The 60,198-nt window shown below is 35.4% G+C and overlaps 4 protein-coding genes and 2 long non-coding RNA genes across 6 annotated transcripts; 5 read left to right on the top strand and 1 right to left on the bottom strand.

The window, feature by feature from the left end:
- Nucleotides 1–3,100: 3,100 nt before the first annotated feature.
- Nucleotides 3,101–7,538, top strand: LOC120280680 (putative SWI/SNF-related matrix-associated actin-dependent regulator of chromatin subfamily A member 3-like 1). The gene is given in 4 exon segments (XM_039287609.1): nt 3,101–4,566; nt 5,689–5,721; nt 5,723–5,996; nt 6,586–7,538. Coding segments are annotated over 4 exon segments (2,499 nt in total). The 5' UTR covers nt 3,101–3,195; the 3' UTR covers nt 7,407–7,538.
- A 673-nt stretch (nt 7,539–8,211) lies between these two features.
- On the bottom strand, nt 8,212–8,650 carry LOC120280681. Its single transcript, XR_005542388.1, has 2 exons — nt 8,490–8,650; nt 8,212–8,391 (listed from the first exon to the last, which is right to left on the bottom strand). It is a non-coding gene; the product is annotated as an uncharacterized LOC120280681 (long non-coding RNA).
- Nucleotides 8,651–20,757: 12,107 nt separating this feature from the next.
- Nucleotides 20,758–21,395, top strand: LOC120281183. Its single transcript, XM_039288076.1, has 2 exons — nt 20,758–21,019; nt 21,100–21,395. Exons 1-2 carry the CDS (start codon nt 20,758–20,760, stop codon nt 21,393–21,395), a joined length of 558 nt encoding a protein of 185 aa, XP_039144010.1.
- A 3,762-nt stretch (nt 21,396–25,157) lies between these two features.
- LOC120280802 (alcohol dehydrogenase 1-like) lies at nt 25,158–28,256 on the top strand. The gene is made up of 10 exons (XM_039287746.1): nt 25,158–25,275; nt 25,917–26,053; nt 26,145–26,191; nt 26,736–27,061; nt 27,137–27,219; nt 27,300–27,375; nt 27,455–27,516; nt 27,591–27,686; nt 27,762–27,923; nt 27,999–28,256. Exons 1-10 carry the CDS (start codon nt 25,239–25,241, stop codon nt 28,116–28,118), a joined length of 1,146 nt encoding a protein of 381 aa, XP_039143680.1. The 5' UTR covers nt 25,158–25,238; the 3' UTR covers nt 28,119–28,256.
- A 3,846-nt stretch (nt 28,257–32,102) lies between these two features.
- On the top strand, nt 32,103–36,579 carry LOC120280804. The gene is made up of 3 exons (XR_005542405.1): nt 32,103–32,673; nt 36,113–36,200; nt 36,368–36,579. It is a non-coding gene; the product is annotated as an uncharacterized LOC120280804 (long non-coding RNA).
- Nucleotides 36,580–54,815: 18,236 nt separating this feature from the next.
- Nucleotides 54,816–57,775, top strand: LOC120280803 (alcohol dehydrogenase 3). Its single transcript, XM_039287747.1, has 10 exons — nt 54,816–54,906; nt 55,341–55,477; nt 55,566–55,612; nt 56,084–56,409; nt 56,474–56,556; nt 56,636–56,711; nt 56,792–56,853; nt 56,928–57,023; nt 57,117–57,278; nt 57,380–57,775. The coding sequence occupies exons 1-10, from the start codon at nt 54,870–54,872 to the stop codon at nt 57,494–57,496; spliced, it is 1,143 nt and encodes a 380-aa protein (XP_039143681.1). The 5' UTR covers nt 54,816–54,869; the 3' UTR covers nt 57,497–57,775.
- Nucleotides 57,776–60,198: the final 2,423 nt, after the last annotated feature.

Below are 60,198 nucleotides of genomic sequence, written 5' to 3'. Positions count from 1 at the left end.
CCCACCCCTTGGAGTACTTCCTCCAGAGGTATCCATCAGGGAGATCCTATTTCATCTTACATCATCATCCTTGTCTCCCAAAATCTCACTTCTATGCTGAACTTTGCTCTTACCAATGACTATATCCCGGGGTTTGATATGAGACTTAGAGTTAACTTTAATCATCTTATGTTTGCCGATGATTTAGTTATTATTACTCAGGCGTCTAGAAAAGCTTCTAGATCTATCAAACTCTATCTTGATTTCTTTGGTAGAGTTTCTGGACAAATTGCTAATGTTTCTAAGTCTGCTATTTATTTCCCTTCCTGGGTTAATAAGCGGGTGGCTAATAGTATTTGCTCTATCCTTAGATTCTCGGTTGCTTCCTTTCCTCTTAAATATCTAAGAATTCTTATCTCCCCCAAGCATTTGGCTAGGTCCACCTTTGTTGTTCTCACTGATAACATTAAAAATCGTTGCTCTAAGTGGATGCATTCTAAACTATCCCTAGCTGCTAAAACTGTTCTTATTAATTCCTCTCTTCTTTCCCTTCCCATCTATTACTTGTCTGTGTATCCGATATATGATTCTATCCTATTGGAGATCAATAGAATTGTTAGGAGATTCTTTTGGAGCAAGAGTAGCAATGGAAAGGGCATCCATGCTGTGGCCTGGAATGATCTTACTGTTCCTAAGCCTGAGGGGGGACTTGCAATCAGAAACCTTATTCTTGCTAAGCACTCTCTTATGGCCAAAAATGTGTTTAAGTATATTAACTGTGATGATTACATCTGGGTTGACATTTTGCATGTCAAGTATGGCTCATAACTTTTTGGAGGGATTCCATTCCCTCTAGTTGTTCTTGGTTTTTTTAGAGGGCTTTGTTATACAACGATCAAAAATCAATCCCAACCCCGAGGATTAATTCGCTAACCCCGATCAGACCTCTTTATTAAATCACCCCTGGTGCTCTGAGGTTCCTCTCTCTTTATGTCCTACTTATTTCAACATTAACTTGAATCTGGACTCATTATTTGGGTCCGATTTTTGTATCAATGGGGCGTGGGATTTCCAAAAGCTTGGCCTGCTGTTTGGTGATTGGTTGGACTGTTTTATTCCCAAACTGGGTATCATTGATGCTAACAGTAATAATCATTGGATTTGGTCTCTTAAACCTATGAATTGTAGTATCTCAGCCACTGTCTATCGGTATCTTAATAGTTCTCTTTGTTGGACCGATAGTTGGTTTGGTTGGAAGAAGCTTTGGGACTTGAATGTAGCTCCACGAGTCAAACATTTCTTGTGGTTAACTTTCAAGGGCAGGGTCAGTACTTCCGACTACCTTTATTCCATTAATTTCGGGTCCAGGAGTTTATGTGTCATGTGTAATCTTGAATATGAATCGATTGAGCATCTTTTAACTTCCTGCAATGTGGCCCGAGATATTTGGTGCCATTTTAGCTCTAATCTTAATATTTTAGTTTCTTTTCCTGACGGTTTTTGCTCTGGAGGGTGGCTTACCTGTGCTTCGATTTCATCTTTTGCTAAGGCAGTTATTACTTCTATAGCTTGGTTTATGTGGAAGAACAGGTGTGATAAAATTTTCCGGAATTCCTCTGTTACTAGTCAGGTTATAGTTTCTCGGGCTATTGCTTATGCCAAGGACTTCTCCTATACCCATGCTAATAAGTCTGGATTTCGTCTGATCCTCAACAACTTTTCCTTAAGCGACGGTCCCTTCCTATTCATTGCTAGCTTTTGGAATATGGCGTCTGAGGTAAGGGATGCTGGATTCTTCTGTGTCTCCTTTAATTACACTGTTTTGTTGGCAGGTGCTAGTCCAATTCATGCAACGAGTGAAGCGGAGGCGGACCTGCTGGCGATCAATCTTACCAGGCAAGCTTCAGTGGACACTGGACTAATGATCAAGCATTTTTTCATCACGTACCCAGCTTCAAACAAGTCAATTTCATTGAATCATACTTCTGATTGCAGCCTTCGCCCTTGGATTCTCAACATCAGCTTTCTTCTTCATACTGCGGAGCGCGCATGCACCTTATCCCCAAGTCCTGGGCTTCCCCTGCTTTTAAGCTAGCCTCTTTAGCTACCAATTTGCACATGCATTCACTGTTTTTCCAGGGCTGAGAGTTGCCGCATTGGATTATAATGGCTTTTTGCAGCGTGGGTTTCTTGTTTTAATTTTTGTTGTTGTCTTTATTTGTTTGGTTTTTCATGTTGTTGTTTTGCTTTGCTGTTTTGTTGCTTTGGGTCTTGTTTGTGTAATTATTGAACTCTTTATAATTTTTCCCTTATATTAATAAAATCAGCTCTAAGAGCTCTTCACCCTTAAAAAAAAGATATATTTATTTTATTTTAGTATTATTTTTAAAAAATATTTTTATATATTTTAAATGATATTGTATTAAAATTAATTTTGGACTTAAAATGATAAAAATGTCAACGAATCTCCAAAAACTAAGCAGATACTCAATAAAAAAAATTATCACAAATGTTTTAATGTATTAATATTTTAATTAAATAATTAAGTATTAATATTTTAATTAAATAATTAAGTGGTTTACTTATTGAATGTTTTCCAATTTTCTTCTCAAATATCAATTTTGAGATTTCAATTTTATGAAGGTATAATTTTCTCTTTTTAGTATCCCATAATTAAATACATCTTACATTAAAATTAAATTACTGAAAGGATATTTGATCATAAAAACATTTTATCTAATTAACACTGTATTACTGAATCATAAAACAAATTTATCAAATAATCCCAGATTCCCAAATCATATATATGTAGGCACATTATTAACATTTTATAGCATTAAATTTTTTTTTAAATTAAATTACTGAAAGGATATTTGATCATATAAATAATTTATCTAAAATAACACTATATTAATCAATCATAAAATATAACTATCAAATAATCCCAGATTCCCAAATCATATCCAGCCACATTATTAACATTTTATAGCATTAAATTATTTTTTGGGTACATTTTAAATATTTTTTTAAAACAACCTTTAAACCAACTATTCATACATATTTGATTATTTTTTTAATTCCAAAAAATTCAGCTTCTCATTAACGCTTCTGGTTTTCTCCAGCCGTTGCAGCACCGCCTTTTCAAATCTTTATCACACACACACACACTCTCTCTCTCTTATCTTGAGATCATCCCCATCCTCTCCCTTCTCCGCCATGGACGACCTCTCCGACCTCGAGCTCTTCGACGATGAATCCTCTCAATCTCAAGCTTCCGAACCCTACCTTCTTGGTTTCGTTATCGCCAACATCGTCGGCCTCCGGTACTACCACGGCACCATCAATCGCCGCGAGATGGTCGGTCTCGTCCGAGAACCGCTAAACCCTCATGATCCCAACGCCATCAAGGTCATCAACGTGCGCGCCGCCCAGGTTGGCCACATCGAGCGCTCCGCCGCCGCCGTTCTTGCCCCACTTCTTGATTCCTTCACCATCTCCGTCGGAGCGATCGTTCCAAAGCCCCCTAATACTCCCAAACCCTACCGCCTCCCCGTCCAGATTCACATTTTCGCTCGCCTTGCTGCTTCTGCCTTTGTACTGGATGCCCTCGCTGGTGGTGGTCTCTCTCTTATCTCTGACCCTAACCCTGGCTTTGCCCTCTCTGAAGCAGCCATTGTTCAAGAGAAGAAGCCCAACGAAGCCACTAGATTGGATGATGTATTTGCGATGGTTGGCAAGAATGATGTGGGGATTGTGCCTCTTGAGCCTCAGAAAGACATTGTCTTGACAGAATTGCTTCCGCACCAGAAAGAAGCTCTGGGATGGCTGGTTGATAGGGAGGATCCTCGCAATTTGCCACCTTTCTGGGAAGAGAAGGATGGGGGTTTCTGCTTTTTGCTTACAAACCATCAGACTAGTGACCGGCCGGAACCATTGAGAGGAGGAATTCTTGCAGATGATATGGGCTTGGGTAAGACCCTCACTTTGCTTTCTTTGATTGTTACTAATAGACCTAGTTATACTGCGCATGGTAGTAAGAAGCCTAATTCGCGGAAGAAAGCTGGGGGATCTCGAAAAAAACGGAAGCTCAATGAGGAGGATGATCAAGTTTCCGGGCCGCGGACAACATTGGTTGTGTGCCCGAAATCAGTGTTGTCCTCATGGGTTACTCAGTTGGAAGAGCATATCCAAGTTGGAGCTTTGAAGGTTTACTTGTATTATCAAGAAAGGGTTAAGGATATTGAAGAACTCAAGAAGTATGATATTGTATTGACCACTTATAATACAGTGGCATCAGAGTATGGTTCTGGGGCTTCTACCTTGGAGAGCATTGATTGGCTAAGGGTTGTGCTGGATGAAGCTCATGTTATAAAGAATACTGCAAGTAAGCAGGCGAAAGCTGTCTTTGCATTGAACGCGGAGAGGAGGTGGGCAGTCACAGGGACCCCGATTCAGAATCGGTCGTCTGATTTGTATTCACTTATCTTGTTCTTGAGATTTGAGCCATTCGCGACCAAGACCTATTGGACGAGCTTGATACAGCTCCCTTTGCATAAAGGGAAAGAGAGTGGAATGCTTCGTTTGCAGGTAAGTAGTGATAGTGTTGTTTGCATTTTCTCAGTGAGTTGTTGCTTCACTCTTGCTTAGTATGCCGGTAGTGTTTCAACTACAAATGCACAATTAGTTTCTTGTGTAAGAAACTTACAGAGTGTGCAGCAACTACAGTACACTTATGATCTTGCACAGCTCTAAATCTTGGGGTTTGCCTTCAAGAATGATTATGTAAGGTTGTATCTGACCACTTCTTCCTAGGGGTTATATATTCTCACTAACAGATTGCCTTCTATTGCAATCCAAATCAATAGTTATCTAAAGTTGCCAGTCTTTATATGTGGCCCGCTGGTAGCATCACATGGTCAAAACAATATAAAAACGATTATCATTTTTGAGAGAACCTATGGACATGTTTGATTCAGGGATTAGACAAATAAACAAAATGTAATAAGTGAACAATCAGTAGTGAATGTTTGGAATCATGGGGATTTGCCATTTGATGTTCACTTAGTTTTGGAACTAGGAAGCTAAAGTAGCTGTAAAAGATCTCACTCATCTAGTGGGGGGCTCCATCCATTTTTAGGGAACGAATGAAGACAAATCTTCGAAAGGGAAAGTAGACACATATACATGCACATTCATATAAAAATTCGGGTCTTTATACCTTTTAAAGTATGTATCTAGATAGAAATGTAGCTTCTTGAACTTAAGGTTCTGTTTATACTGAGTTTCAAATTTTGTCTAGAGTATGGTTGTAAAATACCATACAATCTGAGAAGGCCCAAACATTTGATTTTTGTTACCTGGACAATTTGAAAATTGGGATAGTCAACTAGTAAAACCATGATAAGGTGTGGTTGATAACGTGAAATTAACCAGTTGACATGTATTGAGGAAAATGCTTGGTTCCAATTTCTTGATTTAGTTTCACAGGCTTCACTTTTTAAGTGAAAGATTGGATTTCATACTCATACTGCATCGTTCTTGACTTGACTTGCCACTTATGCTAGTGTATTTTTCTCCTGGAGCTTACTAGTACCAATTAGAGGGCATGATATCTCATTTCTTGAAATCACAATGCAGAAATATATTGATAATAATGATATTAGCATTATGATATGTTCTTATGCATCTTGCTTATTTTTCATTTTTCAGTCCTTGATTGGGACAATAACTTTGAGAAGGACAAAAAGATACATGTTGTGATGGCCAAAGATTGGTTGCATTGCCACCAAAAATTGTTGAAACATGTTTCGTGGAGCTTTCTGCTGAAGAACGTGAATGTTACGATGAAATGGAGTCACAGGCACAAAGCATCATTAGGCGGTATATTGATGCAGGCACCGTGCTCCATCACTATTCCACTGTTCTTTATTGCATATTACGGCTGCGGCAGATTTGTAATGATGTGGCATTATGCCCTTCAGACATTGCATCTCTTCTTCCGACTAGTGCTCTTGAAGGTAATGTTCTGATACTATTTTCCAAATTATTGTATGAGTCTTTGCCATTACAGATGCTTTTTTGTTTTCTATTATTACAACATTTTAAATCATAACATGATGCTATTTTTAGTTACATAACTTTTGAATAATTAAATTATTGTTTGCAAACTAAAGGAAAACCAATCAGCTTGTGGACATCTTCTGATGTTATTGGAGTGCCATTGTCTGTTTTAATGAGAAAAAAATTCTATAAAGTTTGTTTTTAGTGGTGATAGATAGGCTTCCACTTCGCATGTGATTTCCATCTCCTTTTTTTTTTCTTTCAAATGTGAAACTTGTATTGGATTTTTGTCATAATGACTTAAGTCATGGATTCTAGTCCTGCTGGGTGGCATAGAAACCCTTTTATTTGTCTTCAAACAATGGCATCTAGGTTATTTAGGGGGATCATATCAATTAATAATTTCTTTTGAGCATTCTACTGTATTTTTGACTTTTTGAAGTTAACTTGAATTTACCAGTTTTCTTATTATTATTACATTACTCATCGCTACTTGACTGTATGAATACTTGATATAGTAAGATTGAAAATGAAAATATCCTGCAGATGTCTCCAACAACCCAGAATTGCGAAATAGGTATCTTTCTATGATTGAAGATGGAGATGACTTTGATTGCCCAGTATGTCTCTCCCAGCCTGAGAAAGTTGTTATTACACATTGTGCTCATATTTTCTGTGAAGCCTGTATTTTAAAGGTTTTGAAACGCACCAATCCTCCGTGCCCCATCTGTCGACGGCAATTATCTAGATCAGATCTTTTCTTGGTTCCACCAACAAAGACTTCAAATGACAATGAGGATGATTTGCAAAAAATGGTCAATTTTGATCGACCCCTTTCCTCAAAAGTCAAGACCTTGTTGAAGCTCTTAATAACATCCAAAGAAGCAAACCCTTCAGAAAAATCAGTTGTTTTTTCTCAATTTAGGAAGATGCTGATCTTGCTTGAGGAGCCGCTAAAGGCTGCAGGTTTTAGGGTATTGCGTTTGGATGGCTCTATGAGCATGAAGAAAAGGACTGAAGTAATTCAAGAGTTCGGAAAGAATGGTTCTCATTCATCAACAGTACTACTTGCTGCACTTAAAGCTGCTGGTGCCGGAATAAATCTCACAGCAGCATCAAGAGTATATTTGGTAGATCCCTGGTGGAACCCGGCGGTCGAGGAGCAAGCAATGGACAGGGTTCATCGGATTGGGCAGAAGCAGGAAGTGAGAGTCATTAGGTTGATTGTGAAAGACAGTATTGAAGAGAGGGTACTTGAGCTCCAAGAGAGAAAGAAAAGGTTGGTTGGCGGCGCATTTGGAAGGAAGGATCCTAAGTCACAGGCAAACATGCGTGTGGAAGACATCCGCACAATGATGCATCTGTGAGCTTTTCTCCTCTCCCTTGTGTTCTCGTTTTTGTCCTAACTTGCACACTGCCAATCTTGATACAAAGTGTGCTAATTTTTGGCCAATGTTATGGTTGCTAGATCAGCTTGTGAATTACATGTTTCCTTTTCATTGTGCACCTTTGTTTCTTTCTCTAACATACATGATCTTATGACTAATGGTTGTTGCGAGTTAAAAAAAAAAAATGTATCTTTATCACAGATACTATGCACTGTGATAACCTACTCTCTTATGTATCTTTGCAATAGTGCCTTTTTCTGCTCTCTTTCAAATACAAAGTATAGCACTTCTTTTTCCTGTGAAATAATCTAGCGTTCAAAAGTGATATGTATGCGCCTATGATCTATATCTTGTTTCAAGCTAATTATCATTCTGAATTAGGTGGTATGTTCAACATCAAAGGTTCTTATTGGTTTGTGGAGGCTGAAATATATTAATCTTTTTCAGTTGTGGCTTTGGATTACTCGTCCTGATAATTATTCACAGAAATACATGTCGGTTATCTTTCTGCCTGGATTTCAATGGTAGCAATTCCTCAAAAAAACCCAACTACGCCAATAATCTATGTAGAAAAATCATAATTTTGACAAGGAATAATGTTAGTTGCCATAGATGAAACTGAAAAAACCTAAAGTTCAATACCCTTGTTATCAAGAAAAGGTGAATAACAAACAAGGAACAGTTCTAAAGAGCATAAGTATATCTAAATAACCACTGACACCAATCAACAAAGACAAAAAAAATTAACAGAAAAATCCATAGAAATTATGCCAAATTGTCCTCCTTTTTTTTTTCCTTTTGTTTTTTAAATACAGGAGAGAAAAGTAAACCCTAACCAGGGATCAAGATTTGGGCACAGCCCCATTCACCAATTCAACAGGCGTTTCATGCGCTTCAGCAGAGGCTTTCATGGCGGCCTTGTGTTCATAGTCCCGCCATAGATTGATTCCTTTGGTGCAGATCACTGAGGGAGAAGAAGGAAATAAGGTCAGATCAAAGATTAGCCAATGAATTGGCGACGGAGAAAAGAAGGAGAATAAGAGATCGAGGAGGGAGGTATACCGCCGGCACCGACGAAGTAGAGGAACCGGACGAGCTTTGAAGCGACCTCCTCTGAAACCATGGCGACGGGAACGGAAAAATAGCGCTTCCTCGGGTCGGGTTATAATTCGGATTCGGATTGGGGATTATAATGCCCGCATCCGCATAACTTTTTCTTTATAAATTAGGCCATTATATTAGCTTTAAGATTAATAAAGTCATTCTGATCATTTGATCGGTCTAACTTTTTATTAACTATTTATTCCTTAATTCTTTAAACTTTTTTTATTCGATCTTTTATTATTAATATTTTAATAAAATATTAAAAATATCTCTGATCATAGTAGCTGGAACAAGTTTAGGATGAGTACTAAGTTCACTCTCAACCCTTTGGGTTGGTTTTTATTGAGCAAGGAGTTTTCTTCACTGATGAAGAGTAATTTGGTGATTTTGTTTTATTTTGGATTTAAAAATAAAAAAAAATTGAAAGATAAGGATGTTGTATGAATATTAAAACTTAAAAGTTGAGGCGCGCAGAAAGTGAAAAATTTTCAAGGATGTGATTTTAATTTTGGATATTAAATTATTAATTGAATGTTAGTCTTGAATGAATGGTTTTTTTTTTTACCTTAATAACAACTTAAAAGTTAGTGCATATATAATATAAATTTCTGAATTTTGCTTACACTTTTAGTGAATTTTTGGGAGCGAATTTTTAATTTTCAAGATTTGGTGAAAGTTCACTTTAGTTAATGAATTATATCCTACCAAGTTATTAAAGTCTTGTTTATTTGTCTACTGAATAGATTATTTAAATTTTTAATTCAGTTGAAATGTAATGAAAAAGATTAAAATAAATATAACAATCAAAATACCAAATAAATATGAAAAAAAAATTAAAATCAACATTTAGGTATAATTGAAAGGCAAACAGTGGAATTTATCTTCTTAATGGATTTTCATACATGTAAATAAAAAAAAAGTATATAAATGAAACATAATAAAAATATGCATGAATCTCCACAAATTTTATAATTACGGAGAAAGGTGATGTTTTTGTGAAATGATGTCTATGTTATGAATAATTGTTGAAATTATGGATACCTATTATAGTAGCGATTACCTATTTTTTTACTGTAGTAGCCGACAACGTCCATATTTTATTATAGCACCTGCTAGTATTGTTAATTTACTATCAACCAATGTATTTAGAACAGTTTGATCGAATTAATCATAACATAACATGCCATTCATCAGCCTCATTCTTGTAAATGAGATATAGAAGAAAAGAAATAAAAAAATAAAATAAAAGCGAGGGTGTTTAGTATAAATCTTCTTTCTGTTTATACTTATCTTATATTATTCATGGAAATCTATAAATGTTTATGTCGAGAATAAATTATTACTAGTATTTACAATATTTTATCAAATTTTAATAATTTTTTCAATATTAGTATATTTATTTAAATAACTAAATATGGGTGAAATAACCGTATTTAGTTAAAGAAAGGAGTCCCATGAGTGTAGCATATTAACAGGGATGGATTAACAAAATCCATATAATTAAATAGATGAATTTTTAATTTAAAATATAGATTTAACTACAAATTAATTTTATATGGTTGTAAGCAGAGGATTACACTAAAGGGTTCATAACCTAGTGACATTTGCACCATTGTGAAAAACATTGGTGTGGGAATTTAAAAACTCTGAGTTCAAGTCTCGCCAGACATAGCGATGGTAATAAGTCCTTGATTATAGATGCAGCCTTGCAGGCTAAACTCCAATGTTACATGGTGAGGATGCATAGGATGGACGATTAATTCCTTACACATGTTCATGACTCTGACTATATTGCGCTTGCTGTATTTGTCAAAGTTTAGTTCATTTTTTTTTTTCATTTTTTTTCTATTTTTTTTTAAAAAAATTCTCATCCAGCTTGTTGTGTTATTATATTAATAAAATACTGAAAAATGTCAAGTGGGCAAGTAGTGAGCTAACCGCCGACATTGTGCTAGCTCTAGCTTAGTGTCCGGCAAAAGCTCAATCAGTGCTAGGGTTGAAGGCTGCTAACTCATGGTTGACTGGCCTTGTTCAACACTAGGGGTGAGAGTTCTTAGCCCACATAGGATAAGAGCCCTTGAGTAGATGCCGAGGGTGAGGGCTTTTAGCCCATGCAAGGGGTTACTTATGTCTACCCCTAGTGAGAGTTCATAGCCCACAAAAGGTAAGAGCCCTAGCATAGATGTCGAGATCTTAGCCCATGTTAGGTGAGATCTCAGAGCAAGTGCAGGTGAAGGGGTCCTCAACCTTAGCTCAAGTTAAACCAACGACCAAATGATATATTGGTAGTTGAGTTCCTATTAAAATCCTTCACAACTTGTGAGAGTTCAAATTACAGGTGAGGGAATATTTCTAGAAGTGTGAATAGTGGTTGTGTGTTGGTGGTTCTAGAGTCCATGTGTGAGTGGGCCCCACCCCACTTGCTGCGTTGAGATTTGTGCACGTCCCTATCTTTCTTAATAGCCTAGCCACTTATCTTGGTGAAAAAAAACCCCTTTACTCAAGTTAAGATCTCACCCAACACCAAGGGCAGTTTTTTTGTTCCGAAAGGCATTAGCAACTTAGCACAAGGTATTTGGTTCACGGAATGTGAATAGAAGTAATGGGTTTGAGAATAATGATAGTAATGAGAATGAAAATAAGATGTAAAGAATGACAATGAAAACTAGCCATTTATGGTAAGGAGGTTAGTAGCTACGATTTGCTTCTCTGGTATGCGGACAAAGTGGCTGAGATGAATACCAACAATTTTATAATCGTTAAGAATGACGGTGAGCTATTTAAACGCGCTTTTTTCTCGTTTCGGGCATGATTACGAGGAAGTTATTACATTTATCTCGGATCGGTCGAAGGGTCGTCATTGCTGCATGGTTGTTGTCTGCGCCATTTGGAAGCCAACTTCATGAAGGCTAATGGCAGCCTTGGGAAATCATTAAAAGAACAATGTTGAGCAGTATTCATGAAAATTGCGTACGCGTACACGCCTAAAGAGTTCGATGATGCAGTCAGTGAACTTGTAGCTATATCGACCGATGCACATGATTGGTTATTACACAAGTTTGACATTGATCATTGGTGTAACTATTTGTTCAAGGATATGCGGTGGTGAGATATGTACTCCAATGTAATGTAGTCTTTTAATGCCTTGATCAAAGAGGCAAGACATCTACAGGTTACGAGCATGGTCGATACTATACGGTAAGATTAATTTACAGTTTAGTGTTTAATGTGTAGTAATCGATAATACGGCGTAACAATTGCTGTTATTGTGTAAAACCATATTTTCCCATGTAGTTGATAATGGTCATGTGTAGAAATACTAGTTAATGTACAGTAATTTTAATACATGTTTAATAACTGATGTTAGTGTGTAAAATAAAAGTTTACTATGTATAATTTTAAGTACATGAATACTATTTCAAGATATTGTGTAGTATTTAACGTTAGTGGTTAAAATCGTGAAATGCTATGTATGATTACAAACTCGTGTGTAGCAAATTATGTTTATGTTTATTACAAACTCTTAACTGGCTTCGCGCATGTTAACATGCAGGTTTAAACTTATGAACATGCAGAGTGAGCGGGGCGAAGTGTCCACCATGTGGGACACATACCTTTACCTTGAGATACACAAGAAGGTTGAACAAATCGTCAAAAGCAATCAGTATTCGCTGGTGGGTCGATCAACCGATAACACTTACGAAGTGGTTTACGATCACAATAATGCTATCAACCTACATGTACGAAAGTGCTCCTACAGGAGATGGGAAGTACATGGACTCCCGTGCAAGCATATAATTGTCGCGATTATGCAAACATACACAAATGTACACTGCTATGTTGATGAATATTTTATGGTCAAATCATATCATCATGCATATGCCAAACCAATATACCTGATCCCTGACAGTGACAAGCCATCTGATGACACCCGTCAACTCAGAATGCGGCCACTGATAGCAAAGAAATGACCCTACCGTCCGCAAAGAAAACACGCAGATCGAGTCACAGGCCTTTGATGAGCGCGATTTAAATTGTGGAATGTGTCACCAAAGTGGATATAATCGATGATCTTATAATGCAGTCATTGAGGACTAGCTATGAAAACTCCTTTATGCAATTATTTTTCCTTTTGTCAGAAATTTAGAGTGTGCAAGTGTAGCTTCACATGTAGGGAAGCATGTGTCTTCTATGTGTATGCTGACAATCATATTTGCTCATGTTTAATTTTAGTTGTAATTGTGTGGTTAATCAGTTTTCTATGTATTAACATTTTTTCTAGTCTAATGTTTAACATTATTGTTTAGAAAAACTACTCTAATGTGTAAAATGATAATTTTTTGTGTACTGAAGTGTGTTATTGTGTATAAAATTTATACTACTGTGTAAAATCCGACTAAGTTGGATTTGTATTTGCGGAGATTGTTAAAATCCTACTAAGTTGGATTCATAAATGATTTAAGTACAAACATTTGCATATTTAGTTCCATATTACGAAAATATTCTCAATAGTTGTCATCTTTGCCTTTGTCTGCATGTATAGTTTCTTCTACATCTTTGATGTTCTCTACAGCAAGTTCTACGTCCGTTGCAGTCTCTGTGGTAGGTTCTGCGTCCTCAGTAGTATCAGCGCCGTTAGCAGTCTCCACGGCAGGTTCTGTGCCCACTACAGCCTCCGCGGTAGGTTCAACATCTTGGGCAGGTTCAGTATCGTCGGCAGTCTCCAGGGCAGGTTCTAAGTATGTTACAGACTCCGTGATAGGTTCAGCTTCCTGGGAAGTCTCCGCAACAAGTTCAGTGGTCGCTTCAGTCCCTGCAGTAGCTTCAGCGGCAGTCGTCTACATCTCCCTATCCGTCCCGTTGTCCTTCTCCTCACCGACGTCCTCGACTGTGTCAGAAATAATTTTTCGCCGGATTCCATCAACCAATATCCGTGACACATAACACAGTCTCAAATATGGGATGCCCCCCATGATATGTCTAGAGGTAGTTACGCACATGTAACGTACACAAAATGTTAAACAATCGTTACTTCCAGGGGGTTGTTGGGGGCAGTTACGCACATGTTCTAGAGGTAGATCTCTAAATCTGTTGTGGCCCAAATTAATCTCCAGACACAGTTCAAAAATATCCTACTAAAGCATCATATTGCGAAGGACTTACCATGTCAACGACATCTGAGTCATACACAAACGACTGAAGTGAAGAGTAGTACATGTATTTTGAATTCTCTAAGTCAAGCGTCAGCAAATGATAGTGGCTGTTGAAAATGATTCGCATCAGGATAATGTTAGCGTTTTTGTGGCCAAACATTATATCCTCCATTATGTACATAGCCAGGTCTGCCGCGGATTTTGACTTCTGCATGACGAGCTCCTAAGGTCGCGTGACGTCAGCTTGTTTTTGGAATGCCTGGGGATTTGAGAGTAACTGTTCACACATGATGAGGACCAGGACGTCGACGACATCGTCGGATACTTGATCTTTGCCTTCGAGGAGAACGTAAATGCTTTCATGCGTTGTGAATCCGCAGTCGTTCCTCCACACTACTGAACTAAAAAAAACTTAATTTACACAGATACAACGTTAATCATATATTACACACATATAATACAGATTAAACAGGTACAACATATATTACATATATATAGAATATTACACACTAAAAACTTAATTTATACATGTATAATGTAATTTACACACATGTATCTTAAGTTTACACAACTAGTACTTATAATACATATGAAATAAAGAATCATACACAGTTAACATATATTACCTGTCCACTTGGGTGTTTAAGTAATGCTTAATGTCTATCCGTTCCAACAAGTTCAGCCTCCCGAAGCCTACATACTTCTTTAATTGTGGGAGAAAACCAGGTGGGGTCTTCATTTCCGGGGCCGTCTCTCTTGGTGGACCCTCATATGGCACTTTTGTAAGAGAATTGTTTTCCTCTGTTTTATTCTTCAATCCAGTCAGGGATTCGACAAGTGTAACCACTTCTAGTAAGGCCTCTAGGTCGGTATCCGTTATGTCAGTTGAAGTGGAGCCAAGTGGGAACATTATCTTCTGCAGGGCGCGCACAGGCGGTTGGTTTTTTGGACCACATGTCTTTCTGCTTTGTGCTTCCTTTTGGCGGATTTCTTGGGTGTAGATTTTTTTTGGCAGAGTTCTCTTCTGTGGAGCCTTCTTCGTCGGGCCCTGACTGGAGCTTTCTTGGATGGAACCCTCTTCGGTGATAGTTTGGGTGGGACAGCTTCAGATATGTCTGCCTTAGCCATACGGCGCGTTTTGTACCTTGGCGGTGTATCAACTTTACCACCTTCGACGGTGGAAGTCACTGCAACAGGTGCAGGCTCTGTAACAGGGGCAAATTCGACAGCAGGTGCAGGCTCTACAACAGGGAAAGTTGTTGTGGCCTCAGGATTGGTATTTTTATTTATATATATAGGCTCTGCAACAGGGGAAGGCGCTGGGGATTCTCGGGTGTCATCAGTATCAGGAACCTCAGGGACCATTTCTGAAGTGTCCTTTTCCCGAGTTAGGCCAGACCGGCCCCTAAAAGACCGTACTACCCGTTTGAATCTCCTACCTGAAAAAAAAGAAGGAGAAGGATCCGTTGCTTCCCGCTGTATGTTACTATCCGGTGGCGGTAACCTTGATACGACCCTCCGCTACCTTTCATCGTTAGCGTCGCGCTCGTCCAAAAGCGCACGCATTTCATGAAATTTCTCTAATACCCACTGCAAGAGGTGCATACATCATCGTCGTCTCCCCGTGATTGACGCTGAGAGAATTTTGATGAGTTGTCAGGGGGAGAATCCTTCCTAGATTGTTTCCTTGCCGGCTATCTGCTTGGTTTTGCAGAGGATTCCTTTGGGGGGCATGTTTTTTTTTTTCTATAGACCTCGTTGGCAGGGAGCGTCACCCAGCCTTTTTCTTTCTGTCGGCCACTTCAGACAACCTCTCATAACCTTGCTTTCTGGTTTCCCGTCTTCCAACGCCAATCAGTTCAGTCTCCTCATCATTGGTTGGAACAAGTTCGTAGAATTGCAAAATTGGTCATATATTACACAGGTAAGCCTTATCATACACATGAAAATATTTAATTTACACATGAATGCGTTTTCTCACACAGGTAATATTTATTATGCATAGGAAAATATATTCCTACATATGTAGAATTTATTATACATTTGGAAATATGCTTACACACAGATAAACAATATTATACACAGTCAATAATGCAAGTTGCATAGTTTGTAAGAATTTCACACATGTAGATCACAAACTTACTTCTCTCCCTTTAAGCGACTTCAACAGAGGACCGATTAAAGTTGTCTTGATGTAACTGGTTTCCCCATAAGACATTATACGGGGTGTCCTTCCCTGCCGATGTTTCTTCACACTGCCAGTTACTTTGTAGAACCAAATGATGAGGGCGACGGTGCGCCCTTTCAAGTAACTTGTGGTGGTGTAGTTTCCTTTGCACCGTATCTGTACATGTTCCACCATTGTAGGGAGATCGGCTATCAGCCACTTGTGAATGGCATGGCCCTAAGCATAACGGGCAAGTTAGGGAAGATCATCAGTGTACTTGGCTGCAAATATTGGCATGTTAAGAGAAGTGCTAGGGAAAAAAATGGTAGCCATGAAGTAGACCACCATAAGCTTCACAAATGTCTCCTTGTCACCATCTTTCTTTCGCACAAGCGCGCATAGGTTGTCTTTAATTGCATCACGGTGATGATTATGCATTTTACTGAGGAATATCTCCTCAAACTCGCATTGGACCTTCTCGTGCTTGAACAATACGATATCCGTTGTGAGAATGAGTGCTATGTCTTTTGGCCTGAATGACAGCATGCTCTTTCCTATCTCGAAGCGCTGGGTGCGATCATCATACACCTACAGCAGCGCGTCAATCACCCCTCTCTCCTACATGATGGGTGTGACATTCATGAAATGGGCAAATGGAGTACCTCGGAGTATCTCCCAGTGCCGCCTGTTCATCTCCTTCCTTAATACAGAGATCAGTTCTACAACAGTAGCTAGGTAACACTGTGCATTTACAAATGTCGTCGCCATCGTTTGTTGTGGAAAATAAAAGCAAAAAAAAAACATCAATATCTTAAACACGAGCATACTTATTTTACACACGAAGAAGGTATTATACACAGGAACTCCTTATGTTACACAGGAACTCAAATATTACACAATAAGATGCACAAACTAAATGACAATCTGAAGTAACTACCCATCATCATGATAATGTAGTATTTCACACACAAATGAAGCAATGTTACAACATCTAAACACCATGCATAGCACTATCGTCCACCTGCTTGAAGGCCCATTTTCTCACCTCTCGGTTGCAATTTCCTTTGAGAAACTTCTTCAGTGGCTGCCCTTCAACGGGAGAACAATAGATTCGGAGAAGATGAAAGCCGACTCTCGCGAGGAAGACGACTGCTGGGAAAGGGTTCTCCACCTACTTCACCATGATGTATAAAAGACGAACAGTTGCGCCACCATTGGAGAAAAGCGGCCGCGAATTCCAACGCTTCTCAAATCCAACTGTCCAACCGTGCGCGGTTACCAAGATATTCAAGGGCATACTCATCATTTCACTTGCCTAGGAACTTTCTCCTCACATGAAAGGCAGTATGGTAACTTTCATAGCCATTTAACACCCCAACTATCTCCGTTTGTGGAATAAGGGCTGAAAAGAAAATACCCAATAAAGGAGGGACTAAAAAGGAAATTGGAAACTTGCAGGGATTTAGAGGAAAAGTGCAAACTTGGGAGAGATGTTTCAATACTTTCCTGTTACTTTTATACATTTTGTAATAAATATTGGTATTTATATAAGAAATAGTGAGTTCTATATAATGAGTTTATAATAACTATATTTTTATTCATAAACTATTTTAAATATCATTATTAATTTTAATTAATATAATTAAATATTTAAAATATCTTAATTTAATAATTTATTATGTAATTAATTTGTATTAAGTAAATTAATTTTTTATTTGTGGGGATGACATTTTGACCATTGGGAGTAACCACCATTACCTTACGTGGTGGGGGAAGGCTATAATCCTTGCAAATGTAATGATTGCCCATAATGATTTCCCTTTTCCTATTTATATTCCCATCCCCTTCCGCTTCTCCTTCCCCATCCCCATCCCCATCCACATATTTCCATTCCCTCCAATCAAACGGATCCGTAATAATTTGCCCTTGGAAATAATTTCATTTACCGAAACACAAGCAAAGGGTGAACTTTAGCTTAAGGCAAGTAGGTGGCTCACATTGGTGCAATTTTAAACTAGTGTTGAGCCATATTCTACCTTTATAAAAGTTAAATTGGTTTTTATCTTATTTAATATTTTAAAATAAAAACTTGAAAAATAAAGAATTTTTCGAAATATGGGAAAATATTGAGGGGCCAAAAAAGTGATTTTTTTTCTATTTTATTTAGGAATATCGTGTTGGTTTCTTTCAATGTAAATGTGGAATTTAGTTGAGAGACGTAAAATAACTAATTATGTTGTTTTTGTTGACACACCATTTTTTTTTTTTAAATAAAGGATAATCACTTACATTGGTGTTTGGTATCCACATTGTGAGGGGAATGACAATGGAGTGATGCCTTAATAGTGACATGACCGGGGGTTGGATTTGAAGCCAATGCCTTGATTTGGCGTAGGATGTGCTCTAACCGAGTGCCAAATCCTAGGCCAAATCAAGTTTTTGGTATAGTGACGAGTCATATATATTTTTTTTTCTTGTCTAATAGTTGTTTAATGAAGTTTGGGCCATTAATTTACAATTTTGGTTTACTTTTAGCCACATAAATATACACCATTTTCAAATTTGTACTTATAATTTCATATTTTAATCAAATTAATAACTTATAATTTAAGTTTATATTTTTATTTAATAAGAAATAAAAAATTGAAGAAAATAATACAAGAAATATAAATTCATTAAAATTATGGCAAATCATGTCAACAATAAAATAAAAAAAACTTAAAATAGTTCTAATATAGATTATCATCGACATCAATAATAAACAAAACCACAACACTCAAAATACAACTAATGAAGTTGGAAGTAGATGGGGTTAATAGTCTGGCATGTTATTGCCACTTACACCGATATTACTGAATAATTCATTAAACATATTAGATCTAGAAGGGGGTGGTTGTTGGAAAATGCTCTCTTTTCTAAAAATTTTCTTATTGTTGTGCTTGTATGTAAGCATGAATATTTGGATTAGTGATAGAATTCAAGTCTTGCATCAAAATTTTGTCATCACATCTCATTTGCTGAAAAACAAGATTTTTGCTCTATATTTCTAAGTACATTTGTCAATTTGCATTAGTCTTCTCTAATATCTCCATGATTTTGGAGTTATCATCCTTTAGATGACTAAGAGAAGATGCAACTTCGTCATCCTTTTTTTTATTCAGTTTGGTTTTCTCTTATCCGAATGGCCGTTCAAAAGATGAGCCACTAACACCTTAGTCTAAGTTAAGAGGAAATTGAAAAAGTCCGGGAGATTTTGTTGCTTGCGATTCAGGCGTAGGATTTTTTAGATTTTGATGACATAGTCAAATGCATGCTTTTGAGCAAGTTGTCTAGATGGCATAACATTATCTTTAAACTTTTCAAAGTTACTCACAATGTGCCACATGATCCAACTTGAATCCTTTCTTGTAGTTGGAATCATCTAAAAACATTCTCTTTACTCGATTCATCTGTAAAAGATTTCAGAGTTAAGTATTTGTAAAAATATAAATTTATGAAGAATAAAATATATAAAAAAACTTACAATATCTTGGTCTGATGCACCACTTGGATTGAAATTTTCCACTTGTCGAATACATCCGTTCAATTTTTTCATTGTATTTTCTATTGTTTGCATCCTACATTATAAAGATCGAGCACAATGTTCCACCCAAGATTTATCTCTTGTCAAATTGTATTTTTCCTCCATTCGAGCCCATAATTGCTTTAAAAACTTATTCGTACCAATAATGGATCTTGAGTCATTTCCATGTAAGTTTCACAAAAGTGGACATCTTCATAAGGAGAGTACCCCGTACTACAAGATTGTTTAGATATTTTTCTTAGGTTATAATAAAAGAGAGATTTCTTGATAATATTGGTTGAAATGAGAGATGCCATGAAGTTGTTTATATGGGCAACACGATATTTAATAATGTACAATCTTATCTTCATCTTCTGAATTTGAATTCATCTTCTTAAACCTTATCTTGACACATTTCCCCATTCAAAAAGATAAGAAAATTGAATGTCACCTTATCTTCTTACCAACCGTCGGATGGATTTCATCTTCATTAATACCGTTGGATTTGAATTTATCTTCTCAAATCTTATCTTAGCACATTTCCCCATACTAGAAGATAAGAAAATTGAATAATATGCCACCTTATCTTCTTACCAACCGTCGGATGGATTTCATTTGAATCACCACTGTTGGATTTGAATTTATCTTCTCAAACCTTATCTTAGCACATTTCCCTATGCCAGAAGATAAGAAAATTGAATAATGTGCCACCATATCTTCTTACCAACCATCCGATGGATTTCATTACAAACACGGCCGTAGGATTACTTACAATATTTTTTTTCTTATCTTATCACATTTACATCAAAATTTTCTTATAAATTGACGCTTTTATTGTTCTTTTCATTCATACCCATTCATATAACACATAAACATATACTCAAAATGAATTACAACTTTGGAGGAACTTCGAATACTGAAAATAACATATTGTCGTCATCATCTTCAGATGATGATGACAATATGTTATGGATGTATGATCTCTTTTCAATGGAAGAGGATGTAATGTATCATATTATTCAAAATAATAACATGATGTTAGAGTTAACCCTCAACTGAACAACCGTCACACCCATGATAGCTCTATTCCAAACCATGTTGTTATCAATCGTAACCATGAAACAGCATATCGCAATTTGTGGAATGATTACTTTTTAAAAAATCCACCATATAATGCTGAGATGTTTCGCCGAAGATATCAAATGTCACAAAGTTTATTTCTTCGTATTATTGAGGCAATTAAGGACCATGATAGTTACTTCCAACAATGATGTGATGGTCTTGGTTGAGTTAGGTTATCTAGTTTACAAAAAAAAATTATTGTTGTTATTCGAATGTTGCCATATGGTCTACGACCCTGATGATGCTACAGGCGAGTATATCAAAATCAGTGAATCCACTGCAATTAAAAGCTTGAAAAGATTTTGTCGAGCTATCGTAGAGATTTTCATTGAGTTATATCTTAGATCACCTAATGCTAATGATATTGTAAGACTCTTTCACATTAGAGAACAATGTAGCTTTCTAGTAATGTTAGGAAATTGGACTGTATGCATTGGAAGTGGAAAAATTGTCCCACAGCATATGATGGGCAATATAGAGGAAGGTATGTATGTCCAACCATTATTCTTGAAGCAGTAGCAGACTATGATCTTTGGATATTACACACTTATTTCGGAATTCCAGGCACCAACAATGACATAAATGTTTTGGAGTCTTCTAATTTGCTCTCCAACCTAGTACAAGGTATTACTCCTCCTGCTCATTACATCATTCAAGGAAATGAGCACCATATGAAATATTATTTTGCTGATAACATATATCCAAAATGGTCTACTATTGTACAAACTATGCATCAACCACGAACTCCGAAGAAAAAATATTTTGCAATGAGACAAGAGACATGCAGAAAAGACATCGAGAGGGCATTTGGTGTCCTACAATCTCGTTTTGCAATTGTGGCAGGACCAATACGGTTTTAGAGGAAAAATGTCTTACGCGACATAATAACTGCATGCATTATTATGCACAACATGATAGTTGAGAATGAACAAGATCTTAATGTACCAATCATGGATGCAAGCGCAGTGCCGATCCCAATGGTTGAATTGGTACAAGATGAAGATGCTCAATTTGAACAATTTCTTGGTCGTTACAGGCAAATTAAAGACATACGCTCATATTGCACTTCTAATTGCGTTGATTGAATATGTATGGTTGCGCTATGCAAATAATGAAGATAATTAAAAACTTATGTGCTACTTTTGTTTCCAATAATGTGTTGTTTTACTATCTTGCTTGTTTATATTTTAATTAATTAATTAATGTAATGTTTGTATTTTTATTTTTTTATCAATCGGATTTTTATTTTTTATTCAAATACTCACAGCTATTTTTATTTTATATTTAATAAATATTTGTTATAAATATAACAAATAAAATATATATTTTAAATAATATAATATTTAATTCAATGGTTAAAAGTGAAAAAGAATTAAAGTTGATTAAATTTGTTGATGGTAAGAATATATAAATTATGAAGTGGGAAGAATATTTTTGGAATACCCTACTTTAGAGTTATAAATAAAGTTGCTAGTTGGGGAAACTTTCACTGTAGAACCTATATTTTTGTATATTGAAATTTCAAATATTGAATTTTGAGTTGGAGCTATAAAATAATGGGAATGGACTTGGAGGGTTACGGAGGAGGCATCCCCCAATTTTGAGGGGAATATATGAGAAAGGATGGGAAGGAACGAAAGGTAAATACTTATTTATCTTTTAATTACAAATTTATTAAATTAAATAGTTATTTATTATAATTAATATGAATTATTTTAATTTAAATATGAGAGGATTACTCACTATGTGTTTGAAATGACAAAGTTGGACGATATTAATAAATAATGATTGCGAATGCTTGATTATTAATATAATAAATAATAATTAAAATAGCATTATTATTATTAGTAAAATAATAATTAAAATGAAATGATAATAAATAATAGTATAACAATAATTTAATTTAAATAATAATTAAATATATAACTTTATTTATTATTAAAATGAAATTTTAATTTAAATATTTAATTATAATAATAAAAATAATAATACAACATAAAAAGGATAACATAGCTTTTTTAAACACAAACAAAGGGACAACAAGTCCACTAGAGATGGAGTTACCTACAATAAAATCCCTTAGAAGATTAGACAGTCAAGAGAATGGCAAAGCCAACACTAGCTTATATCTAGAGTAAAAACCTCATCTCTGGTATCACTTGCTCTAACAGGTGATCCTATAAACTCCAAACTATGGGGAGCAATTGCAATGAGATTCTCAAGCTTTACCTTCTTATCCCCAGAGTTATTCTTTGAACCCTTACGTTTTTTGCTTTTGTTTTCAATAAATTTGCTGCTTTCTAGTTTTTTTTAAATAATATAATGCTTTTCATTATATTTTATTAAATTGATAATTATTGTTATGGTATAATACTTTATATAGAATCAACTTTGGGTAGCCCATTAATTAAGACATTTCCTTCCAATGTGGGACCTTGTGTTCAAATTACATCCAATATAACGAGTAAAAATCCTCTATGCATATAAACGGTGGGAAAACTTTTATGTATAGGATGCTAAAAACGAGACCCTCACACTTGAATGATGCTCTTGCCGCATTTATAACAATTAAAAAGACTTTGGGCAGACACATGTGTGATGTGTTAATGACATTCTATCAGTGGCAAGTTGCACCACTAGGGCTAATTTATTTAAGTAATGAAGTAATAATGTTTGTGACTGACATTACGTGTGACATGTAATTAAAAATGTTTAATTTTATAATTGATATTGTAAAACTAAATATTTAAAATTTTATTCATACTGCAATTAAAGATTTTATTAAAACTTAACATATGGCAAAGGAGGTTGATGATATATTATATTGAGTAAATCATTAAATGAAAATAAATATTTTCTTTATTAAATGAACATCAAGTGGAATTGACCAAAAACATTGTGAGGAATTGAGAAATCAGAATAACTTTACTTTATTTTTATTTAAATTCATAATTTTTGTTTGTTTTTCTTTTCTTTAATTGTCTAATTAACCCCAAAATTTTATTAATTGTTTATATATCATCAAAATATGAAAAATTAGTCTAATAAATTAATTAAAATATATATATATATATATAATTCATCAAAGCAAAAATTAAACTAAGGTTATGGATTGCAAATAATGTTTTTGTCTCCTAACACTAAATCTCTTATATAGGGTGTTTGTTTCATAAAGAATTCAAAATTAAACTTTAAAATCCACTTAAAGTGATAACAAATAAATTTATTTTCATTATTTTAACTTTTAATTTTTGTCATTTCAACCATTTACATAATATTTGTTTAGTGAAACCATTCAAATCATAAATGAATAATTTTTGCAAGTTCTATAGAATTTGTTTCATAAAGGTGTTTTACTGAGCTGTTTTGACTTTCGTAAATTTTTTACTAAAATTATGAAGTGGGATTTGGATCAAATTTAATTAAACTATACTTTGAAAAATATCCAAATATATTTTTTCATTATTATCTTTAAAAAAATCATATATATATATATATAACCAATGTCACCTCTATTCCTTTATCCAAGCAAATTGCTGCTTAGATTATTTTAATAAAGTCAAATGAGTATTGCTTTTTCCCTGTTGGAATAATTTACAATATTTTTAAATATTTTTCATACTCATACTTTTTCCTATAAATTATAAATAAATTCGGCTATAATTACATTCCACTGTTGTAGATGACTTTTATCACTGAATACTAAAAAACCCAGAAAATGTCTTTTTTATATCTCCATCTCTTTATTTACTCAACACTCCACCAAATACCCTCATTAGTTAAAAATCAGACCAGAAGAATAACAATTTTATGAAAATATGATTTTACTATTACTACCCTTTCACTGCACTACCATGAACTGAATAACTTTTTCAACATAATTTTTTTTTTTTAATGAAGAGGCAAAACATCCCTTATTTAATAAAAATTAGAGAAATATACCAACATGAAGTAAGCTCAATAAATATTTTTATTTTTATTTTATATAAATTTTAAAATTTAACCTCAAGTTCACACCCAAAAAAATACTGTAAAATCTCTTTGAATTTTAAATTTAAATCTTCAAATAATTTTTATTTATTATTTTATAATTACTTTAATTTTATTGATTGTTTTAGTTTTATTTATTTATTCAGTATTTTATAATTATTTTAATTTTAGTAACTATTTTATTTTTAGTTTCGGTTTCTATAAATATTTGTTTTAAAGTTTTTGAAAAAAATATGGATTTTAGACAACAGCTATTTATCATCTCCCACAAAAAGAGCAACAAGACTTTCTGAAAAATTGACATTTTTGAGATGCAATGGATTTGCGCTCTTGTTAGTACTGTTTAAATTTTATTTATTTGGATAAATCCTTCTGGAAATGTCACAACAAAACCAGTGTCAAAGACCAGCGGAGACAAAACCACAACTGAAAATGGAATCCAGTGGCTCACGGAAACCAAGGCTGGTTTCCATTTCCAGCGCCTGGTTTTTTTACTTATAGCACCCAGACAGGTCACCTCATCTTTGTCTTTATTTGTTGGTACTTGTTAATTAAAAATACAAATGAGGGGCACTGTATGCTGCCCTGTATTCACTATAAATATCAGGAAATCCACGCGGCATTCATAGCTTGTCTTAAAGAGAGAAAAAGATTGAGATAGAGAGGCATTTATTTGTTAAAGAGTTTTGAGAGAGAGAGAGAGAGAGAGAGAGATGGCGAGTACTGCTGGCAAGGTCATCAAATGCAAAGGTAAATTCTGAATTTTGTTTTCTTGGATTTTGATTGTGTTGTTTGTGGTTATTTTTCTCAATTTTGTTTTTATAAATCAGTGATAATCATCTTTTTATTTTGTTATATTTCAAACTTGAAACTTTTTAAACACAAGTAGATAAAACCACTAGTTATGTCTTGGTTATTATAATGTTTGTTTTGGTTTCTTTCTCATGGAGATTATGTTTGGGATTTCTAGTTGATTTGTTCTTGGTGATGTTTGTAGTGTACTCTTGGAATATCTTTTGACATTTAGATTCTTATTGTTTAGGAATAATTTTTATATTGAGTCCTAATATCTTGCCTTTAACAATAAAAAAATCTGTATGATCTTTTTTTTTTAAGGAATAATTTGGTGTATTTGTTCCTTTTTTTAATGATAATAAAAAAAAAAATCCTGATCCCTTACAAACTTTTTTGTGCACATTTCTTAAAAATAAATATCAGTGATGATAAACTGTTGTGTGAGTATGATCATGTTATCATAATAGTATGTTTATTTGAATTTATTGTTTATGCATCACCACTACATTCTTAGATGGAGCATGATTTTTGATATTATTATTATTATTATTATTGTATTATTTTTTTAATTAATTTTATTTTCTTTATTTGTATAGCTGCTGTTGCATGGGAGGCTGGGAAGCCGCTGGTGATGGAGGAGGTGGAGGTGGCTCCTCCTCAGGCAATGGAGGTTCGAATTAAGATCCTATTCACTTCGCTTTGCCACACTGATGTCTACTTTTGGGAAGCAAAGGTATTATCAGACTTGGTTAAGTAATTGTTTATTTAAATATATAAATCTGGGTCTCTCACCTGTTGCCAATTGTTGTTTTGGAATTTTGCAGGGGCAGACGCCTGTGTTTCCTCGGATCTTTGGGCATGAAGCAGGAGGGTGAGAATTTCTATTATCAAATTATTTTTAATTAGGGTTTATTCTCATGAATTAGGGTTTATGATTTATTTTTTGCTTACATTTAGGTGTTGCTGTCTGGGGATTATTTGTTTATAACTATGTTGTTCTCACTAATTGGGTGAAATTAGGACTCTGTAGAGCTTTTCTTATCTTATAAACCTAGCACATGCTGTAAATGTTTCCAATTAGATTGAAGGGCATATAGTCTTGATTATGATTTCATTTATATATTAATTTATTTGTGTATGTTGGATATTAATTATAAACAATGTGAGATCAAGTTTATGATTTCAAATTTCCCTCACACATTTGGATGTTCTTGTTTCTTCAAATTTTATGTTTGTGGAATTAGGACTCTAGCAAGAAATATAGAGCAAATATACAGTTGTTGTGTGTGGTTTTATACTGAAAAGTGAAAACCTCTCTAACCTTTCAAATAAGATAAAAAATCATGATATCAAGACTCGTTCATTTGTTGAGAGTTATGTATACATCATTATAATTTTCATTTTGTTCAATGTAGAATCGTGGAGAGTGTTGGAGAGGGAGTTACAGAACTTGCACCGGGAGATCACGTCCTCCCAGTGTTCACTGGAGAATGCAAGGATTGTGCTCACTGCAAGTCAGAGGAGAGCAACATGTGCACTCTTCTCAGGATTAACACTGACAGGGGAGTGATGATTGGGGATGGGCAATCAAGGTTCTCCATCAATGGCAAACCTATATATCACTTTGTTGGAACCTCAACATTCAGTGAATACACTGTTGTTCATGTGGGTTGTGTTGCAAAGATCAACCCCAATGCTCCACTGGATAAAGTTTGTGTTCTCAGCTGTGGCATTTCAACTGGTAAATTCTTATTCTAACCAAATACGTGATTTCAATGTGTTTTAATAATCTTTCTAATAAGCTTTTCTTTTGAAGGTCTCGGTGCAACACTAAATGTCGCAAAGCCACCCAGAGGTTCAACAGTTGCTGTTTTCGGATTGGGAGCTGTCGGCCTTGCTGTGAGTCTTTTCTTCTTCCTTTGTTCCTCCCAAATGAAAATTTAATGGTTTTTATTTATTGTTTTTATGTTTATATTTAGGCTGCGGAAGGGGCCAAAATGGCAGGGGCTTCAAGGATTATCGGTGTTGATTTGAATCCAAGAAGATTTGTTGAAGGTTTTTCTTGTTTATATGAAATTTTAGATTACTTTGATTGTTACCAAAACTTTTCTAACTTATCATGTTTGTAAACCAGCCAAAAAGTTTGGTGTCACTGAGTTTGTCAACCCAAGTGACTTTGACAAGCCAATTCAAGAGGTTCATTTCTCTACTATTCCAAACCACAAACCTGAGTTTCTTCTTGACTTCTGAATGTAAATAATTATATGCAGGTGCTCACTGAAATGACCGATGGTGGAGTTGATCGGAGCATTGAATGCACTGGCAACATCAATGCTATGATATCGGCTTTTGAATGTGTTCATGATGTATTTATTGTCCCTCTTCTCCATATCCCTTTTATATTCACATCAATGGAACTCAATTTCATTGATATCTTGCAGGGCTGGGGTGTTGCTGTTCTCGTCGGAGTGCCTCATAAAGATGCTGTGTTTAAGACACACCCTATGAATCTTCTTAATGAAAGAACACTCAAGGGAACCTTCTTTGGTAACTACAAGCCTCGCTCTGACATCCCTGCTGTCGTCGAGAAATACATGAACAAGGTGAGTGAGTAAATATATACATATTTGAAATTTTAGTTGAACAAAAGTTTTTCATTGGTGTTTCATACAATGCAGGAGCTAGAACTGGAGAAGTTCATCACTCATGAAGTTCCATTCTCAGAGATAAACAAGGCCTTTGAATACATGCTCAAAGGTGATAGTCTTCGCTGCATCATTCGCATGCAGGAAGAGTAAAACTCTTTGTAATTTTTCCTGCAAGTTTTGCTGCAAATAAAATAAGCCTAGCCTCCAGGCTCCAGGCCTCTCTTGTTGTTTATACAGAGTACTGTTCTTGTATTTCTGTTGGAAGAAATCAATGAAGTTGATTGCATATATTTCTAAATTCTATCTGGAAAAATATATTTCAGGGCATAACAAGTCTTTCTGTTACACAAAAATAAACAAAGAAATACAGGACATGCCTAAACTCAAGCAGATCAGCTATCATTTGCTAACAATCTTTATTCTTCATTAATTGCTATTTAAATTATTCACAACTGTGAGTAATATAACAGACTAGTGCAATGTTGTTGTGGTCTATAGTACTCCCTTTACACAGGATACTTTGAATCGTTGTGGTCTATAGTACTCCCTTTACACAGGATACTTTGAATCATAAAACAAATCAAATGAAAAATCACATATTAAACACAGGGTATGTACCCAAGTTTTGACTTTTTAAGAAGTCCTTAAATTCCAAGATGCACATTAAGCAGATACAATCCCCTTCATTAATTTCCAAATAGAATTTAGATGTTTGACATATGATGACACTGCCATTTAAAGTTTTTGTATTAAGTTTTTGACTCCATCTCTTTTGCCTTTTATGTTGTAGCTCCAAAATCCAATGCCAAAAAAGATTACTCAATCCAGATATTAGGTTATGGAATTCCATATATCTTGGCTACATGTTTTAGGAATTTATCAATAATTTCTAAAAAAAAAATTAATTGAAACCTTATGAAGAAGATCAACGATGGATTCTCTATCCCACCAGACCAACCAACCAACCAAAGTCTGGAACGTCTACAAATGATCTCCATATGGAAATCTCCACATAAAATGAAGACTAAAAGGATAATCAAATAATCTCTTGAAAGAAACCACGGCGGTCACGACTCCCGCGGCGGTATGGTATAAAAACAAAAAAAAGATGAAGTTCCGTTGCAGCGGTCGCGACTCCCGCGGCGGTGCGCATAGAAACCACGGCGGCGGACAAGGCGGACACGACGGAGCTCGGGATCACAGTGGAGGAGGACACGACAGTTATCATGGTGGTTCTAGCAGCTCTCGTGGAGGTGGCCATGGCGGATTTCATTTGTCTCATCGCGCTACCAGAGGAGATCATGGAAAGGGCACCCATGGTGTAGTTCGTTGCTTTGTTCCCATATCTCGGCCATCTCAACTTCCATATACACAATCTCAGCCAGTGGAGGATGGTCCCTCCGCGCTTAAAAACTCTCCAGTTAGAGAAGGAGTCTCTTTTGTGGACGTGATTCGGAACTCATCTCCAGATTCTTCTCTTCCTTCTTCTCGGCAGAAGGAACCTTTGGACAAGACTTCTTCTCTTAAGCGACGCCGCTCACCGGACAGTGCGGATAACTGTAAAAGATGCCTGAGAGCTGGCCACTCAGCGGATGAGTGCAGGCACCAACTAACTTGTAGAAGATGTCGCGGTGTTGGTCACTTCGTAGCTAGGTGTCCTCAGCGACCCTCCATCAAGACCTCTAAGCCCGCCATTGCTCATCCCAACAAAACCTCTCCCCCGACGAGAGTCAAAACCCAACCCACTAGATCTCTTCTTCATATTCCCTCTCGCTCTTCCCGTTCCTCTTCGAACTCTCTACGAGTTTCACTTCCTATCTCTGAGGCGATCATCAAATCGAAAGAGGAACTTAGGACGATGGTCATCGTTAGGGTGATCTTTGGCAACGCCAGTGTTCAGTCCCTTCATGTTGCATTGCCGCAATAACTTCCCTCCCGCCACTGTGAAAGCATTACTCCTTATGCTAATGACTTCCTTCTCTCCTTGGACTCCTCGAGGGCCGCTATTTGGGTGGTAAAGAAGAACCAGTTAACGCTCAAGACCAACCATGGCCCTTGCACCGTGAGCTTTTCTCATTGGACGCCGGAGTTCGGGTCCTATACTATCGCGGCGAGGAACTATAACTGGGTGAGAATCTCAAACCTCCCTTTGCACTGCTAGAATTGGGATTCCATTGTTGAGGTTCTCAGGCCGTTAGGGGAGCTTATTTACGTCCAAAAAGATGAGGAGGTCACGCTTGAACATCTCAGGACTTTGGTGAGGTTAAAATCTCCAGCAGCCTTTCCAATTGAGATGATTGTCGACGTGGGAGTTCGTAGCTTCAAAATCAAACTTGAAAACGATGGAGTTCCAATTTTAAGATCCAAAATTATCCAAGGACCTACTCCATTAGCATCTTCTCAGCAGAATCCTTCGAATGATATTATACCCGCCACTTCGAACCTTTTAAGACCTTAGGAGTTGCACCGTCCCTCTCCTCCATCCCGAAGTACCCACCAGATTTCTCGTGAAGACAAAGGCAAAGATCCACTGCTTATGCCTTCCTCCACATCTTCAGGCCTTGATGGTAAGCGCAGCACCTGTTCTGATTGTTCAGCAGGGAGAGACTCACAGCGCGGCATCCACATCTCTGCTACCGTCGACCTCTCCTTCGGTGACCCTGTCTCTATTGCTGAACCAACCTCCGACGACCAGTGGAAGATAGCTGTCCCCCAGATTCCTCTGTTCTCTCGCGAGAGACACGAGGAAGGGGACAGACTACGGCAACGTGGTTGCCGGATGCACAACAGCCGTCCCTGTGCATCGGGATTCGTTCTCTTCTGATCTATCTGGAACCATGCAGACGTCGGCTCTGCCTCGGGATCAGACCTCCAGAGATTCTCTCATTAATTCAAACACAACTTCTGTTCAACAAACTGAAACTCTGCCTCGAGATATGCTCCTTAAGAATTTATTGATCTTAATACCTAGAGATCCGCCTGATGATCACTCTAATCCTCCTCGAGATCAGCATGCAAATTCGGATTTCTCCTCATCTTCATTAAGTCCAAATTTGCCTCGAGATTTGGCCACTCTTGATAAACCTATTTGTTCAAACAGGGATGAATCTTTGATTAGTATTAAGCAATCTACCTGTGTTGCTTCTCATGAGGATTTAATTAATTCAAATATTGATAACACAAAGCTTACCACTGAACTTGATCCCCTTACTGCAGGGTCTAAGTCGCCTATTCAAACCAAGGACCCGGAAATTACCAAACCGGGGCATTTACCTACTCATCTTCAACCAGTTCCAATTCCTGATGGATATAATTGGGTTTTCATTCATGGGGGATGGACCCTTATACCAAGCATTAACTCAGAAAAATTTTACAATTTAGATCCTTCCCCCCAGGATGACATCACTACAAAAAAATTGCCATATACTGACGCTTTTCAATAGTAATAGTTAAATTCCGTAGCTATAGACTGGTTTTTACTGACGATACTTTAAAACTGTCACTATATATAAGATATTTACTGACGGATTTTAATCTGTTGGTATAGGTAGACTTTTATCTATAGTAACAGTCAAATTTGTAACTATAGATTATCTATACCAACGAAACATTCAATTTGTCAGAATAAATATGACATTTACTTACAGATATTGTTCCATTGGTATAACTACTACTTTATACTTATACTTATCTATAACAATGGTTAAATGTAGTAGCTATATATTATTTATACCAATGAATCTTTAAAAGTGTTAGAATAGATCAGACATTTAGTGACGGAAATCATTCAGTTGGTAGAGCTATATGTTTTAAATTTTATTTAATTTTTATATTTATGTTTAGTAGAGCAACATTCAATTTGTCAGAATAAATATGACATTTACTTACAGATATTGTTCCATTGGTATAACTACTACTTTATACTTATACTTATCTATAGCAATGGTTAAATGTAGTAGCTATATATTATTTATACCAATGAATCTTTAAAAGTGTTAGAATAGATCAGACATTCGGAAATCATTCAGTTGGTAGAGCTATATGTTTTAAATTTTATTTAATTTTTATATTTATGTTTAGTAGAGCATGGCTTAATAATAATAATAATAATAATAATAATAATAATAATAATAATAATAATACAACTCCGAATACGCGATGCTGCTCCTCGGGATCTCCCTCAGCCTCGCCCGCACTGTCTCCATTTGCGAAGCTCTGAGCACCTTCTTCACCTCCTCCATCGATACTCTCCCTCTCACCTCCTCCTCCTTTCCTCCGGCGGAGGAACCAAGCAATCGAGCCGGATTCGATCCCGATTCAACCCCCGGATCCGCTCAATGAGCCTATCCCCAGTGGGGATCCACCGATCAGGCGACACCGCCGCCTGAAAGATCGGCCGTCGCCGGAGCATTCGGCGAAGCAACCCTTCTTCCACGCCGGATTCTGAGACCATCCGCCGCCGTAGTGCAGCAGAGCTCGTCGATGCCACCATTGGTGCTCGGATCTGGGAGTAGATCTTAGCTAGGGTTTTGCGGAACGCCATTTCCTTGGAGCTCTCTTCGGGTTCTCGAGAAGAAAATCGAAAGGAAACCCTAGATCTCGAGTTGAAGCGAATATGGTGCTGATCTCTCTGACACGGGACTATATTGGGCGCATGCTCCAGGATATCTCCGGCATGAAGGTCCTCGTCCTCGATTCCCACACGGTATTGATCTTCGTTATCCTTCTAATTTCTCCTTAATTTCATGATATAACTTGCGAGTAACTTGGAGAAATGTTTGATTCCATGGTTATATTGATTGATCTCTCACGCGATCCACCTTTTTTTTTTCATTTGTTCGTGTTGTTGAAAGAATCGATTGAGATCTTGCGGTGAATTCCATGAATTTGATAGAAAGGATTTACTCCATATCATGTTTGATCAGCTTGTTAAAGTTTAGGGTATCTTGTTTGCTTTGTTTTGATTTGTTTCTTAACAGGTTTCTCCTTGATTATGTTCCTGTGGCAGCTGCAAATGCTTTATGAGTAAAGAAATCAAAAGAGGAACACTCACTAGTTTTTGTGTTCACTTAATGTTATGATTTCTTCATAGTGATGAGATCTTTTAGTGGGTGTTTGGATTTGAGGGATACACAGTAAACGAAAATGGAAAATGAGAAAATAGAAGAAAGTATATTAGAATATGGTTTATTATATCTAATTTAATTGGTTATACAAAAGAGAGTTTAATTTGGTGTATGCTATGTGATGTCTGCTTTCAGGTTAGCATTGTGAGTGTTGTGTATTCTCAGTCTATGTTGCTTCAAAAGGAGGTGTATTTGGTAGAACTAGTGGATGGAAAAGTGTATAACCCATTTTTTTCTATCTTGGAGTTGCTACTGCTGTTATTGTTGTTGTTTTGAGGGAGCATTTATGTTGTGCAAAAATAAAGAAAAATTTTTAATTACAAAGATCTAAATTGTCTGAAGATTAAATGATCCTGAAGCCCGGACTAATTTTTCTTTTGTCTGGGAAGATAAGAAAATGCTAGTGACTCCTCTCTCTAATGATGTTTCATTCATGAATAGTCTGAAACTTTCTTTTATTTACATCTAACCTTGTATTTTCCTTTAGCAAAGAATTTAAAACTATGTTTACTGCCTTTCTGATTTGTGTATACTCTCAGGGTCAGGATTTTGTTGTGCACTGGCTCACTGTGTTTGCGGTTTTGAAACATCTTTTTAATTTTTGAATCTCTCTTCTTTGTTCTGTTCTTCTTGGCAAAAACCTTTTAAGATTAAAAAAAGGTCAAAAGAGGACTGAAGCAAAACAACTGTAAGTGGTCCTCTTAGTAATTACTGTCGAGATTGACATTATTGAGAACAGTTCTGAAGACATCATTGGTCTTGGTCTTTTGGTGTTTGGTGGGTTTTTCTTCTCATTCATCCTTTTAAAGAGAAATAAGAGAAAGATGGCACTATGAGAGATGACTTGTGACTTATGACTAATGGTTTTGGTGGCTTGATGACTTGTTGAGAGCTGTGTGTGTGTGGTACTCATTTCCACTTGTGGTATCTTACCTACTGCCTTCTTTGACCAATTAAAAAATTTTTAGAGATTATTCATGTTTTACATGTAGATGAAAATTATATGAAATTCTTTTTGTTCTTATCCTTGATTTTTTTTCTATTTTAACTCTATTTGCTCTCATTTATTTGTTTCATGTATTTACACAAAAAAAAGAATCTAATTCACTATCTCAACTTGTTTGTATTGTTGTTGTCAACACAATCAAATTTAGAAATTCTGGATGAGGTTGCTGAGGTTTTAGCTAAAAGTTGTGAGATAGTGTGAGTCACATTACTATATATATATATATATATATATATATATATATATATAAGGTTGTGAATTGGGTGGGTCATGTTATATATTTTATATACATTTATATTTAGAGAGGGAAATATTATACATTTATATTTAGAGAGGGAAATAGAGAGAGAGAGAGTCCAATTGAATTGAGCAACTTAGGTTGATTGGTTGCTAAGCATGCTACTTTTTATAAGAAGAAAAAGTTAAAAAGAGATGCACATGCTTGGGATTCCCTCACATGGCTTAGCAGCCTCAATTTTGCAAATCTTTTGACAAATCATGTTTAGGCCTTAAACAAAGAGTGCCATCCTTATCCCAGACACCATTAGTCCTTGTTTCCTAATCTCCAACTTTGCCATGCATATCTCTCCCTACTTAAGTCTATATACATATCAAACCAAATCAAAATCAACCCTCGTTAGCTGTCACTTGCTCCATAACGTGTGCTGTGACGTATTCGTATATATATATAACCTCAAGAAGAAGATGAACGCAACCACCGGTACTTCCACATGCCTCGAAATTTGGTTTGTCCTATTGTGCAGCTTTATACAAAAGACTGACCACAGAGTAGAGGTATCTAGATTCCAACCATGACTTTATGATCTGATGAGTCTCAATAGCTGGTGGTACATCATGGCTAAGGTCATTGCTGATGGAAAAGGCAAAATGGGGGTCCTCCATTTGGGGTTGTCTTATAAGTGGGAAGGCATTATTTTTGTACTAAATATTTTTTGAGCAACTTATAATAAATTTATCATTTCAGAAGAGAGAAAGAGAAAGTGTTGGTCAAACCACTTGTGAGGTGCGTTAGGGTTTGAACAGTTTAAGTGGGTTCAGAGAATTTCAGCTTTGATATTATTTATTTATTGTTGATCCAAGAAGAAGAACTTAATTTAATCTCTTATGTTGCCATCAAAACAATTAAACAAATAAATGAGTACAAAATGGACCATTAATTGTACACTTGATAAGGTTTTCTTAGATCTTAAGAAAGCCAAGAAAAATAAAAAAATAATAATAATAAAAGAAAAACCAAGAAAAAAACTCTTGCTATTGAACTATTTTATTATACACATTTTTTTTTTAAAACCTCATGCATGTATGCATTGCCTCCTTTTCTATATGATATATACATATCTAGGTGGGTAAACTTTCATTTTATTTTCTATATATATGATATAGAGTTACATATATATAACATATACCGGCTTTGTATATATCTATTATGAATATTAAACTATATATGAATATTCTTAATTATGAGTGATATTGTTTGAGTGGAGAATGAAGAGGGGACAATTGATAACATTAATGTGGGTAGCTTTAATTAAATCCCTGCAGGCCATGCACATTGAATGTGTGCTCTAATGGATAACGATAGCGATATATCATCATCTTCTAGATGATGTATGTGTTTATATATATATATATATATATATATATATATATATATATATATATATATATGTTTGTTAATCAAGTCACTAACGGTAATTAATTAGTAATGGTAATTAGTTTTTTAATAGTCTTTGGTATTTATCATTGTTTTTCAATACATTTATTTTCCCTTATTGCCATATATTAGTTTTGTTCATTTTTTGTTTTGATGATTGCATATTTAATTATTTTATTTTGATTTGTTGTAGGATTTTGATGGTATTGTTGGTAATTTTTTAATGGTCTTTGATATATATCATTGTTTTTAATCTTTACAAGTTATTACTAGTTTGCAAATCCTTTTAGCTATTGTTGTGTAAACAATTTTAACTTCTATTTTATATAATTTGTAGGTACCTGATGCTTCTAGTGCTCAACAAACGCCGCGTGGGAATAATCATTCTCATGAATCAAGTCATCAAGTAAATCCAAATGCATCAAGTAAGCTCTTATTGTCTCCAAATGAAAAGAAGGCATGACATGTTGTATATTATTTTACTTATAGTTTTTGTATATTATTCAACTTATTATTTTAAGTTTTTATATTAGTGTTTTATTGTTACATACATCTTATTAATTGTATTTTTTTTTTTAAATGGTTCTTGTAGGTGATGCCGTTTAGAAGATGACATCGGTTCTACTTGGGAAAATTCTTGTTGCTTTATTGGGTTGTTAGACATGAAATGAAAGTAGTTTATTTTAGTGTTAGATTTAAAATTGAGGGAAGCACTCTTGGTTGTCAAGATTGAATGGTGGTTTATTTTTGGACATATACCTTATAAATATATGTTTGTGGTAATGTAATAGTTTTTCTTTTTTATTTTTAGTGGAATGTTTTTGTTTTTTTTAATGGCATTGATTGTTTTAATTTATTGTAAATTAATTTAATTGTGTATGAGTTATTAAACTATTCATAATATATTTCCAGGGGTAACAATAATAGTTTTATTGACAGATTAATTATTAATATAAAAATTTTTTACCGACGGTATAGTCGTTGCTAAAGCTAAACATGTCTTTTTGAATATACATCTATAGCAATGGATGTTGTAGTCATTGATAAATCAAATGGATTTATTCCAACAAATATTGTAACCGTTGGTATAGGTCTACGCTTATCAGATTTTTATTGACGGTAAAAAATGTTGGAATATACATTTTATCATTGGTATAAGGTAAATAAATATGAGATGCTTTACCAACGGTGAGATTAATAGTTACAGTTATATTCCGTTGGTAAATCCCATGAATTTTTTCCAATAGAAGCTATAACCGTTGCTATAGATGTATGCGCACAAGACTTTTACTAATTGTAAAAAAATTGTTAGAATAAGTGTTTTTATTGTTGGTATAGGATAAGTAATTTGACGGTACTATCTCAACAGTATAACCAATAGTTACAATCATATTCCGTTGGTAAAACTAATAAATTTATTCCAACAAACGCTATATCCGTTGGTATAAGTCTATACCTACAAGGCTTTTACCGACGGTAAAATAAGTGTTGGAATAGCTATTTTTACTGTCGGTATAGGGTTTTGGGACTTTTACCAACGGATTTATGACTTTTACAAACATATTTTACACCGTCACTATATGGCAATTTATTTGTAGTGCATCTATGATGATCTTAACGATGTCGATCTTGTCGATTGGGAAGATGGAGATGAATACATTGATGATGAGATTGTTGAGTATGATCATTTATCTAATGATGTCAACAACTCTCATATGGAAACTGATATTCACCCACCTGTTCAGATTGAAGATAACCCCTCGCTCCCCTATCACTGATATTTCCAGAGATGATAGGGAAGAACTTTTTTTCCTGAAGATCACATTCATGTTCCTACTCAGGAAAATACCCAACAGCCAGTTTTTTCTTCATCATCTATCAATCAGAAGCAAATTCGCAGAAGTGAAAGAACCAAGAAACCCTCTGGCCGATGGAATGAAGAAGCAGGGTTTGTTCCTCATCCTCCCAGATCCACGAAGAAGAAAATTCTTGAGGACCCAAGAGAAGGTACTCATTCTTCTTTAAATTCTACAGTATTTTCCAATTGGTCAGATGCTCAATTTTTTAATTATAGCAATGCTTGTGGTGTTAATTTTTTGGGATCGCCAAACCATAAATTCAAATGCATTGAGATGATTCGTAATCTTGAAAGGAACAGAGCAGATCTATTCTCTAATACTTCAGGATCTCCTACGAGACCTGATAGATAGAACCTTACCATTTTATCATGAAAATCTTAAGTTGGAATGTTAGAGGTCTTGGCAGACCTTCTAAACACCACTTAGTTAAAGATTGTATTTTATCCTCCCTCGCTAACATTGTTTGCATTCAAGAATCCAAATTACCTGATGTCCACAGTTCCACCTGGAGATCGATTGGAGGCATACGCTTAGATACCTTTGACTTCCTCTCAGCTTTAGGTTCGGCTGGAGGAATAATCATGGCTTGGGATAGTACTCTGATTTCTGAAAACTTATTTTCAAAGGAAATTTCTCCATAACGATTGAATTCTCGAACAAAGACAATAATGATACTTTGGCCTGCACCAACGTTTATAGGCCCACTTCTCGTTCTCTCAAGTTTGACTTTTGGACTGAACTCCGTACAATTAAAAACCTTCTTTCTTACCCTTAGGTGATTTGTGGGGATTTCAATACCACTTTCAACCTCGATGACAAAAACTCAGGAAACATTAATCCTAGAGATATTTCTGACTCTCTTTGTCTCCTGAATGATCTTAATCTCTTTGACCCACCTTTACATGGTCGACGATTCACCTGGACAAATGGCCAATCAGATCCGATTTGGATTCGTCTTGATCGCTTCCTACTTTATCATGACTGGCCTAATCTTTTTCCTAGGTCTATCCAGTTTGTTTTACCTAGAATTGGATCAGATCACTCTCCTATTTGTCTTGATTTTGGGGCACATACCCCTCGTCCCAGAATTTTTAGGTTGGAAAAAGTGTGGTATACCAATGACCAACTTGACAACCTAATTAAAGACTGGTGGACTGAATCTAATTTTGATGGTTGTGGAGCTTTCATCATCTCTAAAAAATTAGCCCTTATGAAAGCCAAATTTAGAAACTGGGCTAAGTTAAACTTTGGCGCGGCTAATCTTCACAAGATAAACCTTATCTCTGATTTAACCTCACTTGATTCCATAAGTGAACTTAGACCTCTTACAGAAGCTGAATCCACCCATCTCTCTCAGATTCGCCTTGAACTACACACTATTCAAAAACAAGAGGAAATTTATTAGAAGCAGAGATCTAGAATTACTTGGCTCAAGGAAAGAGACTCAAATACCAAATTCTTCCATAATATTGCTAACGGAAGACGTAACAAGAACTTCATACCCCGAATTCGTCATAATGGACATTGGGTGGAAGGGGATATTGAAATTGGGAAGTTATTTTCCAAACACTATCAACTTCTTTTGGGAACACCTTCCAAACAAAGATTCCTCCTTGATTGGCAAAGCCTTTTCAACTACAAGACGCATGTTGAACTTTCTTCCCTTGAACGGTTGTTTACCTTGGATGAGATCAAAAATGCTATTTTTGATCTGAACGCCGACAAAGCCCCAGGCCCAGATGGTTTCCCAATTTTCTTCTTTCAAAAACATTGGACCATACTCCAAGATTCGGTTGTCAATCTTTGCTAAGACTTCTATGATGGCTCAATTAACCTTGAAAAGATTAATTGGGTTCATATAGCTCTTATTGCAAAAAAGAAGGCCCCGACTGATGTTTCTGACTTTCGACCTATTAGCCTAATCAATTCCACTTGCAAAATTATCTCCAAGATTCTTGCTTCTAGACTAAGTTTGGTGATCAACAACTTAGTCGATGAATCTCAATCTGGATTCATCAAAGGCGTATGTATCGACGATAACATCATTGCGGCCCAAGAACTAATTTTTTTCATTTCCAAAAAGGAAATCTCTTGGTTACGCTTTTCAAAGTAGACTTCGCTAAGGCTTTTGACTCTTTAGACTGGGACTTTCTTCTTGAAATCCTTGCTGCTAGAGGCTTAGGTAACAAATGGTTATCATGGATTCATACCATCCTAAAGACTGCCAAGGCCCAGATCCTAATCAATGGCACCACCCAAGGTTACATTCGCTGCAAAAAGGGCTCAGACAAGGAGACCCGCCTCTCCCCTCCTTTTCGCCTTTAGTCGCGACGCCTTAGTGCCATGTTCCACCACACCCTCGGCTCTAAAAATCTTAATTGGGGTTCAAACTTTTTCAAGATGAACGAATCTGCCATCTTCAATATGCGGATGATCTTATCATCTTCTCCGCTGGTGGACATGAAGACCTTCACATCATCAAACTTATACTTTACCTTTTTGAAGGTTCTTCTGGGTTATCAATTAATTTTTCCAAAAGCTGCTTATACTCAACAAACTTTGGTTTTCAACCAAATATATCATCTGCAGCAATTCTCAACTGCAAAAGAAACTGCCTCCTATTACCTACTTAGGAGTACCTCTTTCTGGTAGACGACCCAGGCACCATGATTGGACAAAACTTATCCAGACTGTCCGAGCGAGACTTCCCACTTGGAAAGCTACTTACCTTTCCCTTGGTGGTCGTCTAACCCTTGTTAATTCTGTCTTATCCACAATACCTGTTTACTGGATGACAGTCTTCAAACTACCAGCTTGGGTAATTAAGGATATTGATAAGACTCGTAGGGACTTCCTTTGGAAAGGGCCAGACTTGAACTCTAAAGGAGCTAGACTGGTCGCTTGGAATCGGATCTGTCGACCTCGCCCCATGGGAGGTTGGGGAATTCTCAATCTTGTTGAATTCAACAAAACTCTCCTTGGAAAATGGTGGTGGAAGTTTATATCTAATCCTAACTTGTGTTGGGCTAAAATCATCAGATCCAATTACTCCATCAATTTACCTGGAACTTTGTTTCATACACCTCCTAGAAACAAATCCTTTTTTGGGCCGGTGTCAACACTACCCTACTTTCTTTTAGATCATGTATTTCCAAAACTATTAGAAATGGTAAGGATACTCTTCTTTGGCATGATAGATGGACGGGGGGACAAGTACTTAAGGATCTTTAGCCAACACTATTCAATGACTGTTACCAACCATGGATTTCCCTTAGATAATTCTCGTACCTTCGCAACTCTGTTGAAAGTTTTTTTCATTCCGCAACACGAGAAGATTTGTCTACTATCTTAAACTTAATTCCAGACTGTTCTCATGGTCAGGATGATTCCATTACTTGGACATTGGAAAAGAATGGCACTTTCTATGTTAAATCATTCTATAATTTTTTATTTGATGGAGGAATGCGCAGTCCACTGTATTCTAAATTTTGGAAAATTCATTGTCCAAGTAAAATTACTCTTTTTTGCTTGCTTGTTTGGGATAATAAAATTCTCACACTCACTAATCTCTTTAAGAAGGGATATAACCCAAACGCTACAGATACTTGCACTCTTTGTCACAAAGATTCTGAAACAGTGGATCATCTCTTTTTAGACTGTGTCTATTCTTTCCGATTTTGGTCCTACTTTTCCAACCTTCTTGATCTACAATCTCTACCTTCCACAGTTTCAAGCATCTGGAGGTTATGGTTACCTTCATTACATTCAAACATTAGATTGCTGTGGGACCTACTTTCTAGAGCAATTATCTGAAATATTTGGCTGGAACGTAACAACCGCATCTTTCAAAACACTGCATTACCTTTTCCTAAAGTATTATTCAAAATCATTAATTTGTTGCTTGCTAGGTTTTCTACAGCTTCTTTACCCCACCAGCAAACACTCAATGAAGCCTCCAAGAAGATAAAGCTCTCCCTCGACTTTCTGAGCGCACGGACCGCAGATAACATCGGCAATCTTGACACTCCATTGATTCAGGAGTAATCTACTCCTTGTAGCTCGGACTGTCCTGTGACTCTAGACGGATTTCTTCGCTTTCCCAGCTGCCTTATTTGTTTACTTGTATTTCCTTTTTTGAGTTCTTCACTGCTGGTGAAAACTTTTTCTTTGTTTTCCTTGTTGGTTGTACTTTTGGTTTGCTGCTCTTCTTTTTCAATAAAATAGTGGTTTATCCACTTTTCTCAAGATCAACGATGTCGCAAAAATTAATGCAAAGAAGAACAAAAAGTTGGAGTTCCATATACATTATTTTTTAGTTTCGCTTTTTCATTAGATCACTCTATTTACTTGAAGTTAATCTATCCATTTTTCATATTTAACTTATTTTTAATGTAATATAATTATAAACTTCCTTAGCATTGTTGATTTTCACTCTTTATTCATACACTATTTTGTATTCATGTGGTGGGCATTGTAAAATATCAATCGAAGTTATTGTTTATGGAAGTCATCGGTAATGAATTACTCCTTTCAATCATTCAAATTTTTTTTTTTATCTAGTTCATGTTTATCACTTACCACAAATACTTTTGAACCAATCCAAATTGTAATAAAATTAAGTTATCAGAGTGAGGCCTTTCAATACTACAATGATTATGATAGATAAATTGGATTTAGTATCCAAAAAGAGTATTTTTATGATAGATAAATAGAAACAGGATATATAGTTATGTAACGTCAAGAAAGCTCACATGTTTCAAAGAAGGTTAGCTTGAGGTGACGAAACAAGATGCTTAGTAAGAGAACAGAACCGATTGTTTAGCTCATATTGTTGGTAAATATCAAGTAACTAATTTTTGAAGAGAAGCATAATCATTTGCTTGCTCCTAAACCATGTGTTATTATAATATGTGTGAATAGTTGTGAATAGTTTAGTTTTAAATCAGATAAAGAGAAGAATGAACATATCTTTATAAAATACAAGATAATAAACAAATCAAATAATTGGATTTTAGAAAAGTGCAAGTGTTTCCTCTAATATATATATATATATATATTATAATTATAATAATATTATATTTATTTATTTAATCTATAAATGGGTGGGTTGAATTAAATATATTATTAATTTTTTATGAAGAGATGCCACCTTTCAGTTGTTTTCTCTAATAGACACATCTAATCAAATTCAATCGTTGGTTCACAACTCTTCATCTTCTTTAATTACAGAAACGTTCTTAAAGAAGATTATTACTTTTTCTGCAATGTTTAATATTGGGATTTTGTTGTATCCTGAGAGAACTGTTGCAAAACCTGGTGCAGACTTGAGGGCGATAAATTCTAAAAAACAGTGTTCCTACACGCCTCAAAATCCACTAAATCCTTCTTCTTCAATCTCTGCTTTTTCTAACACCATGCACATATATGTTACCTTCACAAGGGAAAATAACATTAACTCAACCATATGTGCTAGACTTAGTTGATAATTATGGTTTTTCTTCGAAACTTGCATTTGAAATGATTTCTCGAGAATCTGAATCAAGTGGTCAAGACAACTTAGGATTTATTACAAGGTGTTAGAAAAATTATTTGCTCATTAAAAAGAAGAGGTTCTTGATGCAACGAGAAGCGGGTAATTTGTTAAATTATTTTGAGAGGAAAAAAGTTGAAGACCCTTTATTTTCTATTCTATGCAGTTAAATGTTGATTATTTAATTATCAATGTATTTTGGGCTAATGAAAAGATGATCTTAAAGTATAATCTTTTTTGGAGATGTAGTTTCATTTGACTAAACCTATCAAACAAATAAAAAAATATAAGCATTTTGCTATTTTGGTTGGGATTAACAATCAAAGAAAACGGTGATTTTGGTCTTCTTTTATTATACGATGAAACAATAACTTTGTTAAATGGTTGTTCAAGATATTCTTACAGCTATACCTGAGAAAAAGCCGAAGACAATTTTAACAGATCAAGATGTTGCAATGAGTAAAGTGAAGACAATTTTAACAGATCAAGATGTTGCAATGAGTAAAGTGATTTGTTGCAAACCTGGTTTAGTCCCACATCGCCTAATTGAGGGGAAGTCCATGTGCATATATGTGGGGGGCAGCCCCACCCTATCAGGCCGGTCTTTTGGGGTTGTGGGTCCCCCACTGTGTGCTACATTGGTGCTTTCGTTGAGAGCAGGTGGTGTGGGATCAGAGTGAGGGCCGACCAATGAGGGTTCTCGACCAGAGAGGGGCCGACTGAGGAGGGTTCTCGACCAGTGACAAACCCGAGTGAAGTGCCCTCGAGTGAAGCGGCCCGAGTGAAGTGTCGCTGAGTTAAGCTGCGACTCGATCCGACGAGGACGCCGTGGTCTCGATCGGGGAGCAATGTTGCAAACCCTCGGTTTAGTCCCACATCGCCTAATTGAGGGAAGTCCATGTGCATATATGTGGGGGGCAGCCCCACCCTATCAGGCCGGTCTTTTGGGGTTGTGGGTCCCCCACTGTGTGCTACATTGGTGATTTCACTAGTCATCCTTGAATCATACCATTGGCAGTGTGTTTTTCCATTTGGGGAACAGTGCACTTAAGCACCTTAGCCATCTATATAAGAATTCATATTCTTTTGATGGAGATTTCGACAAACTCATATATGAATAAGAAATTGAAGAAGAGTTTCCAAAGGTTTGGGAAGCTATGCTTGGGACATATAGAGTTAAAGAAAATAAATGGTTACAAGGTAGTGCAAATTTAAATATTTAATTTTATTATATATTAAATTTGAAGTGGTTTACCTTAATAAATTAATACTCATGTTTGCAAGTGCCTTCTCAATAAAAGAGAAATGGGCAATGATATATGGAAGAAACACATTTTTTGTTGGATTGAGGACCGCACAATTAAGTGAAAGCTTTAATAAAGACTTGAAGAAGCTTTTAAAGATTAAGCTTAACGTAGTAAGATTCTATAAATATTATAAAAACATGGTTGTGGACAAACATCATAATAAATTGGAAGCAATTTATAATAGAGTAATGTTATATATGCCTAACAGGTTTCCTGAAATCCTCACCCGAATGACATGGCGGCCGATGTGGCGTCCATATCACCGAAAACTGCTCTCTCCTAGTCAACGTGATTTAAAAATCAAAAAGTAAAAAACAAACTAAACCACTTAAAAAGAAAATGAAACCCTAAACCATTTCCCATCTTGCTGCTCGTAGCCCCTGTCCCCCTCTCTTCGTAGCCGTCTCGGCTCTCGCCGCCTCAGTCTTGTCTCTCGCAGTCCCTCCTCTTACTACTCACCATCCCCTTTATCAGCTCTCGCCATCCCTCCCTCAGAGTTCGGCCGCTCATTGCTGGCCGTCCCGCCTCTATCGAGTCCTTATTCTCGCCGCCTGTCGCCCCGCTCTCGCAGTCGTTGTCTCGGTTCTTGTCGTCCCTCCCTCAAGTCCCGGCCTATGCTTCCTACTCTCACTGTCAAACTTGTTGGAATAAAGGTATATGTTTTTTATCTTTGATTTACAATATTTTTTTTTGTGAATTTTCATTCAATGTTTTGGTGATTTGTTGCATAGGAAAACATGTTGTATTAGGAGACATTGAAAACAATACAATATTGCATTGATTTCCTTTGATTTGATTTTTATATTTGAATCTTGTTTTCTGGCCATTATGTTCCACAATTAGCTCAACTCATGGTACAATTCAACAAAAATGAGAAGATATTCAATCCGAAAGGAATAAGACAAGCCAACTCCTGTAGGTGTCTCCAAATACAACATGTTTGCCTCTACAACAAATCACTAAAACATTGAATGAAAATTCAAAAAAAAAATTGTAAATCAAAAGATAAAAAGCATATACATTTATTCCAACATGTTTTTCGGCTAGAGTGGGAAACATAGGCCGAGACTCGAGGGAGGGACTACGAGAACCAGGACAACGACTGTGAGAGCGGGCAGCGGATGGTGAGAATTGGGACTCGATAAAGGCTGGACGGCGAGCGACGAGGGGCCGGACTCTGAGGGAGGGGGGACAGCGAGAACCGAGAACCGGGACGACAACTAGTGAGAGGAGGAACTATGAGAGACGAGACAAGGGTGGCAAAAGCCGGGATGCCGACGGTGAGAGGAGGGACCGGGGTCTCAAGCGACGAGATGGGAGATGGTTTAAGGTTTCATTTTCTTTTTAACTGTTTTAGTTTTTTTTTTTAGTTTTTGTTTTTTAAATCAGGATGACTAGGAGAGAGAGTTTTCGGTGATGTGGATGCCACATTAACCACCATATCATTCGGGTAAGGATTTTGGAAAACCTGTTAGGCATATATAGCATTACTCTTTATAATATGACTCACAGGTTGCCTAATTTAAAAGTTGATTTATATTTGTTGAGGCATAAGAAGGATGTATGCACATTAATTATGTTTGACAAGTTTCAAAATAAATGGGTGAAATCTATACTTGTCATGGTTATTAAATGCAAAGAAGAAGGTTTTGTTTAGTTATACAAGGTTAAAAGAGTTAAAGAGAAATGAGAGAATGCAATCATTGTGGACCAAACATTTACAGAGATCTCATGTAGTTGTAAGAATTTTGAATTTGAAAGAATGCTTTGTAATCACACATTTAAAATTCTTGATTTAATGAATGTGAAGGAAAAAAAATCTAAGTCAATATATTTTGAGAAGGCAGACAAAAGATCCAATGAGAGAAGGTTATATGGATATTGATAAGAGTGAACAAGAACAAGATCCAAAGTTGATGGTTTACAATAGATATAGAATTTTATGTTCTACATTTGTTAGAATTGCGACCATGGCTTGTGCGTCTAAAGTTCGTTCTAGCTTCGTTGTCAAATATACTAATGAACTCATTACAAAGTTAAAAGAAATCTCCTTGGGACAAGCTTGTAGTGACATTGTTGGGGAGACAACATTGCAATATTGAAAAGAAGAAATACGTCCAAGGAACATTGAGGTATTAAAAGCTATAAAATTGAAGGGAAAACAAAACACACATAAAGGCACACGTAGACTAAAATGGTGTCTTGAAAAACCTTCCAAAAAAAAAATTTGAAGAAACCTTCTAAAACAAGGAAGGATTTTAAGAATCTTATTGAAAAAGAAAAGAAGGAATTGGTGCTCGAGCTCTATTATCAACAATGAATTCACACTAAATACAAGAGAGTCTTTTGGCCACTTCTTTTCAGTTGGGAGATGATGGAATGGAGGTAATAAACTCTTTTATAGTATTAACATCTTATTTAGGAGAAGATGCAATTCAGGTAACAAATTCTCCATATTATAGTACTTCACATGTTGAATTCATGATCGAAAATAGGATATAGGTTTGTCCTACAAGATTTAGACAATGATAAAAAAAAATTTGAATTTAGACAGAGTAAAAGCAGAGGAAATATGAGGTAAGATTAATTAAATTTGGATGAGAAGGTTCCTTGAGAGAATAAGTTTAAAGAGAGTAGAATTAACTAGTGTTCATGGTAAGAATTATAATAGTTTAATAAATTTTTTTTGCCATTCCATTTTTGAACATTTTTGCAAACGGGTAAATGTGGTGGGGATTAAAAATAGTGTAAACTCACTAAACAATTCGAATTAACCTGTTTTGGTCATCAAACTATAAAAAATTTTAATTAGGTGACGTAATTTATTATTTTTTCCCAATTGGGTTATTAATCTCTACAATGTTAAAGGTAGGCTGATGTGGCAAGCCATGTCACAAGCCACTTACCACATCAACAGTGCCATAAGCGCCATATGGGAAGCAAGCTCCTTTCTTGCTTTTCTTATTCTCCTTTCTCCACCAAAGCCTGAGCCTTTTTACATTTCCCTCTAAGCCTTAGAAACCTTATGTTTCTTTCTGTTTCATTTCCTACAACCATGGGCATGGCACTAGGAAGAGATTGAGAATTTGCCAAAATAGTAGCTATGTGGGGTCAAAAAGAGCAAGTAAATGCATTTTCCTTTCTAGTTCTTCCTCTTTCTTTTCCCCTCCCAGTTCCTTTATTTTGCAAACATGAATGTGCTATGAAAGAAGAAGAGAATGTAATTCATCTTATTGTGATCCAAAGTTTAATTTGAAGATTTTTTTTTGTTTGACGAAGAAGTTCTTTAATACATGGAGAAGTTCTTTAAAAATCTAATTTTCTTTTTGTAGTTTAAAGTTAAAATTGATCCAGGACAATCTACTCATTAGTAAGAGCCACTCTTATTAGATTAGTAGAGCTAGTAATGCCCTCATGTACAACGTAAGTGGTGAAGGAGAAGGGATTTTTAAGATGATTAATACTTCTTTGGTTGGATGTAGGAATACATTCTCTTTTCTTTGAAAATGAAACTGCAACAGTGTTAATTGTATATTCTGATCTAGAAATTAATTTAGTTTTTTTTCCTCTATTGCAATATGAAGTAAGTTATTTGATGAGATAATTAATAGAGTTACCATATGGCTAATGATTCAATAAATCATGATTAAAAGGTTTCTAAGAGGCCGTTTGGATTACGGAATAGGAATGAGAAGAGGGGGAATGAAAACAAAAGATGAATGTGAATAAGAATAGGGGAAAGAGGAGGATAACGAAGAAGGTGTTTGGATGGGGGGAATGAGAAAAAGTAAGAAAGAGATAGGATGAAAATTACATTAATACCTTTTTGTGTAAATAAATCATTTGTATAAAATAATAAATTATGTTTAATAATAAATATTTAATATTATTTATCATTAAATATTTAAAATTTATTATAATTAAATATTTAAACTTAATATAATTAATTTACATATTTAATTAATTATTTTAATTATAATAATAGTTAAAAAAATAATGATGTTTAAATTATTTTATTATGTTAATTAATATGTAAATATGTTATTATAATTAATTATTTAAAGTAATAATTTTTTAACATATAATTAATTAACAAAAATAAAAAAATTTTACTTATAAAATAATTTAAATATCATTATTTTTAATTATTATTTATTTCAAATTAATATAATTAAATTTATTAATTAATTATATTAATTTTAAATATTAATTAAATATAAAGAGAGGGGTAATATGGGTATTACACCCCATTACCCCTCTCATGAGTCCCATTACCCCCAATTTTGGGGGTAATGGGAATTTCCTTGATGGGATGGTCCAACCATCCCATCAGAGCAATCGGACTCCCATTACCTCAACCCAAACATGGGAGTGGGATGCATGGGTGCTTGTGATTCCCACTCCCAAGGATCCAATCCAGGATCCAAACACCCCTTAAAGAGATTGTTGAAGCTCTTTTCCACTTTCTATGTGTTGCAACTGTGTTTATTTTTATTATTTCAAGATTTTGAACTAAAGTTTCAATCTTAGTGATAAATTAGATACATATCAATTATTACTTTTACATCTCATTGTCGAAGGCAAGACAACAAGAAAGTGTAAATTTGATTGGCTTTCACTAATGAAATTAGAAATTACTAATTTTTTTATCTTTGATTTCCTTCTCGAGAGCCTCATCTTGAAAATTTTAAATCCTATTTAGATCAAGATTTAGGTTCTTATATTGCCAATGCTTAGGAATGTGGACATCTCATTTGTAGCTTCGAGAATAGCATTCTGTAAGTAATATAACTCAATTTTATAATATGTGATTGCTCTGTGGTGTGGTCTATAATGTGAAATTTCATCTACTTATTAGACTTATTTTGTTTGTGGTGCTTAGAAATTGTATGCGTGAAAATTTTCATTCCTCACTTCTACATGCAAATAACAAATTTGCTACCTATTTCTTAGATTAGTTGCTTTCATCACATCATTCTTTGTAATGTTTTGTTTTGTTTTTCGAAACCTCTAAGTCTAGATTTTGTATGGCATAACCATTTTAGTATATTATTATTTTTATTTTTTGCAGCCATTGTATTTGTAATCCCTTGAACCTTGGGATACATGTTGAAAATTATGTTCAGGGGTATTATCACAATTGCAATGAAACTATCCTATAGAGTAATTCTATTGAGGCACCCAAGTTAAAAGCACAATGACCTAAATGTAGAGTTTGTAGAAGATTTTGGGTCACAAGTAAATAAGAGGATTTGATCTGAAGTGTTTCTGGAGACCGAGGACTGAGAGGTAAATTGGTAGGGACATTTTTTAAATACTGTTTTATGATGTAGAGATTATTAGTGATTTTTTCAGGGATCTTTTTGTAAGAATTGTTATTAGCAAGGACTGAATGAGAATTTTGGAAATTATTAAAATGGAGAGAAAAGAAGGGTTGATTGTTTTAGCTGAAGGTTTTCTTCTCCATTACGGGCTTTCCAAACCCAAAATAAAAAAATAAAAAAAAAACAAGACAAAAGAAAAGAAAGAGGAATGTGAGGTTTTGAGGAGATGGGTTTTGGAGATCGCTAGAGGGAGTTCGCCGGAATGATTGCTTGCTTGGTAAGAATCTTAATGGTTTGCTTGATGAAAAGCTTGGAGAAACATTTTATAAATTTGGTATGTTTTGTGAGATTTGTTTTGGATTAGAGTGGCAAAAGCATGGTTTATTGTTGTAGATGATGAGTGTTTCAATTTACTTTAAAAATACTTGTATTTTTAGAGTTGAATCTTCCTTAATGGTAAAAGAATTCTCGAGGTTACTATAGAGGTAGTGTAGCAATCAGAATTATGGTTTGTTTTGGTCAATTAAGTTGATGATGATAATGATTAAGATGGTGATGATAATTGTTGGAAATTAAGTGGTTGAGCTTAGCCAAATTGGTTGAGTTGGGTTTGATTTGGTTTAGTCAAATTCATTAAAATGGATTGGAATTGGGTTTGGTTAACCAAGTTAATGTGGTTGGGTTCAGTTAAATTAAGTTGGTTCAAGATTAAACCCTCTTGAACCAATATGAACCAATCTCAATTTCATTGAATCAAGTTCAATTGAACCAACCAGCCTTGAACCAATTTCAATTCTTATACAAAAACTCTTGAACCAGCTTGGTTCAATTGAACCTAACCGTATCAACTTGGTTAACCAAGCCCAACTCCAATCCATTTTAATAAACTTCACTAAACCAAATCAAACCCAACTCAACCAATTTAACTAAGCTCAGCCACTTATTTTCCAACCATTATCATCACTATCTTAATCATTATCATCATCATCATCAACTTAATTAAGCAAAACAAACCTTAATTCCGGCTGCTACACTATATCTACAGTAAATCCAAGAATTCTTTCACCATTCAAGCAAGTTTCAACTCCAAAAATACAAGTAATTTCAAAAGAAATTAAAGCACTTATCATCAACAACAACAAACCATGCTTTTGCCACTCTACACCAAATCAAATCTCACAAAACATACCAAATTTCTACACTGTTTATCCAAGATTTTCATCAAGCAAACCATTAAGATTCTTACCAAACAAGCAACCACTCTGGCGAACTTCCTCCGGCAATCTCCAAGCCCATCTTCTCAAAACCTCCCATTCCTTTTTTTTTTCTTTTTTTCCCTGGTTTGCAAGGCAATTAATGGAGAAGAATGCCTTTGGCTGAACCAATCAACCTTTCTTTTCTCTTTACTTTAATTTCTGTCAAAATTCTGTTTTAGTCCCTGGTAATAAAAAATCTTACAAAAAGGTCTACAAAATCGCCAATGCTCCTTGCATCATAAAATAGTATTTCAAAAAGGCCCTGCCAACTTACCTCTCAGTCCTTGGTCTCTAGAAACACTTCAGATCAAATCCTCTTATTTACTTGTAAACACAAAATCTTCTATAAACCAAGGTTGTCAGACCCGGCCCGGGCAATGACCCGGCTAAGCCCAGGGGTCAGGGGTCAATGGGTTCAACCGGGTCGAACCGGGGTTGAACCGGGGTCAATAATTAAATATAAAAAAATATTATAATAATTAATAATAAGCAAATATAATATTAAATCCATAATTATATTATAAAAACCTATTCAAATTTGATATTTAAATTGATAAATGACCTTATATATAGTAGAGTTTTCTAATTTGGTCATTTATTTTTACATTTTTTAAATATTTATAAATTTAATATATTAATATATAATTATCAAACTTCTCTCGGTGTTATTTATTTATTTATTTGTTTATTGGTTGATTTTGTTAAAATAAATAAGAAATTTAATTCACTAATTCTTATATCTCAATTGAGTTTTTATTTTGTTTTAAATTTTCTTATATTTTTTATTTAATTAGAATATTTTAATTTTATATTTTTTATAATAAAATTACACTCATTTATTGTTTTATTTTCTTAATAAATTAAATTTTTAGAAAGTATTTATATAATACATTAATATATTTTATTTTTAAATGTTAATTTTTGTTGGTATATATATATATATATATATATATATATATATATTGTAATTCTATTTATTGATTATAAATTATAAATTAATATTAATAAATATACACGATTTTGTGGTTTTTAATGAGAAAATAATAATAAATTATTAAATATTGTAAAAAAAAATTAAACATTGTGACCCGATTGACCCGGCCGGGTCACCGGGTTAACACCAGGTTTTTTAATACCCGGGTCAATGGGGTATACCCGGGCCGGCCACATGGCCGATTCCCGGTTTTTCGGGTTGAACCGGCCGGGCCGGTCCGGGTATGACAACATTGCTATAAACTCTTACATTTAGGTCTTTGTGTTTTCCACTTGGGTTCCTCAATAGAATTACTTTACAAGATAGTTTCACCGCAACTGTGATAATACATTGAACATAATTTCCAATAGATATTCAAAGGTGTAGGGTATTATAGTATCTATCATTACCTTACAGGTAGTATTGACTAAAGTTACTTTTCTGAAATATTAACTTGATAAAATTTAATATACTCTCCATCAGTAGCTTATATTTTTTCTTTTTGAAACTGCTTCATATTTTGGAGTTATCTAAACAATTGCATTGCCATTTTCAAATGCTTAAAGGCTCCAAGCAACATAGCTTGTTTCTTAGCATCAAAACGAGACATTCATATATCTAAAAAATCATTTTCAAAAGTCTTGAAGGCTTATAGCATCAAAACCAGGCTCCTAGCATCAAGCCATTATGAAACAATCCATATAGGCTTCAAGCATCTTGGATGCTGCTATAAAAAATATGTTGTTATGGGAAATAGAAAATTGTAATTGCTCTATGTAAGATTGTAATTGCAAATATATAAAAGAGAACTTTGTAGTATTATCACCTCTCTAAATAAAGGTATCAGTTTAACATGACTCAGTGCAAAACTAGTAGCTCCTATAAAAAGGAGATTACTTTGTAAAATTTACTCTTTGCTTAATTATATGAGAAAATGCTATGAAATTGCATTAAAATTTTATGGCTACTAAATTATCACTCGACAAAGAAGAGATAGCTATTATTTTTAACCATAAAATTACATGCCATTGATAGAGCACAAGTTGACAGCACAAATTTCTTGTGTGAAATAGATATTGTAGTACTTGACAAAATACTATCACATTCAGTTCGAAACATTTGTAAAAAAGGTAACAATAGTATCTCACATTTGTTTCCAACTAGTTAGCACATCCAAATTTACATAATATTTATTTGTAAAATAAAAAAACATATGCTCTTTGCTACACTAATCTCGAAAAAAATAAACTTGTATAATGCTTGCACAACATGTGCAACCTCCCTAGTAGCCATCCCTTTGTTCTTGTGCTTCCTTGGATAGCACCTTGCTTTGTTATGGAGCATTTCCAGCAAATTCAAACACTATTTTTTTTTTTCTTTGGGCCACACTTCTAGCTTTAGATAAGTCTCCAAATGCCTTGATAGCACTTGTTTTTGCAGCCTCTATGGTTGCCTAAGCTAGGTAGTCAGAACCGGACCGGACCTTTGAACCGGAGGAGGCCAAGGTTCAAGGGTCAAGAGGTCCAACCGTGGTCAAACCGGGTCGAACCGGATTTAATAAATAAAAATATAAAATAAAATACATTAAATATTATATTAATTTTTGAATCAAATACACAACCTATATTAATTTTTAAATACAACCTATCAAACAAAAGTTACAAAACAAGTCTTGATTCCAATCATTCCACATTCAAAACACAACATTTAACAACATTTAATTATTATAATATTATCAATTTATCATATTAGATGATCAACTTGATTCAGCCATGGGCCATGGCCCATTGGCTTGTTTTTTTTTTTTAATTCACTGTTGAAACTAGATGAACCGGTCCGGTTCATCCGGGTTCACTGTTGAACCGGCGGTTCATCCGGGTTCAGCCAGGGTTTTTTTCCTCCGCCTCGGTTTTATAGGGTCGAACTGCACTCGCCCTAATGCCCGAGTTCTGTTCAACCGGGTTGGACCGGCCGGTCCAATCCGGTTCTGACTACCTAGTGCCTAAGTCAATTTGCAAAAGTTCTAGTGACACAACTTAAGTGCGTGTTAACAACTTGAGAAGAACCCTATAAAATGAGAAATTACCACAATGTCCTCACCATTTGGACACTGAGGAGCTCAGTTAGGGAGAATCAAACTCATGTCTCTCCCACCGAGGGAATCGGGGATATTGCTGGGTTACAGGCTGGTTGGTTTTTTTAATTAAATTTGAGATAGTTACAATAACTGTAATTATTAAAAATATATAATATTAATAGTGTCCACATAAATTTACTCAAGATTGCACAAGACCAAGTGAGCTCGCTAGTCGAACGAACTCATTCGGACTTCGACCAACTTGCTGTGACTCATCTAACTCTAGTCGAATGGATCAGACAAGGCTTGAAAATCCTTCTAGTGAAGTACTCAATGTTTAATTAATTCATATTTATGTATTTATTCATAATTATTTATATATCTGATAAAACCAACAGCAAAAACCAGCAGTGTCCAAGGTCAACGGAGAGAAACAGAGGCAGGGAATTGGACAATGGAACCCAGTGCCACGTTAAAACCCAAGGCCGGTTTCCGGTTCAAGCTCCCTGTTTTTAACTTGGTCAAGCAAATGCATCACCACCGCTCGCCAACTCATCAAATGCCACGTGTCCTTCAACTACTCCTCACTTTTGTCTTTGTTTATTTCCACTTGTTAAATAAAACCACAAATGAGGGGCAGAATATGCTACCGCGCCTCTTCTATATAATACCATGAAAAACCAAGCAAATACCACCAGAGCTTGATTCCAAGAGAGTAAAAGCCAGACAGAGAGAGAGAGAGAGAGAGAGAGAGAGAGAGAGAGAGAGATGGCGAGCACCGCAGGGAAGGTCATCAAATGCAGAGGTGTAACTTCTTACTTTTAGTTGTTTTTTTTTGGATTTTAATTTTGTTACTTGTGGTTATGTGGTTTGATTTTGATTGTTTTGTTTTCTTTTTCATGGAGATTATGTTTGGGATTTCAGTTTGATTTGATCTTGGTGATGTTTGGTGTACTTTTGGAATGTATTTGGCATTTATAGATTCTCATTGTTTAGGAGTAATTTGTATATCAAGTAACATTGTATTGCTTTTAGAAATAGAAAAATCTATACAGTCGCAAGTTCAACTGTTTTCCTGATCAGAGAGTTGGAGGTTTATCCCCTGAGAGTTTTGTTCACATTTCTTTAGCTAATATTGAAAAGCTAGTAATTTGATTATTTGAATTAAATTGTTGATGCACCACTGCAGTCTTAGATGGAGGATGATTTTTTTTTTTAAAAAACTAATTTTTGGTGTAGCTGCTGTTGCGTGGGAAGCTGGGAAGCCGCTGGTGATTGAGGAGGTGGAGGTGGCTCCTCCTCAGGCAATGGAGGTTCGAATTAAGATCCTATTCACTTCGCTTTGCCACACTGATGTCTACTTTTGGGAAGCAAAGGTATATCGGACTTGGTTAAGTAATTGTTTATCTAAATATGTAAGTCTGGGTCTCTCACCTGTTGCCAATTATTTTCGGAATTTTGCAGGGGCAGAAACCTGTGTTTCCTCGGATCTTTGGACATGAAGCAGGAGGGTGAGAATTTCTATTATCAAATTATCTTTATTAGGGCTAATTCTAATGATTTTGGTAGTTTCTTTTCATGGATTAGATTTTATCATCCCCTTTTTGTGGCACATTTGGAGGTTGCTGTCTTGAAATGATGTGTTTACTAATTACTATGTTGTCCTCACTAATTGAGTGAAATTAGAACTCTGTAGAGATTTTTCTTAGCTTGTAAGCCAAGAGCATGTAACTCTTATAAAATGTATCCAATTAGATTGAAGGGCAAAGTTTTACTGCACATTTGGACGTTTTTGTTTGTTCAAATTTTATCTGTGTGGAATTATGACTCTAGAGAGAAATATAGAACAGATATACAAGTTTTCTGTGGGTTTTAACTTAACACTTGTCTTAAGCTTTCAAGTAAGAAACTCTTGATATCAATTCTCATATCTATTTGTGAAGAGTAATGTTTCACTATAGTTTTCATTTTGTTCTTTGTAGAATTGTGGAGAGTGTTGGAGAGGGAGTTACAGAGCTTGCACCGGGCGATCATGTCCTCCCAGTGTTCACTGGAGAATGCAAGGATTGTGCTCACTGCAAGTCAGAAGAAAGCAACATGTGCACCCTTCTCAGGATTAACACTGACAGGGGAGTGATGATCGGGGATGGGCAATCAAGGTTCTCGATCCATGGAAAACCTATATATCACTTTGTTGGAACCTCAACCTTCAGTGAGTACACAGTTGTTCACGTGGGTTGTCTTGCTAAGATCAACCCTAATGCTCCGCTGGATAAAGTTTGTGTTCTCAGCTGCGGCATTTCAACTGGTAAATTCTTATTCAAACCAAATATGTGATTTCAATGCATTCTAATAATTTTTTTATTATGAAGGTCTCGGCGCAACTCTGAATGTTGCAAAGCCAGCCAAAGGTTCATCAGTTGCTATTTTCGGATTGGGAGCTGTCGGCCTTGCTGTGAGCCTTTTCTTCTTCCTTTGTTCCTTCCAAATGGAAATAATGTGGTTTTTTTTATCATTTTTATGTTTATTTTAAGGCTGCGGAAGGGGCCAGAATAGCGGGGGCTTCAAGGATTATTGGTGTTGATGTGAATCCAAGAAGATTTCTTGAAGGTTTTTCTTGTTTATATGAAATTCTAGATTGCTTTGATTGGTACTGAAAACTTTTCTAACTATTCCTATTTGTAAACCAGCCAAAAAGTTTGGTGTCAACGAGTTCGTGAATCCAAAGGACTATCAGAAGCCGGTTCAAGAGGTCCGTTTCATTACTATTCCAAACCACAAACTGGATTTTCTTCTTGGCTTTTGAATGTAAATAATTATATGCAGGTGCTTGCTGAAATGACTGACGGTGGAGTTGATCGGAGCATCGAATGCACCGGCAACATTGATGCCATGATATCTGCTTTTGAATGCGTTCATGATGTATTTATCAGCATTCCTCTTCTCTCTTCTTTTTGTATTCATCTCAAAGTATGTAAATTCTTAACGAAACTTGATTTTGTTGATATTTCTCAGGGTTGGGGTGTCGCTGTTCTTGTCGGAGTTCCTCACAAAGATGCTGTGTTTAAGACGCACCCTATGAATGTTCTCAATGAAAGAACACTCAAGGGAACCTTCTTCGGCAACTACAAGCCTCGCTCTGACATCCCTGCTGTTGTTGAGAAATATATGAGCAAGGTGAGCAAATATATATATATATATATATATATAAAACACACACACATATTTGAGATCAAAGTTGGACAATCATTTTTCATGGATGTTTTATTATAATGCAGGAGCTAGAGCTGGAGAAGTTCATCACTCATGAAATTCCATTCTCAGAGATAAACAAGGCATTCGAGTACATGCTCAAGGGTGACAGTCTTCGCTGTATCATTCGCATGCAAGAGTAAACCTCTTCTTCTTCTTCTTCTTTCTTTGTCCAAAGAAAAAAAAACCCTGAAAAACACATCTTTAGTTTCCTGCAAGTTTGTTGCAAACTAAATAAGCCTGGCCTCCCAGCTTCAGGCCTTTCTTATTGTTCATAGAAAGTACTGTTCTTGTATTTCAGTTGAAAAAAATTTGTGAACTTGTTTGCATCTAGTTCAAAATTATGTGTGGAAATATATTAGGCCATAGCAAGCCTCTATGTTGCATATGGGCATAACAAAGGCAGACCAGCTATTATTTGTCAACAATCTTTATTCTTCCTTAATCGCTGTCCAAATCATTCACAACTTTGAGTAATAACAGAGTAGTGCAATGATTTTGTGGTCCATAATACTCCCTTTCCACCAAATTCTTGGAATAACAAACAAAGTAAATGAAAAATCACATATAGAAGCACAGATTATTGGCTAACATTTTGCTTTGAAGAATTCCTTCAAATCCAACCTATAGGTTTACCTCAGTGTAAAGAAGGATCAGCAAACCTTTCAAAGGCCTCATATGCACATTAAGCAAATGCAATTTAAAATATAAAAAAATTGATCCCTTGGATGATCTCATCCAAAAAATTACATTTTTCTTGCCACTCTTGATTTAAAACTTAATAACAGAAACAAGCCATGTCTGCAACTGACCAGATTATAATATGAAGTAATTTGATACTGTATATCAATGAAGACATATAAATGAAATTAAATGTTAAGATGAATCTATAAAGCAAACCAGGGAATTGCGAAAACATGGCACCTTTTCTGTTATCACATGGCAAACCATGTGACATATCTTTACAATATTGAAGGATTATCAACTAAGAACATAGCAGTATCAAAAAATAAAAAAATAAAAAAATAATCAGAAAAGTTGAACAAGAGGCATTATAAAGTAAAATTTGCATTCAGCTCTGCATGGGCTAGAAATCATTCAACCATACATGTGCAACATCACTTGTGTTATAATTGCAAAAGCATAATGGAGGGCATCTACTACAAATCATGGTTCTTCAACTTCTATGATTCAAATGCATCCCTATGCTGGGCAGAAATTAATCAAAATTGTCAAACATTACAAAATGATTAAATTTTAGTCTTCATTGGTATATCAAGAGAACTGAACCCAATTATCAAACCTCGATTGTTTGAGACAATTTTTATATGCACAAATGAGGTAATAAACATAAGATTCACTAACTAGAAATTGTAATTAAAAAAAAGTTGAACAGGAACAATTTAGAATAAAATTATTGGCCTCTACAAGTCCAATACAGACTCATCTTATTTTTGTCTATCTGAAGAATCTTGGAACTCTCCTTGAGGGAACGGACTAAACTCTCCTGCGTGCCCTAGTTGCAATGGCAAGTGGGGTTTATCGACTAGCTTGTCTAGTATCTGGATGCCAAGGCCCTACATTGGAGCAATCAAAGACTAATCTTTCAAGAATGGTAAGCTACTCAGGGTGGGGGGATGAGGGGACAAACTTGAGAATGGAATCCTTATTACTTTTTGCCCGAGATGAGCAGTTAAGCCGCTAAGAAAGGTAGGGGCGTGCATAAACTTTGACGGAGTAAGTGGGGTTGGGGCCCACGCACACATGGGCGTTGGGACCATCACACACAACCACTACTCACATTAAAGACACTATTGCTAGTCAAGGGAAATATCTACAGACATTGAAGACCTATTCCTCAGACTTCATGTTGATTCATGACTATTGTATCCGAGAAAATGAGAAAGTTTAAGTATGCCTTGTATAGAAAATTTTCAACAAAACCGCTAGAACATGTTAAAGTTACTCTCACTGATAAATGAAAAGGATCATGTTACTTCCAAATAGCGAACCTACCAAAATGGATATTATCTAATCTAATGTGAGAAGCAAGTGATGATGAGTAAGTAATCTACTCTTTGATCGCGAATGGACTAAAGTCATAGCTTACTCCGTGGCATAAAAACCTTCAACCAATATTTACGAAGCTTACAATAGCAATATTGTGGTTTTAACTACACAATCTCCATATAAAACTGTAGGACATGGACATTTTGGAAGTCATTACCTGTTACTTTGGAAGGCTGTTGTTAAGATTGATGAGCAAATTCTCACAGTAATTTGGGTGAAGGTTAAGAAAATGTGCATTGAAATTAGACCTGCTATAGCTATTAAAAATGAGGGTCGTGGATGGAGCTTAACCAACAAAATGTGTTTGTTGTTGTATTATATAAGAAACTCCCGAACCTTCTACTTCAACAATGGTTAAGTCAAACATGGGGGCAGAGCTTGTAACCATCAGCAAAGTAATTACTGTGCACTGAAGAAACACAATCAGATAGTGGCTACTAAGACCGTGCTAGATGGGGGTGTAGGAGCCTAGTTATCTAGTCCCAATGTTGGAGGTGGGAAATGCCCAAGAGAACAGTCATAGCCATAGATTTATTTTTATTTATTTATTTTTTTTTGATAGAAAAGTTGTACAGCAGCTAAACTAAAACAGACTCAAAGAAAAAAAAACTGCAAACCAAAGAGATCAGACAACCAAGACTTCAAGAACTAAACCCACAAACAGTGGAGATATTTAACAATCATTGAGGCCTCTCTCTCCCTTTGGTGGAAAAGAGACAATTGCAGGAATTCCTTTCTTCAATAGCAGCTTTAACGGTAATGGTGTTCCATTCCC

The sequence above is a fragment of the Dioscorea cayenensis genome, chromosome 17 (genome assembly GCF_009730915.1).
Source record: "Dioscorea cayenensis subsp. rotundata cultivar TDr96_F1 chromosome 17, TDr96_F1_v2_PseudoChromosome.rev07_lg8_w22 25.fasta, whole genome shotgun sequence".
Classification (NCBI taxonomy): domain Eukaryota; kingdom Viridiplantae; phylum Streptophyta; class Magnoliopsida; order Dioscoreales; family Dioscoreaceae; genus Dioscorea; species Dioscorea cayenensis.
Note: the sequence above shows the minus strand (reverse complement) of the source record. Positions and strands in the feature narration are given on the sequence as shown.

Excerpts from the sequence above, each read along its gene's own strand:
- LOC120281183 (XM_039288076.1), top strand. The coding sequence starts at position 20,758 with ATGGTCTACGACCCTGATGATGCTACAGGCGAGTATATCAAAATCAGT. Across the intron at positions 21,020-21,099 it reads GATGGGCAATATAGAGGAAG|GCACCAACAATGACATAAAT; the intron begins GTATGTATGTCC and ends TCGGAATTCCAG.
- LOC120280802 (XM_039287746.1), top strand. The coding sequence starts at position 25,239 with ATGGCGAGTACTGCTGGCAAGGTCATCAAATGCAAAG. Across the intron at positions 27,062-27,136 it reads CAGCTGTGGCATTTCAACTG|GTCTCGGTGCAACACTAAAT; the intron begins GTAAATTCTTAT and ends TTTCTTTTGAAG. Across the intron at positions 27,924-27,998 it reads TCGAGAAATACATGAACAAG|GAGCTAGAACTGGAGAAGTT; the intron begins GTGAGTGAGTAA and ends CATACAATGCAG.
- LOC120280803 (XM_039287747.1), top strand. The coding sequence starts at position 54,870 with ATGGCGAGCACCGCAGGGAAGGTCATCAAATGCAGAG. Across the intron at positions 55,478-55,565 it reads TCTACTTTTGGGAAGCAAAG|GGGCAGAAACCTGTGTTTCC; the intron begins GTATATCGGACT and ends GGAATTTTGCAG. Across the intron at positions 57,279-57,379 it reads TTGAGAAATATATGAGCAAG|GAGCTAGAGCTGGAGAAGTT; the intron begins GTGAGCAAATAT and ends ATTATAATGCAG.